Raw genomic sequence first — 72,089 nt, forward strand, 5'->3', positions numbered from 1 at the left:
AAAGCGTTCATCGAGGTCACGAGCATTTTCAGTATGCACAATCTCACAAAATTTGCCAAATAACCATGAAAAAACAACAAAACTTCAAAATGCTTATTTCGTGATTTCCAGTAGATTTTAGACACTTTTAGGTAGTTTTCATTTTTGCAAAACCACTATTCGTTTTGAAGTCTAGATGGTTAATATAAGCTAGATGGGTGTTGAAAACATATTTATCAAAGCGTTCATCGGAGTCACAAGCGTTTTCAGAAAACACAATCTCACAAAATTTGCCAAATAACCATGAAAAAACAAGAAAACTTGAAAATGCTTATTTAGTGATTTCCAGTCGATTTTAGACACTTTTAGGTAGTTTTTATTTTTGCAAAACTACTATTCGTTTTGAAGTCTAGATGGTTAATATAAGCTAGATGGGTGTTGAAAACGTTATATTTATCAAAGCGTTCATCGAAGTCACAACCGTTTTCAGAAAACACAAACTCACGAATTTTGGCAAATAACCATGAAAAAACAACAAAACATGAAAATGCTTATTTAGTGATTTTCAGTCGATTTTAGACACTTTTAGGTAGTTTTCATTTTTGCAAAACTACTATTCGTTTTGAAGTCTAGATGGTTAATATAAGCTAGATGGGTGTTGAAAACGTTATATTTATCAAAGCGTTCATCGAAGTCACAACCGTTTTCAGAAAACACAAACTCACAAAATTTGGCAAATAACCATGAAAAAACAACAAAACTTGAAAATGCTTATTTCGTGATTTCCAGTAGATTTTAGACACATTTAGGTAGTTTTCATTTTTGCAAAACCACTATTCGTTTTGAAGTCTAGATGGTTAATATAAGCTAGATGGGTGTTGAAAACATTATATTTATCAAAGCGTTCATCGAAGTCACATCCGTTTTCAAAATACACAAACTCACAAAATTTGGCAAATAACCATGAAAAAGCAACAAAACTTGAAAATGCTTATTTCGTGATTTCCAGTCGATTTTAGACACTTTTAGGTAGTTTTCATTTTTGCAAAACCACTATTCGTTTTGAAGTCTAGATGGTCAATATAAGCTAGATGGGTGTTGAAAACATTATATTTATCAAAGCGTTCATCGAAGTCACAACCGTTTTCAGAAAACACAACCTCACAAAATTTGCCAAATAACCATGAAAAAACAACAAAACTTGAAAATGCTTATTTAGTGATTTCCAGTCGATTTTAGACACTTTTAGGTAGTTTTCATTTTTGCAAAACTACTATTCGTTTTGAAGTCTAGATGTTTAATATAAGCTAGATGGGTGTTGAAAACGTTATATTTATCAAAGCGTTCATCGAAGTCACAACCGTTTTCAGAAAACACAAACTCACAAAATTTGGCAAATAACCATGAAAAAACAAGAAAACTTGGAAATGCTTATTTCGTGATTTCCAGTCGATTTTAGACACTTTTAGGTAGTTTTCGTTTTGCAAAATCACTATTCGTTTTGAAGTCTAGATGGTTAATATAAGCTAGATGGGTGTTGAAAACATTATATTTATCAAAGCGTTGATCGAAGTCACAACCGTTTTCAGAAAACACAACCTCACAAAATTTGGCAAATAACCATCAAAAAACAACAAAACTTGAAAATGCTTATTTCTCGATTTCCAGTCGATTTTAGACACTTTTAGGTAGTTTTCATTTTTGCAAAACTACTATTCGTTTTGAAGTCAAGATGGTTAATATAAGCTAGATGGGTGTTGAAAACATTATATTTATCAAAGCGTTCATCGAGGTCACGAGCATTTTCAGTATGCACAATCTCACAAAATTTGCCAAATAACCATGAAAAAACAACAAAACTTGAAAATGCTTATTTCGTGATTTCCAGTAGATTTTAGACACTTTTAGGTAGTTTTCATTTTTGCAAAACCACTATTCGTTTTGAAGTCTAGATGGTTAATATAAGCTAGATGGGTGTTGAAAACATATTTATCAAAGCGTTCATCGGAGTCACAAGCGTTTTCAGAAAACACAATCTCACAAAATTTGCCAAATAACCATGAAAAAACAAGAAAACTTGAAAATGCTTATTTAGTGATTTCCAGTCGATTTTAGACACTTTTAGGTAGTTTTTATTTTTGCAAAACTACTATTCGTTTTGAAGTCTAGATGGTTAATATAAGCTAGATGGGTGTTGAAAACGTTATATTTATCAAAGCGTTCATCGAAGTCACAACCGTTTTCAGAAAACACAAACTCACGAATTTTGGCAAATAACCATGAAAAAACAACAAAACATGAAAATGCATATTTAGTGATTTTCAGTCGATTTTAGACACTTTTAGGTAGTTTTCATTTTTGCAAAACTACTATTCGTTTTGAAGTCTAGATGGTTAATATAAGCTAGATGGGTGTTGAAAACGTTATATTTATCAAAGCGTTCATCGAAGTCACAACCGTTTTCAGAAAACACAAACTCACAAAATTTGGCAAATAACCATGAAAAAACAACAAAACTTGAAAATGCTTATTTCGTGATTTCCAGTAGATTTTAGACACATTTAGATAGTTTTCATTTTTGCAAAACCAGAATTCGTTTTGAAGTCTAGATGGTTAATATAAGCTAGATGGGTGTTGAAAACATTATATTTATCAAAGCGTTCATCGAAGTCACATCCGTTTTCAAAATACACAAACTCACAAAATTTGGCAAATAACCATGAAAAAGCAACAAAACTTGAAAATGCTTATTTCGTGATTTCCAGTCGATTTTAGACACTTTTAGGTAGTTTTCATTTTTGCAAAACCACTATTCGTTTTGAAGTCTAGATGGTCAATATAAGCTAGATGGGTGTTGAAAACATTATATTTATCAAAGCGTTCATCGAAGTCACAACCGTTTTCAGAAAACACAACCTCACAAAATTTGGCAAATAACCATGAAAGAACAACAAAACTTGAAAATGCTAATTTCGTGATTTCCAGTCGATTTTAGACACTTTTAGGTAGTTTTCATTTTTGCAAATCTACTATTCGTTTTGAAGTCTAGATGGTTAATATAAGCTAGATGGGTGTTGAAAACATTATATTTATCAAAACGTTCATCGAAGTCACGAGCGTTTTCAGTATGCACAATCTCAGAAAATTTGCCAAATAACCATGAAAGAACAACAAAACTTGAAAATACTTATTTCGTGATTTCCAGTAGATTTTAGACACTTTTAGGTAGTTTTCATTTTTGCAAAACCACTATTCGTTTTGAAGTCTAGATGGTTAATATAAGCTAGATGGGTGTTGAAAACATTATATTTATCAAAGCGTTCATCGAAGTCACAAGCGTTTTCAGAATGCACAATCTCACAAAATTTGCCAAATAACCATGAAAAAACAACAAAACTTGAAAATGCTTATTTCGTGATTTCCAGTCGATTTTAGTCACTTTTAGGTAGTTTTCATTTTTGCAAAACTGCTATTTGTTTTGAAGTCTAGATGGTTAATATAAGCTACATGGGTGTTGAAAACATATTTATCAAAGCGTTCATCGGAGTCACAAGCGTTTTCAGAAAACACAATCTCACAAAATTTGCCAAATAACCATGAAAAAACAAGAAAGCTTGAAAATGCTTATTTAGTGATTTCCAGTCGATTTTAGACACTTTTAGGTAGTTTTCATTTTTGCAAAACTACTATCTGTTTTGAAGTCTAGATGGTTAATATAAGGGTGTTGAAAACATATTTATCAAAGCGTTCATCGAAGTCACAAGCGTTTTCAGAAAACACCATCTCACAAAATTTGCCAAATAACCATGAAAAAACAAGAAAACTTGAAAATGCTTATTTAGTGATTTCCAGTCGATTTTAGACACTTTTAGGTAGTTTTTATTTTTGCAAAACTACTATTCGTTTTGAAGTCTAGATGGTTAATATAAGCTAGATGGGTGTTGAAAACATTATATTTATCAAAGCGTTCATCGAAGTCACAAGCGTTTTCAGAATGCACAATCTCACAAAATTTGCCAAATAACCATGAAAAAACAAGAAAACTTGAAAATGCTTATTTCGTGATTTCCAGTCGATTTTAGACACTTTTAGGTAGTTTTCGTTTTGCAAAATCACTATTCGTTTTGAAGTCTAGATGGTTAATATAAGCTAGATGGGTGTTGAAAACATTATATTTATCAAAGCGTTCATCGAAGTCACAACCGTTTTCAGAAAACACAACCTCACAAAATTTGGCAAATAACCATGAAAGAACAACAAAACTTGAAAATGCTAATTTCGTGATTTCCAGTCGATTTTAGACACTTTTACGTAGTTTTCATTTTTGCAAATCTACTATTCGTTTTGAAGTCTAGATGGTTAATATAAGCTAGATGGGTGTTGAAAACATTATATTTATCAAAGCGTTCATCGAAGTCACGAGCGTTTTCAGTATGCACAATCTCACAAAATTTGCCAAATAACCATGAAAAAACAAGAAAACTTGAAAATGCTTATTTCGTGATTTCCAGTCGATTTTAGACACTTTTAGGTAGTTTTCGTTTTGCAAAATCACTATTCGTTTTGAAGTCTAGATGGTTAATATAAGCTAGATGGGTGTTGAAAACATTATATTTATCAAAGCGTTCATCGAAGTCACAACCGTTTTCAGAAAACACAACCTCACAAAATTTGGCAAATAACCATGAAAGAACAACAAAACTTGAAAATGCTAATTTCGTGATTTCCAGTCGATTTTAGACACTTTTAGGTAGTTTTCATTTTTGCAAATCTACTATTCGTTTTGAAGTCTAGATGGTTAATATAAGCTAGATGGGTGTTGAAAACATTATATTTATCAAAACGTTCATCGAAGTCACGAGCGTTTTCAGTATGCACAATCTCAGAAAATTTGCCAAATAACCATGAAAAAACAACAAAACTTGAAAATACTTATTTCGTGATTTCCAGTAGATTTTAGACACTTTTAGGTAGTTTTCATTTTTGCAAAACCACTATTCGTTTTGTAGTCTAGATGGTTAATATAAGCTAGATGGGTGTTGAAAACATTATATTTATCAAAGCGTTCATCGAAGTCACAAGCGTTTTCAGAATGCACAATCTCACAAAATTTGCCAAATAACCATGAAAAAACAACAAAACTTGAAAATGCTTATTTCGTGATTTCCAGTCGATTTTAGTCATTTTTAGGTAGTTTTCATTTTTGCAAAACTACTATTTGTTTTGAAGTCTAGATGGTTAATATAAGCTAGATGGGTGTTGAAAACATATTTATCAAAGCGTTCATCGGAGTCACAAGCGTTTTCAGAAAACACAATCTCACAAAATTTGCCAAATAACCATGAAAAAACAAGAAAACTTGAAAATGCTTATTTAGTGATTTCCAGTCGATTTTAGACACTTTTAGGTAGTTTTCATTTCTGCAAAACTACTATTCGTTTTGAAGTCTAGATGGTTAATATAAGCTAGATGGGTGTTGAAAACATATTTATCAAAGCGTTCATCGAAGTCACAAGCGTTTTCAGAAAACACCATCTCACAAAATTTGCCAAATAACCATGAAAAAACAAGAAAACTTGAAAATGCTTATTTAGTGATTTCCAGTCGATTTTAGACACTTTTAGGTAGTTTTTATTTTTGCAAAACTACTATTCGTTTTGAAGTCTAGATGGTTAATATAAGCTAGATGGGTGTTGAAAACGTTATATTTATCAAAGCGTTCATCGAAGTCACAACCGTTTTCAGAAAACACAAACTCACGAATTTTGGCAAATAACCATGAAAAAACAACAAAACATGAAAATGCTTATTTAGTGATTTTCAGTCGATTTTAGACACTTTAAGGTAGTTTTCATTTTTGCAAAACTACTATTCGTTTTGAAGTCTAGATGGTTAATATAAGCTAGATGGGTGTTGAAAACATTATATTTATCAAAGCGTTCATCGAAGTCACAAGCGTTTTCAGAATGCACAATCTCACAAAATTTGCCAAATAACCATGAAAAAACAAGAAAACTTGAAAATGCTTATTTCGTGATTTCCAGTCGATTTTAGACACTTTTAGGTAGTTTTCGTTTTGCAAAATCACTATTCGTTTTGAAGTCTAGATGGTTAATATAAGCTAGATGGGTGTTGAAAACATTATATTTATCAAAGCGTTCATCGAAGTCACAACCGTTTTCAGAAAACACAACCTCACAAAATTTGGCAAATAACCATGAAAGAACAACAAAACTTGAAAATGCTAATTTCGTGATTTCCAGTCGATTTTAGACACTTTTAGGTAGTTTTCATTTTTGCAAATCTACTATTCGTTTTGAAGTCTAGATGGTTAATATAAGCTAGATGGGTGTTGAAAACATTATATTTATCAAAGCGTTCATCGAAGTCACGAGCGTTTTCAGTATGCACAATCTCACAAAATTTGCCAAATAACCATGAAAAAACAACAAAACTTGAAAATGCTTATTTCGTGATTTCCAGTAGATTTTAGACACTTTTAGGTAGTTTTCATTTTTGCAAAACCACTATTCGTTTTGAAGTCTAGATAGTTAATATAAGCTAGATGGGTGTTGAAAACATTATATTTATCAAAGCGTTCATCGAAGTCACAACCTTTTTCAGAATGCACAATCTCACAAAATTTGCCAAATAACCATGAAAAAACAAGAAAACTTGAAAATGCATATTTCGTGATTTCCAGTCGATTTTAGACACTTTTAGGTAGTTTTCGTTTTGCAAAATCACTATTCGTTTTGAAGTCTAGATGGTTAATATAAGCTAGATGGGTGTTGAAAACATATTTATCAAAGCGTTCATCGGAGTCACAAGCGTTTTCAGAAAACACCATCTCACAAAATTTGCCAAATAACCATGAAAAAACAAGAAAACTTGAAAATGCTTATTTAGTGATTTCCAGTCGATTTTAGACACTTTTAGGTAGTTTTTATTTTTGCAAAACTACTATTCGTTTTGAAGTCTAGATGGTTAATATAAGCTAGATGGGTGTTGAAAACGTTATATTTATCAAAGCGTTCATCGAAGTCACAACCGTTTTCAGAAAACACAAACTCACGAATTTTGGCAAATAACCATGAAAAAACAACAAAACATGAAAATGCTTATTTAGTGATTTTCAGTCGATTTTAGACACTTTAAGGTAGTTTTCATTTTTGCAAAACTACTATTCGTTTTGAAGTCTAGATGGTTAATATAAGCTAGATGGGTGTTGAAAACATTATATTTATCAAAGCGTTCATCGAAGTCACAAGCGTTTTCAGAATGCACAATCTCACAAAATTTGCCAAATAACCATGAAAAAACAAGAAAACTTGAAAATGCTTATTTCGTGATTTCCAGTCGATTTTAGACACTTTTAGGTAGTTTTCGTTTTGCAAAATCACTATTCGTTTTGAAGTCTAGATGGTTAATATAAGCTAGATGGGTGTTGAAAACATTATATTTATCAAAGCGTTCATCGAAGTCACAACCGTTTTCAGAAAACACAACCTCACAAAATTTGGCAAATAACCATGAAAGAACAACAAAACTTGAAAATGCTAATTTCGTGATTTCCAGTCGATTTTAGACACTTTTAGGTAGTTTTCATTTTTGCAAATCTACTATTCGTTTTGAAGTCTAGATGGTTAATATAAGCTAGATGGGTGTTGAAAACATTATATTTATCAAAGCGTTCATCGAAGTCACGAGCGTTTTCAGTATGCACAATCTCACAAAATTTGCCAAATAACCATGAAAAAACAACAAAACTTGAAAATGCTTATTTCGTGATTTCCAGTAGATTTTAGACACTTTTAGGTAGTTTTCATTTTTGCAAAACCACTATTCGTTTTGAAGTCTAGATAGTTAATATAAGCTAGATGGGTGTTGAAAACATTATATTTATCAAAGCGTTCATCGAAGTCACAACCTTTTTCAGAATGCACAATCTCACAAAATTTGCCAAATAACCATGAAAAAACAAGAAAACTTGAAAATGCATATTTCGTGATTTCCAGTCGATTTTAGACACTTTTAGGTAGTTTTCGTTTTGCAAAATCACTATTCGTTTTGAAGTCTAGATGGTTAATATAAGCTAGATGGGTGTTGAAAACATATTTATCAAAGCGTTCATCGGAGTCACAAGCGTTTTCAGAAAACACAATCTCACAAAATTTGCCAAATAACCATGAAAAAACAAGAAAACTTGAAAATGCTTATTTAGTGATTTCCAGTCGATTTTAGACACTTTTAGGTAGTTTTCATTTTTGCAAAACTACTATTCGTTTTCAAGTCTAGATGGTTAATATAAGCTAGATGGGTGTTGAAAACATTATATTTATCAAAGCGTTCATCGAAGTCACGAGCATTTTCAGTATGCACAATCTCACAAAATTTGCCAAATAACCATGAAAAAACAACAAAATTTGAAAATGCTTATTTCGTGATTTTCAGTAGATTTTAGACACTTTTAGGTAGTTTTCATTTTTGCAAAACCACTATTCGTTTTGAAGTCTAGATGGTTAATATAAGCTAGATGGGTGTTGAAAACATATTTATCAAAGCGTTCATCGAAGTCACAACCGTTTTCAGAAAACACAATCTCACAAAATTTGCCAATTATCCATGAAAAAACAAGAAAACTTGAAAATGCTTATTTAGTGATTTCCAGTCGATTTTAGACACTTGTAGGTAGTTTTCATTTTTGCCAAACTACTATTCGTTTTGAAGTCTAGATGGTTAATATAAGCTAGATGGGTGTTGAAAACATTATATTTATCAAAGCGTTCATCGGAGTCACAAGCGTTTTCAGAAAACACAATCTCACAAAATTTGCCAAATAACCATGAAAAAACAACAAAATTTGAAAATGCTTATTTAGTGATTTCCAGTCGATTTTAGACACTTTTAGGTAGTTTTCATTTTTGCAAAACTACTATTCGTTTTGAAGTGTAGATGTTTAATATAAGCTAGATGGGTGTTGAAAACGTTATATTTATCAAAGCGTTCATCGAAGTCACAACCGTTTTCAGAAAACACAAACTCACAAAATTTGGCAAATAACCATGAAAAAACAAGAAAACTTGAAAATGCTTATTTCGTGATTTCCAGTAGATTTTAGACACTTTTAGGTAGTCTTCATTTTTGCAAAACCACTATTCGTTTTGAAGTCTAGATGGTTAATATAAGCTAGATGGGTGTTGAAAACATTATATTTATCAAAGCGTTCATCGAAGTCACAAGCGTTTTCAGAATGCACAATCTCACAAAATTTGCCAAATAACCATGAAAAAACAAGAAAACTTGAAAATGCTTATTTCGTGATTTCCAGTCGATTTTAGACACTTTTAGGTAGTTTTCGTTTTGCAAAATCACTATTCGTTTTGAAGTCTAGATGGTTAATATAAGCTAGATGGGTGTTGAAAACATATTTATCAAGGCGTTCATCGAAGTCACGAGCGTTTTCAGTATGCACAATCTCACAAAATTTGCCAAATAACCATGAAAAAACAACAAAACTTGAAAATGCTTATTTCGTGATTTCCAGTCGATTTTAGTCACTTTTAGGTAGTTTTCATTTTTGCAAAACTACTATTTGTTTTGAAGTCTAGATGGTTAATATAAGCTAGATGGGTGTTGAAAACATATTTATCAAAGCGTTCATCGAAGTCACAAGCGTTTTCAGAAAACACAATCTCACAAAATTTGCCAAATAACCATGAAAAAACAAGAAAACTTGAAAATGCTTATTTCGTGATTTCCAGTCGATTTTAGACACTTTTAGGTAGTTTTCATTTTTGCAAAACTACTATTCGTTTTGAAGTCTAGATGGTTAATATAAGCTAGATGGGTGTTGAAAACGTTATATTTATCAAAGCGTTCATCGAAGTCACAAGCGTTTTCAGAAAACACAATCTCACAAAATTTGCCAAATAACCATGAAAAAACAACAAAACTTGAAAAAGCTTATTTCGTGATTTCCAGTCGATTTTAGTCACTTTTAGGTAGTTTTCATTTTTGCAAAACTACTATTTGTTTTGAAGTCTAGATGGTTAATATAAGCTAGATGGGTGTTGAAAACATATTTATCAAAGCGTTCATCGAAGTCACAAGCGTTTTCAGAAAACACAATCTCACAAAATTTGCCAAATAACCATGAAAAAACAAGAAAACTTGAAAATGCTTATTTAGTGATTTCCAGTCGATTTTAGACACTTTTAGGTAGTTTTCATTTTTGCAAAACTACTATTCGTTTTGATGTCTAGATGGTTAATATAAGCTAGATGGGTGTTGAAAACATTATATTTATCAGAGCGTTCATCGAAGTCACAACCGTTTTCAGAAAACACAACCTCACAAAATTTGGCAAATAACCATGAAAGAACAACAAAACTTGAAAATGCTAATTTCGTGATTTCCAGTCGATTTTAGACACTTTTAGGTAGTTTTCATTTTTGCAAAACTACTATTTGTTTTGAAGTCTAGATGGTTAATATAAGCTAGATGGGTGTTGAAAACATATTTATCAAAGCGTTCATCGAAGTCACAAGCGTTTTCAGAAAACACAATCTCACAAAATTTGCCAAATAACCATGAAAAAACAAGAAAACTTGAAAATGCTTATTTAGTGATTTCCAGTCGATTTTAGACACTTTTAGGTAGTTTTCATTTTTGCAAAACTACTATTCGTTTTGAAGTCTAGATGGTTAATATAAGCTAGATGGGTGTTGAAAACGTTATATTTATCAAAGCGTTCATCGAAGTCACAACCGTTTTCAGAAAACACAAACTCACAAAATTTGCCAAATAACCATGAAAAAACAACAAAACTTGAAAATGCTTATTTCGTGATTTCCAGTCGATTTTAGTCACTTTTAGGTAGTTTTCATTTTTGCAAAACTACTATTTGTTTTGAAGTCTAGATGGTTAATATAAGCTAGATGGGTGTTGAAAACATATTTATCAAAGCGTTCATCGAAGTCACAAGCGTTTTCAGAAAACACAATCTCACAAAATTTGCCAAATAACCATGAAAAAACAAGAAAACTTGAAAATGCTTATTTCGTGATTTCCAGTCGATTTTAGACACTTTTAGGTAGTTTTCATTTTTGCAAAACTACTATTCGTTTTGAAGTCTAGATGGTTAATATAAGCTAGATGGGTGTTGAAAACGTTATATTTATCAAAGCGTTCATCGAAGTCACAAGCGTTTTCAGAAAACACAATCTCACAAAATTTGCCAAATAACCATGAAAAAACAACAAAACTTGAAAAAGCTTATTTCGTGATTTCCAGTCGATTTTAGTCACTTTTAGGTAGTTTTCATTTTTGCAAAACTACTATTTGTTTTGAAGTCTAGATGGTTAATATAAGCTAGATGGGTGTTGAAAACATATTTATCAAAGCGTTCATCGAAGTCACAAGCGTTTTCAGAAAACACAATCTCACAAAATTTGCCAAATAACCATGAAAAAACAAGAAAACTTGAAAATGCTTATTTAGTGATTTCCAGTCGATTTTAGACACTTTTAGGTAGTTTTCATTTTTGCAAAACTACTATTCGTTTTGATGTCTAGATGGTTAATATAAGCTAGATGGGTGTTGAAAACATTATATTTATCAGAGCGTTCATCGAAGTCACAACCGTTTTCAGAAAACACAACCTCACAAAATTTGGCAAATAACCATGAAAGAACAACAAAACTTGAAAATGCTAATTTCGTGATTTCCAGTCGATTTTAGACACTTTTAGGTAGTTTTCATTTTTGCAAAACTACTATTTGTTTTGAAGTCTAGATGGTTAATATAAGCTAGATGGGTGTTGAAAACATATTTATCAAAGCGTTCATCGAAGTCACAAGCGTTTTCAGAAAACACAATCTCACAAAATTTGCCAAATAACCATGAAAAAACAAGAAAACTTGAAAATGCTTATTTAGTGATTTCCAGTCGATTTTAGACACTTTTAGGTAGTTTTCATTTTTGCAAAACTACTATTCGTTTTGAAGTCTAGATGGTTAATATAAGCTAGATGGGTGTTGAAAACGTTATATTTATCAAAGCGTTCATCGAAGTCACAACCGTTTTCAGAAAACACAAACTCACGAATTTTGGCAAATAACCATGAAAAAACAACAAAACTTGAAAATGCTTATTTCCTGATTTCCAGTCGATTTTAGACACTTTTAGGTAGTTTTCATTTTTGCAAAACCACTATTCGTTTTGAAGTCTAGATGGTTAATATAAGCTAGATGGGTGTTGAAAACATTATATTTATCAAAGCGTTCATCGAAGTCACAAGCGTTTTCAGAATGCACAATCTCACAAAATTTGCCAAATAACCATGAAAAAACAAGAAAAGTTGAAAATGCTTATTTCGTGATTTCCAGTCGATTTTAGACACTTTTAGGTAGTTTTCATTTTTGCAAAACTACTATTTGTTTTGAAGTCTAGATGGTTAATATAAGCTAGATGGGTGTTGAAAACATTATATTTATCAAAGCGTTCATCGAAGTCACGAGCGTTTTCAGTATGCACAATCTCACAAAATTTGCCAAATAACCATGAAAAAACAAGAAAACTTGAAAATGCTTATTTCGTGATTTCCAGTCGATTTTAGACACTTTTAGGTAGTTTTCATTTTTGCAAAACTACTATTCGTTTTGAAGTCTAGATGGTTAATATAAGCTAGATGGGTGTTGAAAACGTTATATTTATCAAAGCGTTCATCGAAGTCACAACCGTTTTCAGAAAACACAAACTCACGAATTTTGGCAAATAACCATGAAAAAACAAGAAAACTTGAAAATGCTTATTTAGTGATTTTCAGTCGATTTTAGACACTTTTAGGTAGTTTTCATTTTTGCAAAACTACTATTCGTTTTGAAGTCTAGATGGTTAATATAAGCTAGATGGGTGTTGAAAACGTTATATTTATCAAAGCGTTCATCGAAGTCACAACCGTTTTCAGAAAACACAAACTCACAAAATTTGGCAAATAACCATGAAATACAACAAAACTTGAAAATGCTTATTTCGTGATTTCCAGTAGATTTTAGACACTTTTAGGTAGTTTTCATTTTTGCAAAACTACTATTCGTTTTGATGTCTAGATGGTTAATATAAGCTAGATGGGTGTTGAAAACATTATATTTATCAGAGCGTTCATCGAAGTCACAACCGTTTTCAGAAAACACAACCTCACAAAATTTGGCAAATAACCATGAAAGAACAACAAAACTTGAAAATGCTAATTTCGTGATTTCCAGTCGATTTTAGACACTTTTAGGTAGTTTTCATTTTTGCAAAATCACTATTCGTTTTGAAGTCTAGATGGTTAATATAAGCTAGATGGGTGTTGAAAACATTATATTTATCAAAGCGTTCATCGACGTCACGAGCGTTTTCAGTATGCACAATTTCACAAAATTTGCCAAATAACCATGAAAAAACAACAAAACTTGAAAAAGCTTATTTCGTGATTTCCAGTCGATTTTAGTCACTTTTAGGTAGTTTTCATTTTTGCAAAACTACTATTTGTTTTGAAGTCTAGATGGTTAATATAAGCTAGATGGGTGTTGAAAACATATTTATCAAAGCGTTCATCGAAGTCACAAGCGTTTTCGGAAAACACAATCTCACAAAATTTGCCAAATAACCATGAAAAAACAAGAAAACTTGAAAATGCTTATTTAGTGATTTCCAGTCGATTTTAGACACTTTTAGGTAGTTTTCATTTTTGCAAAACTACTATTCGTTTTGATGTCTAGATGGTTAATATAAGCTAGATGGGTGTTGAAAACATTATATTTATCAGAGCGTTCATCGAAGTCACAATCGTTTTCAGAAAACACAACCTCACAAAATTTGGCAAATAACCATGAAAGAACAACAAAACTTGAAAATGCTAATTTCGTGATTTCCAGTCGATTTTAGACACTTTTAGGTAGTTTTCATTTTTGCAAAACTACTATTCGTTTTGAAGTCTAGATGGTTAATATAAGCTAGATGGGTGTTGAAAACGTTATATTTATCAAAGCGTTCATCGAAGTCACAACCGTTTTCAGAAAACACAAACTCACGAATTTTGGCAAATAACCATGAAAAAACAACAAAACTTGAAAATGCTTATTTCCTGATTTCCAGTAGATTTTAGACACTTTTAGGTAGTTTTCATTTTTGCAAAACCACTATTCGTTTTGAAGTCTAGATGGTTAATATAAGCTAGATGGGTGTTGAAAACATTATATTTATCAAAGCGTTCATCGAAGTCACAAGCGTTTTCAGAATGCACAATCTCACAAAATTTGCCAAATAACCATGAAAAAACAAGAAAACTTTAAAATGCTTATTTCGTGATTTCCAGTCGATTTTAGACACTTTTAGGTAGTTTTCATTTTTGCAAAATCACTATTCGTTTTGAAGTCTAGATGGTTAATATAAGCTAGATGGGTGTTGAAAACATTATATTTATCAAAGCGTTCATCGAAGTCACGAGCGTTTTCAGTATGCACAATCTCACAAAATTTGCCAAATAACCATGAACAAACAACAAAAGTTGAAAAAGCTTATTTCGTGATTTCCAGTCGATTTTAGTCACTTCTAGGTAGTTTTCATTTTTGCAGAACTACTATTTGTTTTGAAGTCTAGATGGTTAATATAAGCTAGATGGGTGTTGAAAACATATTTATCAAAGCGTTCATCGAAGTCACAAGCGTTTTCAGAAAACACAATCTCACAAAATTTGCCAAATAACCATGAAAAAACAAGAAAACTTGAAAATGCTTATTTAGTGATTTCCAGTCGATTTTAGACACTTTTAGGTAGTTTTCATTTTTGCAAAACTACTATTCGTTTTGATGTCTAGATGGTTAATATAAGCTAGATGGGTGTTGAAAACATTATATTTATCAGAGCGTTCATCGAAGTCACAACCGTTTTCAGAAATCACAACCTCACAAAATTTGGCAAATAACCATGAAAGAACAACAAAACTTGAAAATGCTAATTTCGTGATTTCCAGTCGACTTTAGACACTTTTAGGTAGTTTTCATTTTTGCAAAACTACTATTTGTTTTGAAGTCTAGATGGTTAATATAAGCTAGATGGGTGTTGAAAACATATTTATCAAAGCGTTCATCGAAGTCACAAGCGTTTTCAGAAAACACAATCTCACAAAATTTGCCAAATAACCATGAAAAAACAAGAAAACTTGAAAATGCTTATTTCGTGATTTCCAGTCGATTTTAGACACTTTTAGGTAGTTTTCATTTTTGCAAAACTACTATTCGTTTTGAAGTCTAGATGGTTAATATAAGCTAGATGGGTGTTGAAAACGTTATATTTATCAAAGCGTTCATCGAAGTCACAACCGTTTTCAGAAAACACAAACTCACGAATTTTGGCAAATAACCATGAAAAAACAACAAAACTTGAAAATGCTTATTTCCTGATTTCCAGTCGATTTTAGACACTTTTAGGTAGTTTTCATTTTTGCAAAACCACTATTCGTTTTGAAGTCTAGATGGTTAATATAAGCTAGATGGGTGTTGAAAACATTATATTTATCAAAGCGTTCATCGAAGTCACAAGCGTTTTCAGAATGCACAATCTCACAAAATTTGCCAAATAACCATGATAAAACAAGAAAACTTGAAAATGCTTATTTCGTGATTTCCAGTCGATTTTAGACACTTTTAGGTAGTTTTCATTTTTGCAAAATCACTATTCGTTTTGAAGTCTAGATGGTTAATATAAGCTAGATGGGTTTTAAAAACATTATATTTATCAAAGCGTTCATCGAAGTCACGAGCGTTTTCAGAATGCACAATCTCACAAAATTTGCCAAATAACCAAGAAAAAACAACAAAACTTGAAAATGCTTATTTCGTGATTTCCAGTCGATTTTAGTCACTTTTAGGTAGTTTTCATTTTTGCAAAACTACTATTTGTTTTGAAGTCTAGATGGTTAATATAAGCTAGATGGGTGTTGAAAACATATTTATCAAAGCGTTCATCGGAGTCACAAGCGTTTTCAGAAAACACAATCTCACAAAATTTGCCAAATAACCATGAAAAAACAAGAAAACTTGAAAATGCTTATTTAGTGATTTCCAGTCGATTTTAGACACTTTTAGGTAGTTTTCATTTTTGCAAAACTACTATTCGTTTTGAAGTCTAGATGGTTAATATAAGCTAGATGGGTGTTGAAAACATTATATTTATCAAAGCGTTCATCGAAGTCACGAGCGTTTTCAGTATGCACAATCTCACAAAATTTGCCAAATAACCATGAAAAAACAACAAAACTTGAAAATGCTTATTTCGTGATTTCCAGTCGATTTTAGTCACTTTTAGGTAGTTTTCATTTTTGCAAAACTACTATTTGTTTTGAAGTCTAGATGGTTAATATAAGCTAGATGGGTGTTGAAAACATATTTATCAAAGCGTTCATCGAAGTCACAAGCGTTTTCAGAAAACACAATCTCACAAAATTTGCCAAATAACCATGAAAAAACAAGAAAACTTGAAAATGCTTATTTCGTGATTTCCAGTCGATTTTAGACACTTTTAGGTAGTTTTCATTTTTGCAAAACTACTATTCGTTTTGAAGTCTAGATGGTTAATATAAGCTAGATGGGTGTTGAAAACGTTATATTTATCAAAGCGTTCATCGAAGTCACAAGCGTTTTCAGAAAACACAATCTCACAAAATTTGCCAAATAACCATGAAAAAACAACAAAACTTGAAAAAGCTTATTTCGTGATTTCCAGTCGATTTTAGTCACTTTTAGGTAGTTTTCATTTTTGCAAAACTACTATTTGTTTTGAAGTCTAGATGGTTAATATAAGCTAGATGGGTGTTGAAAACATATTTATCAAAGCGTTCATCGAAGTCACAAGCGTTTTCAGAAAACACAATCTCACAAAATTTGCCAAATAACCATGAAAAAACAAGAAAACTTGAAAATGCTTATTTAGTGATTTCCAGTCGATTTTAGACACTTTTAGGTAGTTTTCATTTTTGCAAAACTACTATTCGTTTTGAAGTCTAGATGGTTAATATAAGCTAGATGGGTGTTGAAAACGTTATATTTATCAAAGCGTTCATCGAAGTCACAACCGTTTTCAGAAAACACAAACTCACGAATTTTGGCAAATAACCATGAAAAAACAACAAAACTTGAAAATGCTTATTTCCTGATTTCCAGTCGATTTTAGACACTTTTAGGTAGTTTTCATTTTTGCAAAACCACTATTCGTTTTGAAGTCTAGATGGTTAATATAAGCTAGATGGGTGTTGAAAACATTATATTTATCAAAGCGTTCATCGAAGTCACAAGCGTTTTCAGAATGCACAATCTCACAAAATTTGCCAAATAACCATGAAAAAACAAGAAAAGTTGAAAATGCTTATTTCGTGATTTCCAGTCGATTTTAGACACTTTTAGGTAGTTTTCATTTTTGCAAAACTACTATTTGTTTTGAAGTCTAGATGGTTAATATAAGCTAGATGGGTGTTGAAAACATTATATTTATCAAAGCGTTCATCGAAGTCACGAGCGTTTTCAGTATGCACAATCTCACAAAATTTGCCAAATAACCATGAAAAAACAACAAAACTTGAAAATGCTTATTTCGTGATTTCCAGTCGATTTTAGTCACTTTTAGGTAGTTTTCATTTTTGCAAAACTACTATTTGTTTTGAAGTCTAGATGGTTAATATAAGCTAGATGGGTGTTGAAAACATATTTATCAAAGCGTTCATCGAAGTCACAAGCGTTTTCAGAAAACACAATCTCACAAAATTTGCCAAATAACCATGAAAAAACAAGAAAACTTGAAAATGCTTATTTCGTGATTTCCAGTCGATTTTAGACACTTTTAGGTAGTTTTCATTTTTGCAAAACTACTATTCGTTTTGAAGTCTAGATGGTTAATATAAGCTAGATGGGTGTTGAAAACGTTATATTTATCAAAGCGTTCATCGAAGTCACAACCGTTTTCAGAAAACACAAACTCACGAATTTTGGCAAATAACCATGAAAAAACAAGAAAACTTGAAAATGCTTATTTAGTGATTTTCAGTCGATTTTAGACACTTTTAGGTAGTTTTCATTTTTGCAAAACTACTATTCGTTTTGAAGTCTAGATGGTTAATATAAGCTAGATGGGTGTTGAAAACGTTATATTTATCAAAGCGTTCATCGAAGTCACAACCGTTTTCAGAAAACACAAACTCACAAAATTTGGCAAATAACCATGAAATACAACAAAACTTGAAAATGCTTATTTCGTGATTTCCAGTAGATTTTAGACACTTTTAGGTAGTTTTCATTTTTGCAAAACTACTATTCGTTTTGATGTCTAGATGGTTAATATAAGCTAGATGGGTGTTGAAAACATTATATTTATCAGAGCGTTCATCGAAGTCACAACCGTTTTCAGAAATCACAACCTCACAAAATTTGGCAAATAACCATGAAAGAACAACAAAACTTGAAAATGCTAATTTCGTGATTTCCAGTCGATTTTAGACACTTTTAGGTAGTTTTCATTTTTGCAAAACTACTATTTGTTTTGAAGTCTAGATGGTTAATATAAGCTAGATGGGTGTTGAAAACATATTTATCAAAGCGTTCATCGAAGTCACAAGCGTTTTCAGAAAACACAATCTCACAAAATTTGCCAAATAACCATGAAAAAACAAGAAAACTTGAAAATGCTTATTTCGTGATTTCCAGTCGATTTTAGACACTTTTAGGTAGTTTTCATTTTTGCAAAACCACTATTCGTTTTGAAGTCTAGATGGTTAATATAAGCTAGATGGGTGTTGAAAACATTATATTTATCAAAGCGTTCATCGAAGTCACAAGCGTTTTCAGAATGCACAATCTCACAAAATTTGCCAAATAACCATGAAAAAACAAGAAAACTTGAAAATGCTTATTTCCTGATTTCCAGTCGATTTTAGACACTTTTAGGTAGTTTTCATTTTTGCAAAATCACTATTCGTTTTGAAGTCTAGATGGTTAATATAAGCTAGATGGGTTTTAAAAACATTATATTTATCAAAGCGTTCATCGAAGTCACGAGCGTTTTCAGAATGCACAATCTCACAAAATTTGCCAAATAACCAAGAAAAAACAACAAAACTTGAAAATGCTTATTTCGTGATTTCCAGTCGATTTTAGTCACTTTTAGGTAGTTTTCATTTTTGCAAAACTACTATTTGTTTTGAAGTCTAGATGGTTAATATAAGCTAGATGGGTGTTGAAAACATATTTATCAAAGCGTTCATCGGAGTCACAAGCGTTTTCAGAAAACACAATCTCACAAAATTTGCCAAATAACCATGAAAAAACAAGAAAACTTGAAAATGCTTATTTAGTGATTTCCAGTCGATTTTAGACACTTTTAGGTAGTTTTCATTTTTGCAAAACTACTATTCGTTTTGAAGTCTAGATGGTTAATATAAGCTAAATGGGTGTTGAAAACATTATATTTATCAAAGCGTTCATCGAAGTCACGAGCGTTTTCAGTATGCACAATCTCACAAAATTTGCCAAATAACCATGAAAAAACAAGAAAACTTGAAAATGCTTATTTCGTGATTTCCAGTCGATTTTAGTCACTTTTAGGTAGTTTTCATTTTTGCAAAACTACTATTTGTTTTGAAGTCTAGATGGTTAATATAAGCTAGATGGGTGTTGAAAACATATTTATCAAAGCGTTCATCGAAGTCACAAGCGTTTTCAGAAAACACAATCTCACAAAATTTGCCAAATAACCATGAAAAAACAAGAAAACTTGAAAATGCTTATTTCGTGATTTCCAGTCGATTTTAGACACTTTTAGGTAGTTTTCATTTTTGCAAAACTACTATTCGTTTTGAAGTCTAGATGGTTAATATAAGCTAGATGGGTGTTGAAAACGTTATATTTATCAAAGCGTTCATCGAAGTCACAAGCGTTTTCAGAATGCACAATCTCACAAAATTTGCCAAATAACCATGAAAAAACAAGAAAACTTGAAAATGCTTATTTCGTGATTTCCAGTCGATTTTAGACACTTTTAGGTAGTTTTCATTTTTGCAAAATCACTATTCGTTTTGAAGTCTAGATGGTTAATATAAGCTAGATGGGTGTTGAAAACATTATATTTATCAAAGCGTTCATCGAAGTCACGAGAGTTTTCAGTATGCACAATCTCACAAAATTTGCCAAATAACCATGAAAAAACAACAAAACTTGAAAAAGCTTATTTCGTGATTTCCAGTCGATTTTAGTCACTTTTAGGTAGTTTTCATTTTTGCAAAACTACTATTTGTTTTGAAGTCTAGATGGTTAATATAAGCTAGATGGGTGTTGAAAACATATTTATCAAAGCGTTCATCGAAGTCACAAGCGTTTTCAGAAAACACAATCTCACAAAATTTGCCAAATAACCATGAAAAAACAAGAAAACTTGAAAATGCTTATTTAGTGATTTCCAGTCGATTTTAGACACTTTTAGGTAGTTTTCATTTTTGCAAAACTACTATTCGTTTTGATGTCTAGATGGTTAATATAAGCTAGATGGGTGTTGAAAACATTATATTTATCAGAGCGTTCATCGAAGTCACAACCGTTTTCAGAAAACACAACCTCACAAAATTTGGCAAATAACCATGAAAGAACAACAAAACTTGAAAATGCTAATTTCGTGATTTCCAGTCGATTTTAGACACTTTTAGGTAGTTTTCATTTTTGCAAAACTACTATTTGTTTTGAAGTCTAGATGGTTAATATAAGCTAGATGGGTGTTGAAAACATATTTATCAAAGCGTTCATCGAAGTCACAAGCGTTTTCAGAAAACACAATCTCACAAAATTTGCCAAACAACCATGAAAAAACAAGAAAACTTGAAAATGCTTATTTAGTGATTTCCAGTCGATTTTAGACACTTTTAGGTAGTTTTCATTTTTGCAAAACTACTATTCGTTTTGAAGTCTAGATGGTTAATATAAGCTAGATGGGTGTTGAAAACGTTATATTTATCAAAGCGTTCATCGAAGTCACAACCGTTTTCAGAAAACACAAACTCACAAAATTTGGCAAATAACCATGAAATACAACAAAACTTGAAAATGCTTATTTCGTGATTTCCAGTAGATTTTAGACACTTTTAGGTAGTTTTCATTTTTGCAAAACCACTATTCGTTTTGAAGTCTAGATGGTTAATATAAGCTAGATGGGTGTTGAAAACATTATATTTATCAAAGCGTTCATCGAAGTCACAACCGTTTTCAGAAAACACAACCTCACAAAATTTGGCAAATAACCATGAAAGAACAACAAAACTTGAAAATGCTAATTTCGTGATTTCCAGTCGATTTTAGACACTTTTAGGTAGTTTTCATTTTTGCAAAACTACTATTTGTTTTGAAGTCTAGATGGTTAATATAAGCTAGATGGGTGTTGAAAACATATTTATCAAAGCGTTCATCGAAGTCACAAGCGTTTTCAGAAAACACAATCTCACAAAATTTGCCAAACAACCATGAAAAAACAAGAAAACTTGAAAATGCTTATTTAGTGATTTCCAGTCGATTTTAGACACTTTTAGGTAGTTTTCATTTTTGCAAAACTACTATTCGTTTTGAAGTCTAGATGGTTAATATAAGCTAGATGGGTGTTGAAAACGTTATATTTATCAAAGCGTTCATCGAAGTCACAACCGTTTTCAGAAAACACAAACTCACAATATTTGGCAAATAACCATGAAATACAACATAACTTGAAAATGCTTATTTCGTGATTTCCAGTAGATTTTAGACACTTTTAGGTAGTTTTCATTTTTGCAAAACCACTATTCGTTTTGAAGTCTAGATGGTTAATATAAGCTAGATGGGTGTTGAAAACATTATATTTATCAAAGCGTTCATCGAAGTCACAAGCGTTTTCAGAATGCACAATCTCACAAAATTTGCCAAATAACCATGAACAAACAACAAAAGTTGAAAAAGCTTATTTCGTGATTTCCAGTCGATTTTAGACACTTTTAGGTAGTTTTCATTTTTGCAAAACCACTATTCGTTTTGAAGTCTAGATGGTTAATATAAGCTAGATGGGTGTTGAAAACATATTTATCAAAGCGTTCATCGAAGTCACAAGCGTTTTCAGAAAACACAATCTCACAAAATTTGCCAAATAACCATGAAAAAACAAGAAAACTTGAAAATGCTTATTTCGTGATTTCCAGTCGATTTTAGACACTTTTAGGTAGTTTTCATTTTTGCAAAACTACTATTTGTTTTGAAGTCTAGATGGTTAATATAAGCTAGATGGGTGTTGAAAACATATTTATCAAAGCGTTCATCGGAGTCACAACCGTTTTCAGAAAACACAAACTCACAAAATTTGGCAAATAACCATGAAAAAACAACAAAACTTGAAAATGCTTATTTCGTGATTTCCAGTAGATTTTAGACACTTTTAGGTAGTTTTCATTTTTGCAAAACCACTATTCGTTTTGAAGTCTAGATGGTTAATATAAGCTAGATGGGTGTTGAAAACATTATATTTATCAAAGCGTTCATCGAAGTCACAAGCGTTTTCAGAATGCACAATCTCACAAAATTTGCCAAATAACCATGAACAAACAACAAAAGTTGAAAAAGCTTATTTCGTGATTTCCAGTCGATTTTAGTCACTTTTAGGTAGTTTTCATTTTTGCAAAACTACTATTTGTTTTGAAGTCTAGATGGTTAATATAAGCTAGATGGGTGTTGAAAACATATTTATCAAAGCGTTCATCGAAGTCACAAGCGTTTTCAGAAAACACAATCTCACAAAATTTGCCAAATAACCATGAAAAAACAAGAAAACTTGAAAATGCTTATTTCGTGATTTCCAGTCGATTTTAGACACTTTTAGGTAGTTTTCATTTTTGCAAAACTACTATTCGTTTTGAAGTCTAGATGGTTAATATAAGCTAGATGGGTGTTGAAAACGTTATATTTATCAAAGCGTTCATCGAAGTCACAACCGTTTTCAGAAAACACAAACTCACGAATTTTGGCAAATAACCATGAAAAAACAACAAAACTTGAAAATGCTTATTTCCTGATTTCCAGTCGATTTTAGACACTTTTAGGTAGTTTTCATTTTTGCAAAACCACTATTCGTTTTGAAGTCTAGATGGTTAATATAAGCTAGATGGGTGTTGAAAACATTATATTTATCAAAGCGTTCATCGAAGTCACAAGCGTTTTCAGAATGCACAATCTCACAAAATTTGCCAAATAACCATGAAAAAACAAGAAAACTTGAAAATGCTTATTTCGTGATTTCCAGTCGATTTTAGACACTTTTAGGTAGTTTTCATTTTTGCAAAATCACTATTCGTTTTGAAGTCTAGATGGTTAATATAAGCTAGATGGGTTTTAAAAACATTATATTTATCAAAGCGTTCATCGAAGTCACGAGCGTTTTCAGAATGCACAATCTCACAAAATTTGCCAAATAACCAAGAAAAAACAACAAAACTTGAAAATGCTTATTTCGTGATTTCCAGTCGATTTTAGTCACTTTTAGGTAGTTTTCATTTTTGGAAAAATACTATTCGTTTTGAAGTCTAGATGGTTAATATAAGCTAGATGGGTGTTGAAAACATATTTATCAAAGCGTTCATCGAAGTCACAAGCGTTTTCAGAAAACACAATCTCACAAAATTTGCCAAATAACCATGAAAAAACAAGAAAACTTGAAAATGCTTATTTCGTGATTTCCAGTCGATTTTAGACACTTTTAGGTAGTTTTCATTTTTGCAAAACTACTATTCGTTTTGAAGTCTAGATGGTTAATATAAGCTAGATGGGTGTTGAAAACGTTATATTTATCAAAGCGTTCATCGAAGTCACAAGCGTTTTCAGAATGCACAATCTCACAAAATTTGCCAAATAACCATGAAAAAACAAGAAAACTTGAAAATGCTTATTTCGTGATTTCCAGTCGATTTTAGACACTTTTAGGTAGTTTTCATTTTTGCAAAATCACTATTCGTTTTGAAGTCTAGATGGTTAATATAAGCTAGATGGGTGTTGAAAACATTATATTTATCAAAGCGTTCATCGAAGTCACGAGAGTTTTCAGTATGCACAATCTCACAAAATTTGCCAAATAACCATGAAAAAACAACAAAACTTGAAAAAGCTTATTTCGTGATTTCCAGTCGATTTTAGTCACTTTTAGGTAGTTTTCATTTTTGCAAAACTACTATTTGTTTTGAAGTCTAGATGGTTAATATAAGCTAGATGGGTGTTGAAAACATATTTATCAAAGCGTTCATCGAAGTCACAAGCGTTTTCAGAAAACACAATCTCACAAAATTTGCCAAATAACCATGAAAAAACAAGAAAACTTGAAAATGCTTATTTAGTGATTTCCAGTCGATTTTAGACACTTTTAGGTAGTTTTCATTTTTGCAAAACTACTATTCGTTTTGATGTCTAGATGGTTAATATAAGCTAGATGGGTGTTGAAAACATTATATTTATCAGAGCGTTCATCGAAGTCACAACCGTTTTCAGAAAACACAACCTCACAAAATTTGGCAAATAACCATGAAAGAACAACAAAACTTGAAAATGCTAATTTCGTGATTTCCAGTCGATTTTAGACACTTTTAGGTAGTTTTCATTTTTGCAAAACTACTATTTGTTTTGAAGTCTAGATGGTTAATATAAGCTAGATGGGTGTTGAAAACATATTTATCAAAGCGTTCATCGAAGTCACAAGCGTTTTCAGAAAACACAATCTCACAAAATTTGCCAAACAACCATGAAAAAACAAGAAAACTTGAAAATGCTTATTTAGTGATTTCCAGTCGATTTTAGACACTTTTAGGTAGTTTTCATTTTTGCAAAACTACTATTCGTTTTGAAGTCTAGATGGTTAATATAAGCTAGATGGGTGTTGAAAACGTTATATTTATCAAAGCGTTCATCGAAGTCACAACCGTTTTCAGAAAACACAAACTCACGAATTTTGGCAAATAACCATGAAAAAACAACAAAACTTGAAAATGCTTATTTCCTGATTTCCAGTCGATTTTAGACACTTTTAGGTAGTTTTCATTTTTGCAAAACCACTATTCGTTTTGAAGTCTAGATGGTTAATATAAGCTAGATGGGTGTTGAAAACATTATATTTATCAAAGCGTTCATCGAAGTCACAAGCGTTTTCAGAATGCACAATCTCACAAAATTTGCCAAATAACCATGAAAAAACAAGAAAACTTGAAAATGCTTATTTCGTGATTTCCAGTCGATTTTAGACACTTTTAGGTAGTTTTCATTTTTGCAAAATCACTATTCGTTTTGAAGTCTAGATGGTTAATATAAGCTAGATGGGTTTTAAAAACATTATATTTATCAAAGCGTTCATCGAAGTCACGAGCGTTTTCAGAATGCACAATCTCACAAAATTTGCCAAATAACCAAGAAAAAACAACAAAACTTGAAAATGCTTATTTCGTGATTTCCAGTCGATTTTAGTCACTTTTAGGTAGTTTTCATTTTTGCAAAACTACTATTTGTTTTGAAGTCTAGATGGTTAATATAAGCTAGATGGGTGTTGAAAACATATTTATCAAAGCGTTCATCGGAGTCACAAGCGTTTTCAGAAAACACAATCTCACAAAATTTGCCAAATAACCATGAAAAAACAAGAAAACTTGAAAATGCTTATTTAGTGATTTCCAGTCGATTTTAGACACTTTTAGGTAGTTTTCATTTTTGCAAAACTACTATTCGTTTTGAAGTCTAGATGGTTAATATAAGCTAGATGGGTGTTGAAAACATTATATTTATCAAAGCGTTCATCGAAGTCACGAGCGTTTTCAGTATGCACAATCTCACAAAATTTGCCAAATAACCATGAAAAAACAACAAAACTTGAAAATGCTTATTTCGTGATTTCCAGTCGATTTTAGTCACTTTTAGGTAGTTTTCATTTTTGCAAAACTACTATTTGTTTTGAAGTCTAGATGGTTAATATAAGCTAGATGGGTGTTGAAAACATATTTATCAAAGCGTTCATCGAAGTCACAAGCGTTTTCAGAAAACACAATCTCACAAAATTTGCCAAATAACCATGAAAAAACAAGAAAACTTGAAAATGCTTATTTCGTGATTTCCAGTCGATTTTAGACACTTTTAGGTAGTTTTCATTTTTGCAAAACTACTATTCGTTTTGAAGTCTAGATGGTTAATATAAGCTAGATGGGTGTTGAAAACGTTATATTTATCAAAGCGTTCATCGAAGTCACAACCGTTTTCAGAAAACACAAACTCACGAATTTTGGCAAATAACCATGAAAAAACAACAAAACTTGAAAATGCTTATTTAGTGATTTTCAGTCGATTTTAGACACTTTTAGGTAGTTTTCATTTTTGCAAAACTACTATTCGTTTTGAAGTCTAGATGGTTAATATAAGCTAGATGGGTGTTGAAAACGTTATATTTATCAAAGCGTTCATCGAAGTCACAACCGTTTTCAGAAAACACAAACTCACAAAATTTGGCAAATAACCATGAAAAAACAACAAAACTTGAAAATGCTTATTTCGTGATTTCCAGTAGATTTTAGACACTTTTAGGTAGTTTTCATTTTTGCAAAACCACTATTCGTTTTGAAGTCTAGATGGTTAATATAAGCTAGATGGGTGTTGAAAACATTATATTTATCAAAGCGTTCATCGAAGTCACAAGCGTTTTCAGAATGCACAATCTCACAAAATTTGCCAAATAACCATAAAAAAACAAGAAAACTTGAAAATGCTTATTTCGTGATTTCCAGTCGATTTTAGACACTTTTAGGTAGTTTTCGTTTTGCAAAGTCACTATTCGTTTTGAAGTCTAGATGGTTAATATAAGCTAGATGGGTGTTGAAAACATTATATTTATCAAAGCGTTCATCGAAGTCACAACCGTTTTCAGAAAACACAACCTCACAAAATTTGGCAAATAACCATGAAAGAACAACAAAACTTGAAAATGCTAATTTCGTGATTTCCAGTCGATTTTAGACACTTTTAGGTAGTTTTCATTTTTGCAAATCTACTATTCGTTTTGAAGTCTAGATGGTTAATATAAGCTAGATGGGTGTTGAAAACATTATATTTATCAAAGCGTTCATCGAAGTCACGAGCGTTTTCAGTATGCACAATATCACAAAATTTGCCAAATAACCATGAAAAAACAACAAAACTTGAAAATGCTTATTTCGTGATTTCCAGTAGATTTTAGACACTTTTAGGTAGTTTTCATTTTTGCAAAACCACTATTCGTTTTGAAGTCTAGATGGTTAATATAAGCTAGATGGGTGTTGAAAACATTATATTTATCAAAGCGTTCATCGAAGTCACGAGCGTTTTCAGTATGCACAATCTCACAAAATTTGCCAAATAACCATGAAAAAACAACAAAACTTGAAAATGCTTATTTAGTGATTTCCAGTCGATTTTAGACACTTTTAGGTAGTTTTCATTTTTGCAAAACTACTATTCGTTTTGAAGTCTAGATATTTAATATAAGCTAGATGGGTGTTGAAAACGTTATATTTATCAAAGCGTTCATCGAAGTCACAACCGTTTTCAGAAAACACAAACTCACAAAATTTGGCAAATAACCATGAAAAAACAAGAAAACTTGAAAATGCATATTTCGTGATTTCCAGTAGATTTTAGACACTTTTAGGTAGTTTTCGTTTTGCAAAATCACTATTCGTTTTGAAGTCTAGATGGTTAATATAAGCTAGATGGGTGTTGAAAACATTATATTTATCAAAGCGTTGATCGAAGTCACAACCGTTTTCAGAAAACACAACCTCACAAAATTTGGCAAATAACCATCAAAAAACAACAAAACTTGAAAATGCTTATTTCGTGATTTCCAGTCGTAGTTTTCATTTTTGCAAAACTACTATTCGTTTTGAAGTCTAGATGGTTAATATAAGCTAGATGGGTGTTGAAAACATTATATTTATTAAAGCGTTCATCGAAGTCACGAGCATTTTCTGTATGCACAATCTCACAAAATTTGCCAAATAACCATGAAAAAACAACAAAACTTGAAAATGCTTATTTCGTGATTTCCAGTAGATTTTAGACACTTTTAGGTAGTTTTCATTTTTGCAAAACCACTATTCGTTTTGAAGTCTAGATGGTTAATATAAGCTAGATGGGTGTTGAAAACATTATATTTATCAAAGCGTTCATCGAAGTCACGAGCGTTTTCAGTATGCACAATCTCACAAAATTTGCCAAATAACCATGAAAAAACAACAAAACTTGAAAATGCTTATTTCGTGATTTCCAGTCGATTTTAGTCACTTTTAGGTAGTTTTCATTTTTGCAAAACTACTATTTGTTTTGAAGTCTAGATGGTTAATATAAGCTAGATGGGTGTTGAAAACATATTTATCAAAGCGTTCATCGAAGTCACAAGCGTTTTCAGAAAACACAATCTCACAAAATTTGCCAAATAACCATGAAAAAACAAGAAAACTTGAAAATGCTAATTTCGTGATTTCCAGTCGATTTTAGACACTTTTAGGTAGTTTTCATTTTTGCAAATCTACTATTCGTTTTGAAGTCTAGATGGTTAATATAAGCTAGATGGGTGTTGAAAACATTATATTTATCAAAGCGTTCATCGAAGTCACGAGCGTTTTCAGTATGCACAATATCACAAAATTTGCCAAATAACCATGAAAAAACAACAAAACTTGAAAATGCTTATTTCGTGATTTCCAGTAGATTTTAGACACTTTTAGGTAGTTTTCATTTTTGCAAAACCACTATTCGTTTTGAAGTCTAGATGGTTAATATAAGCTAGATGGGTGTTGAAAACATTATATTTATCAAAGCGTTCATCGAAGTCACAACCGTTTTCAGTATGCACAATCTCACAAAATTTGCCAAATAACCATGAAAAAACAACAAAACTTGAAAATGCTTATTTAGTGATTTCCAGTCGATTTTAGACACTTTTAGGTAGTTTTCATTTTTGCAAAACTACTATTCGTTTTGAAGTCTAGATATTTAATATAAGCTAGATGGGTGTTGAAAACGTTATATTTATCAAAGCGTTCATCGAAGTCACAACCGTTTTCAGAAAACACAAACTCACAAAATTTGGCAAATAACCATGAAAAAACAAGAAAACTTGAAAATGCTTATTTCGTGATTTCCAGTAGATTTTAGACACTTTTAGGTAGTCTTCATTTTTGCAAAACCACTATTCGTTTTGAAGTCTAGATGGTTAATATAAGCTAGATGGGTGTTGAAAACATTATATTTATCAAAGCGTTCATCGAAGTCACAAGCGTTTTCAGAATGCACAATCTCACAAAATTTGCCAAATAACCATGAAAAAACAAGAAAACTTGAAAATGCTTATTTCGTGATTTCCAGTCGATTTTAGACACTTTTAGGTAGTTTTCGTTTTGCAAAATCACTATTCGTTTTGAAGTCTAGATGGTTAATATAAGCTAGATGGGTGTTGAAAACATTATATTTATCAAAGCGTTGATCGAAGTCACAACCGTTTTCAGAAAACACAACCTCACAAAATTTGGCAAATAACCATCAAAAAACAACAAAACTTGAAAATGCTTATTTCGTGATTTCCAGTCGTAGTTTTCATTTTTGCAAAACTACTATTCGTTTTGAAGTCTAGATGGTTAATATAAGCTAGATGGGTGTTGAAAACATTATATTTATTAAAGCGTTCATCGAAGTCACGAGCATTTTCTGTATGCACAATCTCACAAAATTTGCCAAATAACCATGAAAAAACAACAAAACTTGAAAATGCTTATTTCGTGATTTCCAGTAGATTTTAGACACTTTTAGGTAGTTTTCATTTTTGCAAAACCACTATTCGTTTTGAAGTCTAGATGGTTAATATAAGCTAGATGGGTGTTGAAAACATTATATTTATCAAAGCGTTCATCGAAGTCACGAGCGTTTTCAGTATGCACAATCTCACAAAATTTGCCAAATAACCATGAAAAAACAACAAAACTTGAAAATGCTTATTTCGTGATTTCCAGTCGATTTTAGTCACTTTTAGGTAGTTTTCATTTTTGCAAAACTACTATTTGTTTTGAAGTCTAGATGGTTAATATAAGCTAGATGGGTGTTGAAAACATATTTATCAAAGCGTTCATCGAAGTCACAAGCGTTTTCAGAAAACACAATCTCACAAAATTTGCCAAATAACCATGAAAAAACAAGAAAACTTGAAAATGCTTATTTAGTGATTTCCAGTCGATTTTAGACACTTTTAGGTTGTTTTCATTTTTGCAAAACTACTATTCGTTTTGAAGTCTAGATGGTTAATATAAGCTAGATGGGTGTTGAAAACATATTTATCAAAGCGTTCATCGAAGTCACAAGCGTTTTCAGAAAACACAATCTCACAAAATTTGCCAAATAACCATGAAAAAACAAGAAAACTTGAAAATGCTAATTTCGTGATTTCCAGTCGATTTTAGACACTTTTAGGTAGTTTTCATTTTTGCAAATCTACTATTCGTTTTGAAGTCTAGATGGTTAATATAAGCTAGATGGGTGTTGAAAACATTATATTTATCAAAGCGTTCATCGAAGTCACGAGCGTTTTCAGTATGCACAATATCACAAAATTTGCCAAATAACCATGAAAAAACAACAAAACTTGAAAATGCTTATTTCGTGATTTCCAGTAGATTTTAGACACTTTTAGGTAGTTTTCATTTTTGCAAAACCACTATTCGTTTTGAAGTCTAGATGGTTAATATAAGCTAGATGGGTGTTGAAAACATTATATTTATCAAAGCGTTCATCGAAGTCACAACCGTTTTCAGTATGCACAATCTCACAAAATTTGCCAAATAACCATGAAAAAACAACAAAACTTGAAAATGCTTATTTAGTGATTTCCAGTCGATTTTATACACTTTTAGGTAGTTTTCATTTTTGCAAAACTACTATTCGTTTTGAAGTCTAGATATTTAATATAAGCTAGATGGGTGTTGAAAACGTTATATTTATCAAAGCGTTCATCGAAGTCACAACCGTTTTCAGAAAACACAAACTCACAAAATTTGGCAAATAACCATGAAAAAACAAGAAAACTTGAAAATGCTTATTTCGTGATTTCCAGTAGATTTTAGACACTTTTAGGTAGTCTTCATTTTTGCAAAACCACTATTCGTTTTGAAGTCTAGATGGTTAATATAAGCTAGATGGGTGTTGAAAACATTATATTTATCAAAGCGTTCATCGAAGTCACAAGCGTTTTCAGAATGCACAATCTCACAAAATTTGCCAAATAACCATGAAAAAACAAGAAAACTTGAAAATGCTTATTTCGTGATTTCCAGTCGATTTTAGACACTTTTAGGTAGTTTTCGTTTTGCAAAATCACTATTCGTTTTGAAGTCTAGATGGTTAATATAAGCTAGATGGGTGTTGAAAACATTATATTTATCAAAGCGTTGATCGAAGTCACAACCGTTTTCAGAAAACACAACCTCACAAAATTTGGCAAATAACCATCAAAAAACAACAAAACTTGAAAATGCTTATTTCGTGATTTCCAGTCGTAGTTTTCATTTTTGCAAAACTACTATTCGTTTTGAAGTCTAGATGGTTATTATAAGCTAGATGGGTGTTGAAAACATTATATTTATTAAAGCGTTCATCGAAGTCACGAGCATTTTCTGTATGCACAATCTCACAAAATTTGCCAAATAACCATGAAAAAACAACAAAACTTGAAAATGCTTATTTCGTGATTTCCAGTAGATTTTAGACACTTTTAGGTAGTTTTCATTTTTGCAAAACCACTATTCGTTTTGAAGTCTAGATGGTTAATATAAGCTAGATGGGTGTTGAAAACATTATATTTATCAAAGCGTTCATCGAAGTCACGAGCGTTTTCAGTATGCACAATCTCACAAAATTTGCCAAATAACCATGAAAAAACAACAAAACTTGAAAATGCTTATTTCGTGATTTCCAGTCGATTTTAGTCACTTTTAGGTAGTTTTCATTTTTGCAAAACTACTATTTGTTTTGAAGTCTAGATGGTTAATATAAGCTAGATGGGTGTTGAAAACATATTTATCAAAGCGTTCATCGAAGTCACAAGCGTTTTCAGAAAACACAATCTCACAAAATTTGCCAAATAACCATGAAAAAACAAGAAAACTTGAAAATGCTTATTTAGTGATTTCCAGTCGATTTTAGACACTTTTAGGTTGTTTTCATTTTTGCAAAACTACTATTCGTTTTGAAGTCTAGATGGTTAATATAAGCTAGATGGGTGTTGAAAACGTTATATTTATCAAAGCGTTCATCGAAGTCACAACCGTTTTCAGAAAACACAAACTCACGAATTTTGGCAAATAACCATGAAAAAACAACAAAACTTGAAAATGCTTATTTCCTGATTTCCAGTAGATTTTAGACACTTTTAGGTAGTTTTCATTTTTGCAAAACCACTATTCGTTTTGAAGTCTAGATGGTTAATATAAGCTAGATGGGTGTTGAAAACATTATATTTATCAAAGCGTTCATCGAAGTCACAAGCGTTTTCAGAATGCACAATCTCACAAAATTTGCCAAATAACCATGAAAAAACAAGAAAACTTGAAAATGCTTATTTCGTGATTTCCAGTCGATTTTAGACACTTTTAGGTAGTTTTCATTTTTGCAAATCTACTATTCGTTTTGAAGTCTAGATGGTTAATATAAGCTAGATGGGTGTTGAAAACATTATATTTATCAAAGCGTTCATCGAAGTCACGAGCGTTTTCAGTATGCACAATCTCACAAAATTTGCCAAATAACCATGAAAAAACAACAAAACTTGAAAATGCTTATTTCGTGATTTCCAGTCGATTTTAGACACTTTTAGGTAGTTTTCATTTTTGCAAAACCACTATTCGTTTTGAAGTCTAGATGGTTAATATAAGCTAGATGGGTGTTGAAAACATTATATTTATCAAAGCGTTCATCGAAGTCACAAGCGTTTTCAGAATGCACAATCTCACAAAATTTGCCAAATAACCATGAAAAAACAAGAAAACTTGAAAATGCTTATTTCGTGATTTCCAGTCGATTTTAGACACTTTTAGGTAGTTTTCGTTTTGCAAAATCACTATTCGTTTTGAAGTCTAGATGGTTAATATAAGCTAGATGGGTGTTGAAAACATTATATTTATCAAAGCGTTCATCGAAGTCACAACCGTTTTCAGAAAACACAACCTCACAAAATTTGGCAAATAACCATGAAAGAACAACAAAACTTGAAAATGCTAATTTCGTGATTTCCAGTCGATTTTAGACACTTTTAGGTACTTTTCATTTTTGTAAACTACTATTCGTTTTGAAGTCTAGATGGTTAATATAAGCTAGATGGGTGTTGAAAACATTATATTTATCAAAGCGTTCATCGAAGTCACGAGCGTTTTCAGTATGCACAATCTCACAAAATTTGCCAAATAACCATGAAAAAACAACAAAACTTGAAAATGCTTATTTCGTGATTTCCAGTCGATTTTAGTCACTTTTAGGTAGTTTTCATTTTTGCAAAACTACTATTTGTTTTGAAGTCTAGATGGTTAATATAAGCTAGATGGGTGTTGAAAACATATTTATCAAAGCGTTCATCGAAGTCACAAGCGTTTTCAGAAAACACAATCTCACAAAATTTGCCAAATAACCATAAAAAAACAAGAAAACTTGAAAATGCTTATTTAGTGATTTCCAGTCGATTTTAGACACTTTTAGGTAGTTTTCATTTTTGCAAAACTACTATTCGTTTTGAAGTCTAGATGGTTAATATAAGCTAGATGGGTGTTGAAAACATTATATTTATCAAAGCGTTCATCGAAGTCACAACCGTTTTCAGAAAACACAACCTCACAAAATTTGGCAAATAACCATGAAAGAACAACAAAACTTGAAAATGCTAATTTCGTGATTTCCAGTCGATTTTAGACACTTTTAGGTACTTTTCATTTTTGTAAACTACTATTCGTTTTGAAGTCTAGATGGTTAATATAAGCTAGATGGGTGTTGAAAACATTATATTTATCAAAGCGTTCATCGAAGTCACGAGCGTTTTCAGTATGCACAATCTCACAAAATTTGCCAAATAACCATGAAAAAACAACAAAACTTGAAAATGCTTATTTCGTGATTTCCAGTCGATTTTAGTCACTTTTAGGTAGTTTTCATTTTTGCAAAACTACTATTTGTTTTGAAGTCTAGATGGTTAATATAAGCTAGATGGGTGTTGAAAACATATTTATCAAAGCGTTCATCGAAGTCACAAGCGTTTTCAGAAAACACAATCTCACAAAATTTGCCAAATAACCATAAAAAAACAAGAAAACTTGAAAATGCTTATTTAGTGATTTCCAGTCGATTTTAGACACTTTTAGGTAGTTTTCATTTTTGCAAAACTACTATTCGTTTTGAAGTCTAGATGGTTAATATAAGCTAGATGGGTGTTGAAAACATTATATTTATCAAAGCGTTCATCGAAGTCACAACCGTTTTCAGAAAACACAACCTCACAAAATTTGGCAAATAACCATGAAAGAACAACAAAACTTGAAAATGCTAATTTCGTGATTTCCAGTCGATTTTAGACACTTTTAGGTAGTTTTCATTTTTGCAAAACTACTATTCGTTTTGAAGTCTAGATGGTTAATATAAGCTAGATGGGTGTTGAAAACATTATATTTATCAAAGCGTTCATCGAAGTAACGATCGTTTTCAGTATGCACAATCTCACAAAATTTGCCAAATAACCATGAAAAAACAACAAAATTTGAAAATGCTTATTTCGTGATTTCCAGTCGATTTTAGTCACTTTTAGGTAGTTTTCATTTTTGCAAAACCACTATTCGTTTTGAAGTCTAGATGGTTAATATAAGCTAGATGGGTGTTGAAAACATTATATTTATCAAAGCGTTCATCGAAGTCACAAGCGTTTTCAGAATGCACAATCTCACAAAATTTGCCAAATAACCATGAAAAAACAAGAAAACTTGAAAATGCTTATTTCGTGATTTCCAGTCGATTTTAGACACTTTTAGGTAGTTTTCATTTTTGCAAATCTACTATTCGTTTTGAAGTCTAGATGGTTAATATAAGCTAGATGGGTGTTGAAAACATTATATTTATCAAAGCGTTCATCGAAGTCACGAGCGTTTTCAGTATGCACAATCTCACAAAATTTGCCAAATAACCATGAAAAAACAAGAAAACTTGAAAATGCTTATTTCGTGATTTCCAGTCGATTTTAGACACTTTTAGGTAGTTTTCGTTTTGCAAAATCACTATTCGTTTTGAAGTCTAGATGGTTAATATAAGCTAGATGGGTGTTGAAAACATTATATTTATCAAAGCGTTCATCGAAGTCACAACCGTTTTCAGAAAACACAACCTCACAAAATTTGGCAAATAACCATGAAAGAACAACAAAACTTGAAAATGCTAATTTCGTGATTTCCAGTCGATTTTAGACACTTTTAGGTACTTTTCATTTTTGTAAACTACTATTCGTTTTGAAGTCTAGATGGTTAATATAAGCTAGATGGGTGTTGAAAACATTATATTTATCAAAGCGTTCATCGAAGTCACGAGCGTTTTCAGTATGCACAATCTCACAAAATTTGCCAAATAACCATGAAAAAACAACAAAACTTGAAAATGCTTATTTCGTGATTTCCAGTCGATTTTAGTCACTTTTAGGTAGTTTTCATTTTTGCAAAACTACTATTTGTTTTGAAGTCTAGATGGTTAATATAAGCTAGATGGGTGTTGAAAACATATTTATCAAAGCGTTCATCGAAGTCACAAGCGTTTTCAGAAAACACAATCTCACAAAATTTGCCAAATAACCATAAAAAAACAAGAAAACTTGAAAATGCTTATTTAGTGATTTCCAGTCGATTTTAGACACTTTTAGGTAGTTTTCATTTTTGCAAAACTACTATTCGTTTTGAAGTCTAGATGGTTAATATAAGCTAGATGGGTGTTGAAAACATTATATTTATCAAAGCGTTCATCGAAGTCACAACCGTTTTCAGAAAACACAACCTCACAAAATTTGGCAAATAACCATGAAAGAACAACAAAACTTGAAAATGCTAATTTCGTGATTTCCAGTCGATTTTAGACACTTTTAGGTAGTTTTCATTTTTGCAAAACTACTATTCGTTTTGAAGTCTAGATGGTTAATATAAGCTAGATGGGTGTTGAAAACATTATATTTATCAAAGCGTTCATCGAAGTCACGATCGTTTTCAGTATGCACAATCTCACAAAATTTGCCAAATAACCATGAAAAAACAACAAAATTTGAAAATGCTTATTTCGTGATTTCCAGTCGATTTTAGTCACTTTTAGGTAGTTTTCATTTTTGCAAAACCACTATTCGTTTTGAAGTCTAGATGGTTAATATAAGCTAGATGGGTGTTGAAAACATTATATTTATCAAAGCGTTCATCGAAGTCACAAGCGTTTTCAGAATGCACAATCTCACAAAATTTGCCAAATAACCATGAAAAAACAAGAAAACTTGAAAATGCTTATTTCGTGATTTCCAGTCGATTTTAGACACTTTTAGGTAGTTTTCATTTTTGCAAATCTACTATTCGTTTTGAAGTCTAGATGGTTAATATAAGCTAGATGGGTGTTGAAAACATTATATTTATCAAAGCGTTCATCGAAGTCACGAGCGTTTTCAGTATGCACAATCTCACAAAATTTGCCAAATAACCATGAAAAAACAAGAAAACTTGAAAATGCTTATTTCGTGATTTCCAGTCGATTTTAGACACTTTTAGGTAGTTTTCGTTTTGCAAAATCACTATTCGTTTTGAAGTCTAGATGGTTAATATAAGCTAGATGGGTGTTGAAAACATTATATTTATCAAAGCGTTCATCGAAGTCACAACCGTTTTCAGAAAACACAACCTCACAAAATTTGGCAAATAACCATGAAAGAACAACAAAACTTGAAAATGCTAATTTCGTGATTTCCAGTCGATTTTAGACACTTTTAGGTACTTTTCATTTTTGTAAACTACTATTCGTTTTGAAGTCTAGATGGTTAATATAAGCTAGATGGGTGTTGAAAACATTATATTTATCAAAGCGTTCATCGAAGTCACGAGCGTTTTCAGTATGCACAATCTCACAAAATTTGCCAAATAACCATGAAAAAACAACAAAACTTGAAAATGCTTATTTCGTGATTTCCAGTCGATTTTAGTCACTTTTAGGTAGTTTTCATTTTTGCAAAACTACTATTTGTTTTGAAGTCTAGATGGTTAATATAAGCTAGATGGGTGTTGAAAACATATTTATCAAAGCGTTCATCGAAGTCACAAGCGTTTTCAGAAAACACAATCTCACAAAATTTGCCAAATAACCATAAAAAAACAAGAAAACTTGAAAATGCTTATTTAGTGATTTCCAGTCGATTTTAGACACTTTTAGGTAGTTTTCATTTTTGCAAAACTACTATTCGTTTTGAAGTCTAGATGGTTAATATAAGCTAGATGGGTGTTGAAAACATTATATTTATCAAAGCGTTCATCGAAGTCACAACCGTTTTCAGAAAACACAACCTCACAAAATTTGGCAAATAACCATGAAAGAACAACAAAACTTGAAAATGCTAATTTCGTGATTTCCAGTCGATTTTAGACACTTTTAGGTAGTTTTCATTTTTGCAAAACTACTATTCGTTTTGAAGTCTAGATGGTTAATATAAGCTAGATGGGTGTTGAAAACATTATATTTATCAAAGCGTTCATCGAAGTCACGATCGTTTTCAGTATGCACAATCTCACAAAATTTGCCAAATAACCATGAAAAAACAACAAAATTTGAAAATGCTTATTTCGTGATTTCCAGTCGATTTTAGTCACTTTTAGGTAGTTTTCATTTTTGCAAAACTACTATTTGTTTTGAAGTCTAGATGGTTAATATAAGCTAGATGGGTGTTGAAAACATATTTATCAAAGCGTTCATCGAAGTCACAACCGTTTTCAGAAAACACAACCTCACAAAATTTGGCAAATAACCATGAAAGAACAACAAAACTTGAAAATGCTAATTTCGTGATTTCCAGTCGATTTTAGACACTTTTAGGTAGTTTTCATTTTTGCAAAACTACTATTCGTTTTGAAGTCTAGATGGTTAATATAAGCTAGATGGGTGTTGAAAACATTATATTTATCAAAGCGTTCATCGAAGTCACGAGCGTTTTCAGTATGCACAATCTCACAAAATTTGCCAAATAACCATGAAAAAACAACAAAACTTGAAAATGCTTATTTAGTGATTTCCAGTCGATTTTAGTCACTTTTAGGTAGTTTTCATTTTTGCAAAACTACTATTTGTTTTGAAGTCTAGATGGTTAATATAAGCTAGATGGGTGTTGAAAACATATTTATCAAAGCGTTCATCGAAGTCACAAGCGTTTTCAGAAAACACAATCTCACAAAATTTGCCAAATAACCATAAAAAAACAAGAAAACTTGAAAAAGCTTATTTAGTGATTTCCAGTCGATTTTAGACACTTTTAGGTAGTTTTCATTTTTGCAAAACTACTATTCGTTTTGAAGTCTAGATGGTTAATATAAGCTAGATGGGTGTTGAAAACATTATATTTATCAAAGCGTTCATCGAAGTCACAACCGTTTTCAGAAAACACAACCTCACAAAATTTGGCAAATAACCATGAAAGAACAACAAAACTTGAAAATGCTAATTTCGTGATTTCCAGTCGATTTTAGACACTTTTAGGTAGTTTTCATTTTTGCAAAACTACTATTCGTTTTGAAGTCTAGATGGTTAATATAAGCTAGATGGGTGTTGAAAACATTATATTTATCAAAGCGTTCATCGAAGTCACGAGCGTTTTCAGTATGCACAATCTCACAAAATTTGCCAAATAACCATGAAAAAACAACAAAATTTGAAAATGCTTATTTCGTGATTTCCAGTCGATTTTAGTCACTTTTAGGTAGTTTTCATTTTTGCAAAACTACTATTTGTTTTGAAGTCTAGATGGTTAATATAAGCTAGATGGGTGTTGAAAACATATTTATCAAAGCGTTCATCGAAGTCACAAGCGTTTTCAGAAAACACAATCTCACAAAATTTGCCAAATAACCATGAAAAAACAAGTAAACTTGAAAATGCTTATTTAGTGATTTCCAGTCGATTTTAGACACTTTTAGGTAGTTTTCATTTTTGCAAAACTACTATTCGTTTTGAAGTCTAGATGGTTAATATAAGCTAGATGGGTGTTGAAAACGTTATATTTATCAAAGCGTTCATCGAAGTCACAACCGTTTTCAGAAAACAGAAACTCACGAATTTTGGCAAATAACCATGAAAAAACAACAAAACTTGAAAATGCTTATTTCGTGATTTCCAGTAGATTTTAGACACTTTTAGGTAGTTTTCATTTTTGCAAAACCACTATTCGTTTTGAAGTCTAGATGGTTAATATAAGCTAGATGGGTGTTGAAAACATTATATTTATCAAAGCGTTCATCGAAGTCACAAGCGTTTTCAGAATGCACAATCTCACAAAATTTGCCAAATAACCATGAAAAAACAAGAAAACTTGAAAATGCTTATTTCGTGATTTCCAGTCGATTTTAGACACTTTTAGGTAGTTTTCATTTTTGCAAAATCACTATTCGTCTTGAAGTCTAGATGGTTAATATAAGCTAGATGGGTGTTGAAAACATTATATTTATCAAAGCGTTCATCGAAGTCACGAGCGTTTTTAGTATGCACAATCTCACAAAATTTGCCAAATAACCATGAAAAAACAACAAAACTTGAAAAAGCTTATTTCGTGATTTCCAGTCGATTTTAGTCACTTTTAGGTAGTTTTCATTTTTGCAAAACTACTATTTGTTTTGAAGTCTAGATGGTTAATATAAGCTAGATGGGTGTTGAAAACATTATATTTATCAGAGCGTTCATCGAAGTCACAACCGTTTTCAGAAAACACAACCTCACAAAATTTGGCAAATAACCATGAAAAAACAACAAAACTTGAAAATGCTTATTTAGTGATTTTCAGTCGATTTTAGACACTTTTAGGTAGTTTTCATTTTTGCAAAACTACTATTCGTTTTGAAGTATAGATGGTTAATATAAGCTAGATGGGTGTTGAAAACGTTATATTTATCAAAGCGTTCATCGAAGTCACAACCGTTTTCAGAAAACACAATCTCACAAAATTTGCCAAATAACCATGAAAAAACAAGAAAACTTGAAAATGCTTATTTCGTGATTTCCAGTCGATTTTAGACACTTTTAGGTAGTTTTCATTTTTGCAAAACTACTATTCGTTTTGAAGTCTAGATGGTTAATATAAGCTAGATGGGTGTTGAAAACGTTATATTTATCAAAGCGTTCATCGAAGTCACAACCGTTTTCAGAAAACACAAACTCACGAATTTTGGCAAATAACCATGAAAAAACAACAAAACTTGAAAATGCTTATTTAGTGATTTTCAGTCGATTTTAGACACTTTTAGGTAGTTTTCATTTTTGCAAAACTACTATTCGTTTTGAAGTCTAGATGGTTAATATAAGCTAGATGGGTGTTGAAAACATTATATTTATCAAAGCGTTCATCGAAGTCACAACCGTTTTCAGAAAACAGAAACTCACGAATTTTGGCAAATAACCATGAAAAAACAACAAAACTTGAAAATGCTTATTTCGTGATTTCCAGTAGATTTTAGACACTTTTAGGTAGTTTTCATTTTTGCAAAACCACTATTCGTTTTGAAGTCTAGATGGTTAATATAAGCTAGATGGGTGTTGAAAACATTATATTTATCAAAGCGTTCATCGAAGTCACAAGCGTTTTCAGAATGCACAATCTCACAAAATTTGCCAAATAACCATGAAAAAACAAGAAAACTTGAAAATGCTTATTTCGTGATTTCCAGTCGATTTTAGACACTTTTAGGTAGTTTTCATTTTTGCAAAATCACTATTCGTCTTGAAGTCTAGATGGTTAATATAAGCTAGATGGGTGTTGAAAACATTATATTTATCAAAGCGTTCATCGAAGTCACGAGCGTTTTCAGTATGCACAATCTCACAAAATTTGCCAAATAACCATGAAAAAACAACAAAACTTGAAAATGCTTATTTAGTGATTTCCAGTCGATTTTAGTCACTTTTAGGTAGTTTTCATTTTTGCAAAACTACTATTTGTTTTGAAGTCTAGATGGTTAATATAAGCTAGATGGGTGTTGAAAACATATTTATCAAAGCGTTCATCGAAGTCACAAGCGTTTTCAGAAAACACAATCTCACAAAATTTGCCAAATAACCATAAAAAAACAAGAAAACTTGAAAATGCTTATTTAGTGATTTCCAGTCGATTTTAGACACTTTTAGGTAGTTTTCATTTTTGCAAAACTACTATTCGTTTTGAAGTCTAGATGGTTAATATAAGCTAGATGGGTGTTGAAAACATTATATTTATCAAAGCGTTCATCGAAGTCACAACCGTTTTCAGAAAACACAACCTCACAAAATTTGGCAAATAACCATGAAAGAACAACAAAACTTGAAAATGCTAATTTCGTGATTTCCAGTCGATTTTAGACACTTTTAGGTAGTTTTCATTTTTGCAAAACTACTATTCGTTTTGAAGTCTAGATGGTTAATATAAGCTAGATGGGTGTTGAAAACATATTTATCAAAGCGTTCATCGAAGTCACAAGCGTTTTCAGAAAACACAATCTCACAAAATTTGCCAAATAACCATGAAAAAACAAGTAAACTTGAAAATGCTTATTTAGTGATTTCCAGTCGATTTTAGACACTTTTAGGTAGTTTTCATTTTTGCAAAACTACTATTCGTTTTGAAGTCTAGATGGTTAATATAAGCTAGATGGGTGTTGAAAACGTTATATTTATCAAAGCGTTCATCGAAGTCACAACCGTTTTCAGAAAACAGAAACTCACGAATTTTGGCAAATAACCATGAAAAAACAACAAAACTTGAAAATGCTTATTTCGTGATTTCCAGTAGATTTTAGACACTTTTAGGTAGTTTTCATTTTTGCAAAACCACTATTCGTTTTGAAGTCTAGATGGTTAATATAAGCTAGATGGGTGTTGAAAACATTATATTTATCAAAGCGTTCATCGAAGTCACAAGCGTTTTCAGAATGCACAATCTCACAAAATTTGCCAAATAACCATGAAAAAACAAGAAAACTTGAAAATGCTTATTTCGTGATTTCCAGTCGATTTTAGACATTTTTAGGTAGTTTTCATTTTTGCAAAATCACTATTCGTCTTGAAGTCTAGATGGTTAATATAAGCTAGATGGGTGTTGAAAACATTATATTTATCAAAGCGTTCATCGAAGTCACGAGCGTTTTTAGTATGCACAATCTCACAAAATTTGCCAAATAACCATGAAAGAACAACAAAACTTGAAAATGCTTATTTCCTGATTTCCAGTAGATTTTAGACACTTTTAGGTAGTTTTCATTTTTGCAAAACCACTATTCGTTTTGAAGTCTAGATGGTTAATATAAGCTAGATGGGTGTTGAAAACATATTTATCAAAGCGTTCATCGAAGTCACAAGCGTTTTCAGAAAACACAATCTCACAAAATTTGCCAAATAACCATGAAAAAACAAGAAAACTTGAAAATGCTTATTTCGTGATTTCCAGTCGATTTTAGACACTTTTAGGTAGTTTTCATTTTTGCAAAACTACTATTCGTTTTGAAGTCTAGATGGTTAATATAAGCTAGATGGGTGTTGAAAACGTTATATTTATCAAAGCGTTCATCGAAGTCACAACCGTTTTCAGAAAACAGAAACTCACGAATTTTGGCAAATAACCATGAAAAAACAACAAAACTTGAAAATGCTAATTTCGTGATTTCCAGTCGATTTTAGACACTTTTAGGTAGTTTTCATTTTTGCAAAACTACTATTCGTTTTGAAGTCTAGATGGTTAATATAAGCTAGATGGGTGTTGAAAACATATTTATCAAAGCGTTCATCGAAGTCACAAGCGTTTTCAGAAAACACAATCTCACAAAATTTGCCAAATAACCATGAAAAAACAAGTAAACTTGAAAATGCTTATTTAGTGATTTCCAGTCGATTTTAGACACTTTTAGGTAGTTTTCATTTTTGCAAAACTACTATTCGTTTTGAAGTCTAGATGGTTAATATAAGCTAGATGGGTGTTGAAAACGTTATATTTATCAAAGCGTTCATCGAAGTCACAACCGTTTTCAGAAAACAGAAACTCACGAATTTTGGCAAATAACCATGAAAAAACAACAAAACTTGGAAATGCTTATTTCGTGATTTCCAGTAGATTTTAGACACTTTTAGGTAGTTTTCATTTTTGCAAAACCACTATTCGTTTTGAAGTCTAGATGGTTAATATAAGCTAGATGGGTGTTGAAAACATTATATTTATCAAAGCGTTCATCGAAGTCACAAGCGTTTTCAGAATGCACAATCTCACAAAATTTGCCAAATAACCATGAAAAAACAAGAAAACTTGAAAATGCTTATTTCGTGATTTCCAGTCGATTTTAGACATTTTTAGGTAGTTTTCATTTTTGCAAAATCACTATTCGTCTTGAAGTCTAGATGGTTAATATAAGCTAGATGGGTGTTGAAAACATTATATTTATCAAAGCGTTCATCGAAGTCACGAGCGTTTTTAGTATGCACAATCTCACAAAATTTGCCAAATAACCATGAAAGAACAACAAAACTTGAAAATGCTTATTTCCTGATTTCCAGTAGATTTTAGACACTTTTAGGTAGTTTTCATTTTTGCAAAACCACTATTCGTTTTGAAGTCTAGATGGTTAATATAAGCTAGATGGGTGTTGAAAACATATTTATCAAAGCGTTCATCGAAGTCACAAGCGTTTTCAGAAAACACAATCTCACAAAATTTGCCAAATAACCATGAAAAAACAAGAAAACTTGAAAATGCTTATTTCGTGATTTCCAGTCGATTTTAGACACTTTTAGGTAGTTTTCATTTTTGCAAAACTACTATTCGTTTTGAAGTCTAGATGGTTAATATAAGCTAGATGGGTGTTGAAAACGTTATATTTATCAAAGCGTTCATCGAAGTCACAACCGTTTTCAGAAAACAGAAACTCACGAATTTTGGCAAATAACCATGAAAAAACAACAAAACTTGAAAATGCTTATTTAGTGATTTTCAGTCGATTTTAGACACTTTTAGGTAGTTTTCATTTTTGCAAAACTACTATTCGTTTTGAAGTCTAGATGGTTAATATAAGCTAGATGGGTGTTGAAAACATTATATTTATCAAAGCGTTCATCGAAGTCACGAGCGTTTTCAGTATGCACAATCTCACAAAATTTGCCAAATAACCATGAAAAAACAACAAAACTTGAAAATGCTTATTTAGTGATTTCCAGTCGATTTTAGTCACTTTTAGGTAGTTTTCATTTTTGCAAAACTACTATTTGTTTTGAAGTCTAGATGGTTAATATAAGCTAGATGGGTGTTGAAAACATATTTATCAAAGCGTTCATCGAAGTCACAAGCGTTTTCAGAAAACACAATCTCACAAAATTTGCCAAATAACCATAAAAAGACAAGAAAACTTGAAAATGCTTATTTAGTGATTTCCAGTCGATTTTAGACACTTTTAGGTAGTTTTCATTTTTGCAAAACTACTATTCGTTTTGAAGTCTAGATGGTTAATATAAGCTAGATGGGTGTTGAAAACATTATATTTATCAAAGCGTTCATCGAAGTCACAACCGTTTTCAGAAAACAGAAACTCACGAATTTTGGCAAATAACCATGAAAAAACAACAAAACTTGAAAATGCTTATTTCGTGATTTCCAGTCGATTTTAGACACTTTTAGGTAGTTTTCATTTTTGCAAAACCACTATTCGTTTTGAAGTCTAGATGGTTAATATAAGCTAGATGGGTGTTGAAAACATTATATTTATCAAAGCGTTCATCGAAGTCACAAGCGTTTTCAGAAAACACAACCTCACAAAATTTGGCAAATAACCATGAAAGAACAACAAAACTTGAAAATGCTAATTTCGTGATTTCCAGTCGATTTTAGACACTTTTAGGTAGTTTTCATTTTTGCAAAACTACTATTCGTTTTGAAGTCTAGATGGTTAATATAAGCTAGATGGGTGTTGAAAACATTATATTTATCAAAGCGTTCATCGAAGTCACGAGCGTTTTCAGTATGCACAATCTCACAAAATTTGCCAAATAACCATGAAAAAAGAACAAAATTTGAAAATGCTTATTTCGTGATTTCCAGTCGATTTTAGTCACTTTTAGGTAGTTTTCATTTTTGCAAAACTACTATTTGTTTTGAAGTCTAGATGGTTAATATAAGCTAGATGGGTGTTGAAAACATATTTATCAAAGCGTTCATCGAAGTCACAAGCGTTTTCAGAAAACACAATCTCACAAAATTTGCCAAATAACCATGAAAAAACAAGTAAACTTGAAAATGCTTATTTAGTGATTTCCAGTCGATTTTAGACACTTTTAGGTAGTTTTCATTTTTGCAAAACTACTATTCGTTTTGAAGTCTAGATGGTTAATATAAGCTAGATGGGTGTTGAAAACGTTATATTTATCAAAGCGTTCATCGAAGTCACAACCGTTTTCAGAAAACACAAACTCACAAAATTTGGCAAATAACCATGAAAAAACAACAAAACTTGAAAATGCTTATTTCGTGATTTCCAGTCGATTTTAGACACTTTTAGGTAGTTTTCATTTTTGCAAAATCACTATTCGTCTTGAAGTCTAGATGGTTAATATAAGCTAGATGGGTGTTGAAAACATTATATTTATCAAAGCGTTCATCGAAGTCACGAGCGTTTTCAGTATGCACAATCTCACAAAATTTGCCAAATAACCATGAAAAAACAACAAAACTTGAAAATGCTTATTTAGTGATTTCCAGTCGATTTTAGTCACTTTTAGGTAGTTTTCATTTTTGCAAAACTACTATTTGTTTTGAAGTCTAGATGGTTAATATAAGCTAGATGGGTGTTGAAAACATATTTATCAAAGCGTTCATCGAAGTCACAAGCGTTTTCAGAAAACACAATCTCACAAAATTTGCCAAATAACCATAAAAAAACAAGAAAACTTGAAAATGCTTATTTAGTGATTTCCAGTCGATTTTAGACACTTTTAGGTAGTTTTCATTTTTGCAAAACTACTATTCGTTTTGAAGTCTAGATGGTTAATATAAGCTAGATGGGTGTTGAAAACATTATATTTATCAAAGCGTTCATCGAAGTCACAACCGTTTTCAGAAAACAGAAACTCACGAATTTTGGCAAATAACCATGAAAAAACAACAAAACTTGAAAATGCTTATTTCGTGATTTCCAGTAGATTTTAGACACTTTTAGGTAGTTTTCATTTTTGCAAAACCACTATTCGTTTTGAAGTCTAGATGGTTAATATAAGCTAGATGGGTGTTGAAAACATTATATTTATCAAAGCGTTCATCGAAGTCACAAGCGTTTTCAGAATGCACAATCTCACAAAATTTGCCAAATAACCATGAAAAAACAAGAAAACTTGAAAATGCTTATTTCGTGATTTCCAGTCGATTTTAGACACTTTTAGGTAGTTTTCATTTTTGCAAAATCACTATTCGTCTTGAAGTCTAGATGGTTAATATAAGCTAGATGGGTGTTGAAAACATTATATTTATCAAAGCGTTCATCGAAGTCACGAGCGTTTTCAGTATGCACAATCTCACAAAATTTGCCAAATAACCATGAAAAAACAACAAAACTTGAAAATGCTTATTTAGTGATTTCCAGTCGATTTTAGTCACTTTTAGGTAGTTTTCATTTTTGCAAAACTACTATTTGTTTTGAAGTCTAGATGGTTAATATAAGCTAGATGGGTGTTGAAAACATATTTATCAAAGCGTTCATCGAAGTCACAAGCGTTTTCAGAAAACACAATCTCACAAAATTTGCCAAATAACCATAAAAAAACAAGAAAACTTGAAAATGCTTATTTAGTGATTTCCAGTCGATTTTAGACACTTTTAGGTAGTTTTCATTTTTGCAAAACTACTATTCGTTTTGAAGTCTAGATGGTTAATATAAGCTAGATGGGTGTTGAAAACATTATATTTATCAAAGCGTTCATCGAAGTCACAACCGTTTTCAGAAAACACAACCTCACAAAATTTGGCAAATAACCATGAAAGAACAACAAAACTTGAAAATGCTAATTTCGTGATTTCCAGTCGATTTTAGACACTTTTAGGTAGTTTTCATTTTTGCAAAACTACTATTCGTTTTGAAGTCTAGATGGTTAATATAAGCTAGATGGGTGTTGAAAACATTATATTTATCAAAGCGTTCATCGAAGTCACGAGCGTTTTCAGTATGCACAATCTCACAAAATTTGCCAAATAACCATGAAAAAACAACAAAATTTGAAAATGCTTATTTCGTGATTTCCAGTCGATTTTAGTCACTTTTAGGTAGTTTTCATTTTTGCAAAACTACTATTTGTTTTGAAGTCTAGATGGTTAATATAAGCTAGATGGGTGTTGAAAACATATTTATCAAAGCGTTCATCGAAGTCACAAGCGTTTTCAGAAAACACAATCTCACAAAATTTGCCAAATAACCATGAAAAAACAAGTAAACTTGAAAATGCTTATTTAGTGATTTCCAGTCGATTTTAGACACTTTTAGGTAGTTTTCATTTTTGCAAAACTACTATTCGTTTTGAAGTCTAGATGGTTAATATAAGCTAGATGGGTGTTGAAAACGTTATATTTATCAAAGCGTTCATCGAAGTCACAACCGTTTTCAGAAAACAGAAACTCACGAATTTTGGCAAATAACCATGAAAAAACAACAAAACTTGAAAATGCTTATTTCGTGATTTCCAGTAGATTTTAGACACTTTTAGGTAGTTTTCATTTTTGCAAAACCACTATTCGTTTTGAAGTCTAGATGGTTAATATAAGCTAGATGGGTGTTGAAAACATTATATTTATCAAAGCGTTCATCGAAGTCACAAGCGTTTTCAGAATGCACAATCTCACAAAATTTGCCAAATAACCATGAAAAAACAAGAAAACTTGAAAATGCTTATTTCGTGATTTCCAGTCGATTTTAGACACTTTTAGGTAGTTTTCATTTTTGCAAAATCACTATTCGTCTTGAAGTCTAGATGGTTAATATAAGCTAGATGGGTGTTGAAAACATTATATTTATCAAAGCGTTCATCGAAGTCACGAGCGTTTTTAGTATGCACAATCTCACAAAATTTGCCAAATAACCATGAAAGAACAACAAAACTTGAAAATGCTTATTTCCTGATTTCCAGTAGATTTTAGACACTTTTAGGTAGTTTTCATTTTTGCAAAACCACTATTCGTTTTGAAGTCTAGATGGTTAATATAAGCTAGATGGGTGTTGAAAACATATTTATCAAAGCGTTCATCGAAGTCACAAGCGTTTTCAGAAAACACAATCTCACAAAATTTGCCAAATAACCATGAAAAAACAAGAAAACTTGAAAATGCTTATTTCGTGATTTCCAGTCGATTTTAGACACTTTTAGGTAGTTTTCATTTTTGCAAAACTACTATTCGTTTTGAAGTCTAGATGGTTAATATAAGCTAGATGGGTGTTGAAAACGTTATATTTATCAAAGCGTTCATCGAAGTCACAACCGTTTTCAGAAAACACAAACTCACAAAATTTGGCAAATAACCATGAAAAAACAACAAAACTTGAAAATGCTTATTTCGTGATTTCCAGTCGATTTTAGACACTTTTAGGTAGTTTTCATTTTTGCAAAATCACTATTCGTCTTGAAGTCTAGATGGTTAATATAAGCTAGATGGGTGTTGAAAACATTATATTTATCAAAGCGTTCATCGAAGTCACGAGCGTTTTCAGTATGCACAATCTCACAAAATTTGCCAAATAACCATGAAAAAACAACAAAACTTGAAAATGCTTATTTAGTGATTTCCAGTCGATTTTAGTCACTTTTAGGTAGTTTTCATTTTTGCAAAACTACTATTTGTTTTGAAGTCTAGATGGTTAATATAAGCTAGATGGGTGTTGAAAACATATTTATCAAAGCGTTCATCGAAGTCACAAGCGTTTTCAGAAAACACAATCTCACAAAATTTGCCAAATAACCATAAAAAAACAAGAAAACTTGAAAATGCTTATTTAGTGATTTCCAGTCGATTTTAGACACTTTTAGGTAGTTTTCATTTTTGCAAAACTACTATTCGTTTTGAAGTCTAGATGGTTAATATAAGCTAGATGGGTGTTGAAAACATTATATTTATCAAAGCGTTCATCGAAGTCACAACCGTTTTCAGAAAACAGAAACTCACGAATTTTGGCAAATAACCATGAAAAAACAACAAAACTTGAAAATGCTTATTTCGTGATTTCCAGTCGATTTTAGACACTTTTAGGTAGTTTTCATTTTTGCAAAACCACTATTCGTTTTGAAGTCTAGATGGTTAATATAAGCTAGATGGGTGTTGAAAACATTATATTTATCAAAGCGTTCATCGAAGTCACGAGCGTTTTCAGTATGCACAATCTCACAAAATTTGCCAAATAACCATGAAAAAACAACAAAACTTGAAAATGCTTATTTAGTGATTTCCAGTCGATTTTAGTCACTTTTAGGTAGTTTTCATTTTTGCAAAACTACTATTTGTTTTGAAGTCTAGATGGTTAATATAAGCTAGATGGGTGTTGAAAACATATTTATCAAAGCGTTCATCGAAGTCACAAGCGTTTTCAGAAAACACAATCTCACAAAATTTGCCAAATAACCATAAAAAAACAAGAAAACTTGAAAATGCTTATTTAGTGATTTCCAGTCGATTTTAGACACTTTTAGGTAGTTTTCATTTTTGCAAAACTACTATTCGTTTTGAAGTCTAGATGGTTAATATAAGCTAGATGGGTGTTGAAAACATTATATTTATCAAAGCGTTCATCGAAGTCACAACCGTTTTCAGAAAACAGAAACTCACGAATTTTGGCAAATAACCATGAAAAAACAACAAAACTTGAAAATGCTTATTTCGTGATTTCCAGTCGATTTTAGACACTTTTAGGTAGTTTTCATTTTTGCAAAACCACTATTCGTTTTGAAGTCTAGATGGTTAATATAAGCTAGATGGGTGTTGAAAACATTATATTTATCAAAGCGTTCATCGAAGTCACAAGCGTTTTCAGAAAACAAAACCTCACAAAATTTGGCAAATAACCATGAAAGAACAACAAAACTTGAAAATGCTAATTTCGTGATTTCCAGTCGATTTTAGACACTTTTAGGTAGTTTTCATTTTTGCAAAACTACTATTCGTTTTGAAGTCTAGATGGTTAATATAAGCTAGATGGGTGTTGAAAACATTATATTTATCAAAGCGTTCATCGAAGTCACGAGCGTTTTCAGTATGCACAATCTCACAAAATTTGCCAAATAACCATGAAAAAACAACAAAATTTGAAAATGCTTATTTCGTGATTTCCAGTCGATTTTAGTCACTTTTAGGTAGTTTTCATTTTTGCAAAACTACTATTTGTTTTGAAGTCTAGATGGTTAATATAAGCTAGATGGGTGTTGAAAACATATTTATCAAAGCGTTCATCGAAGTCACAAGCGTTTTCAGAAAACACAATCTCACAAAATTTGCCAAATAACCATGAAAAAACAAGTAAACTTGAAAATGCTTATTTAGTGATTTCCAGTCGATTTTAGACACTTTTAGGTAGTTTTCATTTTTGCAAAACTACTATTCGTTTTGAAGTCTAGATGGTTAATATAAGCTAGATGGGTGTTGAAAACGTTATATTTATCAAAGCGTTCATCGAAGTCACAACCGTTTTCAGAAAACACAAACTCACAAAATTTGGCAAATAACCATGAAAAAACAACAAAACTTGAAAATGCTTATTTCGTGATTTCCAGTCGATTTTAGACACTTTTAGGTAGTTTTCATTTTTGCAAAATCACTATTCGTCTTGAAGTCTAGATGGTTAATATAAGCTAGATGGGTGTTGAAAACATTATATTTATCAAAGCGTTCATCGAAGTCACGAGCGTTTTCAGTATGCACAATCTCACAAAATTTGCCAAATAACCATGAAAAAACAACAAAACTTGAAAATGCTTATTTAGTGATTTCCAGTCGATTTTAGTCACTTTTAGGTAGTTTTCATTTTTGCAAAACTACTATTTGTTTTGAAGTCTAGATGGTTAATATAAGCTAGATGGGTGTTGAAAACATATTTATCAAAGCGTTCATCGAAGTCACAAGCGTTTTCAGAAAACACAATCTCACAAAATTTGCCAAATAACCATAAAAAAACAAGAAAACTTGAAAATGCTTATTTAGTGATTTCCAGTCGATTTTAGACACTTTTAGGTAGTTTTCATTTTTGCAAAACTACTATTCGTTTTGAAGTCTAGATGGTTAATATAAGCTAGATGGGTGTTGAAAACATTATATTTATCAAAGCGTTCATCGAAGTCACAACCGTTTTCAGAAAACAGAAACTCACGAATTTTGGCAAATAACCATGAAAAAACAACAAAACTTGAAAATGCTTATTTCGTGATTTCCAGTAGATTTTAGACACTTTTAGGTAGTTTTCATTTTTGCAAAACCACTATTCGTTTTGAAGTCTAGATGGTTAATATAAGCTAGATGGGTGTTGAAAACATTATATTTATCAAAGCGTTCATCGAAGTCACAAGCGTTTTCAGAATGCACAATCTCACAAAATTTGCCAAATAACCATGAAAAAACAAGAAAACTTGAAAATGCTTATTTCGTGATTTCCAGTCGATTTTAGACACTTTTAGGTAGTTTTCATTTTTGCAAAATCACTATTCGTCTTGAAGTCTAGATGGTTAATATAAGCTAGATGGGTGTTGAAAACATTATATTTATCAAAGCGTTCATCGAAGTTACGAGCGTTTTCAGTATGCACAATCTCACAAAATTTGCCAAATAACCATGAAAAAACAACAAAACTTGAAAATGCTTATTTCCTGATTTCCAGTAGATTTTAGACACTTTTAGGTAGTTTTCATTTTTGCAAAACCACTATTCGTTTTGAAGTCTAGATGGTTAATATAAGCTAGATGGGTGTTGAAAACATATTTATCAAAGCGTTCATCGAAGTCACAAGCGTTTTCAGAAAACACAATCTCACAAAATTTGCCAAATAACCATGAAAAAACAAGAAAACTTGAAAATGCTTATTTCGTGATTTCCAGTCGATTTTAGACACTTTTAGGTAGTTTTCATTTTTGCAAAACTACTATTCGTTTTGAAGTCTAGATGGTTAATATAAGCTAGATGGGTGTTGAAAACGTTATATTTATCAAAGCGTTCATCGAAGTCACAACCGTTTTCAGAAAACACAAACTCACGAATTTTGGCAAATAACCATGAAAAAACAACAAACCTTGAAAATGCTTATTTCGTGATTTCCAGTCGATTTTAGACACTTTTAGGTAGTTTTCATTTTTGCAAAATCACTATTCGTCTTGAAGTCTAGATGGTTAATATAAGCTAGATGGGTGTTGAAAACATTATATTTATCAAAGCGTTCATCGAAGTCACGAGCGTTTTCAGTATGCACAATCTCACAAAATTTGCCAAATAACCATGAAAAAACAACAAAACTTGAAAATGCTTATTTAGTGATTTCCAGTCGATTTTAGTCACTTTTAGGTAGTTTTCATTTTTGCAAAACTACTATTTGTTTTGAAGTCTAGATGGTTAATATAAGCTAGATGGGTGTTGAAAACATATTTATCAAAGCGTTCATCGAAGTCACAAGCGTTTTCAGAAAACACAATCTCACAAAATTTGCCAAATAACCATAAAAAAACAAGAAAACTTGAAAATGCTTATTTAGTGATTTCCAGTCGATTTTAGACACTTTTAGGTAGTTTTCATTTTTGCAAAACTACTATTCGTTTTGAAGTCTAGATGGTTAATATAAGCTAGATGGGTGTTGAAAACATTATATTTATCAAAGCGTTCATCGAAGTCACAACCGTTTTCAGAAAACACAACCTCACAAAATTTGGCAAATAACCATGAAAGAACAACAAATCTTGAAAATGCTAATTTCGTGATTTCCAGTCGATTTTAGACACTTTTAGGTAGTTTTCATTTTTGCAAAACTACTATTCGTTTTGAAGTCTAGATGGTTAATATAAGCTAGATGGGTGTTGAAAACATTATATTTATCAAAGCGTTCATCGAAGTCACGAGCGTTTTCAGTATGCACAATCTCACAAAATTTGCCAAATAACCATGAAAAAACAACAAAATTTGAAAATGCTTATTTCGTGATTTCCAGTCGATTTTAGTCACTTTTAGGTAGTTTTCATTTTTGCAAAACTACTATTTGTTTTGAAGTCTAGATGGTTAATATAAGCTAGATGGGTGTTGAAAACATATTTATCAAAGCGTTCATCGAAGTCACAACCGTTTTCAGAAAACAGAAACTCACGAATTTTGGCAAATATCCATGAAAAAACAACAAAACTTGAAAATGCTTATTTCGTGATTTCCAGTAGATTTTAGACACTTTTAGGTAGTTTTCATTTTTGCAAAACCACTATTCGTTTTGAAGTCTAGATGGTTAATATAAGCTAGATGGGTGTTGAAAACATTATATTTATCAAAGCGTTCATCGAAGTCACAAGCGTTTTCAGAATGCACAATCTCACAAAATTTGCCAAATAACCATGAAAAAACAAGAAAACTTGAAAATGCTTATTTCGTGATTTCCAGTCGATTTTAGTCACTTTTAGGTAGTTTTCATTTTTGCAAACTACTATTTGTTTTGAAGTCTAGATGGTTAATATAAGCTAGATGGGTGTTGAAAACATTATATTTATCAGAGCGTTCATCGAAGTCACAACCGTTTTCAGAAAACACAACCTCACAAAATTTGGCAAATAACCATGAAAGAACAACAAAACTTGAAAATGCTTATTTCCTGATTTCCAGTAGATTTTAGACACTTTTAGGTAGTTTTCATTTTTGCAAAACTACTATTCGTTTTGAAGTCTAGATGGTTAATATAAGCTAGATGGGTGTTGAAAACATTATATTTATCAAAGCGTTCATCGAAGTCACGAGCGTTTTCAGTATGCACAATCTCACAAAATTTGCCAAATAACCATGAAAAAACAACAAAATTTGAAAATGCTTATTTCGTGATTTCCAGTCGATTTTAGTCACTTTTAGGTAGTTTTCATTTTTGCAAAACTACTATTTGTTTTGAAGTCTAGATGGTTAATATAAGCTAGATGGGTGTTGAAAACATATTTATCAAAGCGTTCATCGAAGTCACAAGCGTTTTCAGAAAACACAATCTCACAAAATTTGCCAAATAACCATGAAAAAACAAGTAAACTTGAAAATGCTTATTTCGTGATTTCCAGTCGATTTTAGACACTTTTAGGTAGTTTTCATTTTTGCAAAACTACTATTCGTTTTGAAGTCTAGATGGTTAATATAAGCTAGATGGGTGTTGAAAACGTTATATTTATCAAAGCGTTCATCGAAGTCACAACCGTTTTCAGAAAACAGAAACTCACGAATTTTGGCAAATAGCCATGAAAAAACAACAAAACTTGAAAATGCTTATTTCGTGATTTCCAGTCGATTTTAGTCACTTTTAGGTAGTTTTCATTTTTGCAAACTACTATTTGTTTTGAAGTCTAGATGGTTAATATAAGCTAGATGGGTGTTGAAAACATTATATTTATCAGAGCGTTCATCGAAGTCACAACCGTTTTCAGAAAACACAACCTCACAAAATTTGGCAAATAACCATGAAAGAACAACAAAACTTGAAAATGCTTATTTCCTGATTTCCAGTAGATTTTAGACACTTTTAGGTAGTTTTCATTTTTGCAAAACTACTATTCGTTTTGAAGTCTAGATGGTTAATATAAGCTAGATGGGTGTTGAAAACATTATATTTATCAAAGCGTTCATCGAAGTCACGAGCGTTTTCAGTATGCACAATCTCACAAAATTTGCCAAATAACCATGAAAAAACAACAAAATTTGAAAATGCTTATTTCGTGATTTCCAGTCGATTTTAGTCACTTTTAGGTAGTTTTCATTTTTGCAAAACTACTATTTGTTTTGAAGTCTAGATGGTTAATATAAGCTAGATGGGTGTTGAAAACATATTTATCAAAGCGTTCATCGAAGTCACAAGCGTTTTCAGAAAACACAATCTCACAAAATTTGCCAAATAACCATGAAAAAACAAGTAAACTTGAAAATGCTTATTTCGTGATTTCCAGTCGATTTTAGACACTTTTAGGTAGTTTTCATTTTTGCAAAACTACTATTCGTTTTGAAGTCTAGATGGTTAATATAAGCTAGATGGGTGTTGAAAACGTTATATTTATCAAAGCGTTCATCGAAGTCACAACCGTTTTCAGAAAACAGAAACTCACGAATTTTGGCAAATAACCATGAAAAAACAACAAAACTTGAAAATGCTTATTTCGTGATTTCCAGTAGATTTTAGACACTTTTAGGTAGTTTTCATTTTTGCAAAACCACTATTCGTTTTGAAGTCTAGATGGTTAATATAAGCTAGATGGGTGTTGAAAACATTATATTTATCAAAGCGTTCATCGAAGTCACAAGCGTTTTCAGAATGCACAATCTCACAAAATTTGCCAAATAACCATGAAAAAACAAGAAAACTTGAAAATGCTTATTTCGTGATTTCCAGTCGATTTTAGTCACTTTTAGGTAGTTTTCATTTTTGCAAACTACTATTTGTTTTGAAGTCTAGATGGTTAATATAAGCTAGATGGGTGTTGAAAACATTATATTTATCAGAGCGTTCATCGAAGTCACAACCGTTTTCAGAAAACACAACCTCACAAAATTTGGCAAATAACCATGAAAGAACAACAAAACTTGAAAATGCTTATTTCCTGATTTCCAGTAGATTTTAGACACTTTTAGGTAGTTTTCATTTTTGCAAAACCACTATTCGTTTTGAAGTCTAGATGGTTAATATAAGCTAGATGGGTGTTGAAAACATATTTATCAAAGCGTTCATCGAAGTCACAAGCGTTTTCAGAAAACACAATCTCACAAAATTTGCCAAATAACCATGAAAAAACAAGAAAACTTGAAAATGCTTATTTAGTGATTTTCAGTCGATTTTAGACACTTTTAGGTAGTTTTCATTTTTGCAAAACTACTATTCGTTTTGAAGTCTAGATGGTTAATATAAGCTAGATGGGTGTTGAAAACGTTATATTTATCAAAGCGTTCATCGAAGTCACAACCGTTTTCAGAAAACACAAACTCACAAAATTTGGCAAATAACCATGAAAAAACAACAAAACTTGAAAATGCTTATTTCGTGATTTCCAGTAGATTTTAGACACTTTTAGGTAGTTTTCATTTTTGCAAAACCACTATTCGTTTTAATGTCTAGATGGTTAATATAAGCTAGATGGGTGTTGAAAACATTATATTTATCAAAGCGTTCATCGAAGTCACAAGCGTTTTCAGAATGCACAATCTCACAAAATTTGCCAAATAACCATAAAAAAACAAGAAAACTTGAAAATGCTTATTTCGTGATTTCTAGTCGATTTTAGACACTTTTAGGTAGTTTTCGTTTTGCAAAATCACTATTCGTTTTGAAGTCTAGATGGTTAATATAAGCTAGATGGGTGTTGAAAACATTATATTTATCAAAGCGTTCATCGAAGTCACAACCGTTTTCAGAAAACACAACCTCACAAAATTTGGCAAATAACCATGAAAGAACAAGAAAACTTGAAAATGCTAATTTCGTGATTTCCAGTCGATTTTAGACACTTTTAGGTAGTTTTCATTTTTGCAAATCTACTATTCGTTTTGAAGTCTACATGGTTAATATAAGCTAGATGGGTGTTGAAAACATTATATTTATCAAAGCGTTCATCGAAGTCACGAGCGTTTTCAGTATGCACAATCTCACAAAATTTGCCAAATAACCATGAAAAAACAACAAAACTTGAAAATGCTTATTTCGTGATTTCCAGTAGATTTTAGACACTTTTAGGTAGTTTTCATTTTTGCAAAACCACTATTCGTTTTGAAGTCTAGATGGTTAATATAAGCTAGATGGGTGTTGAAAACATTATATTTATCAAAGCGTTCATCGAAGTCACAAGCGTTTTCAGAATGCACAATCTCACAAAATTTGCCAAATAACCATGAAAAAACAAGAAAACTTGAAAATGCTTATTTCGTGATTTCCAGTCGATTTTAGACACTTTTAGGTAGTTTTCGTTTTGCAAAATCACTATTCGTTTTGAAGTCTAGATGGTTAATATAAGCTAGATGGGTGTTGAAAACATTATATTTATCAAAGCGTTGATCGAAGTCACAACCGTTTTCAGAAAACACAACCTCACAAAATTTGGCAAATAACCATCAAAAAACAACAAAACTTGAAAATGCTTATTTCCTGATTTCCAGTCGATTTTAGACACTTTTAGGTAGTTTTCATTTTTGCAAAACTACTATTCGTTTTGAAGTCTAGATGGTTAATATAAGCTAGATGGGTGTTGAAAACATTATATTTATCAAAGCGTTCATCGAAGTCACGAGCATTTTCAGTATGCACAATCTCACAAAATTTGGCAAATAACCATGAAAAAACAACAAAACTTGAAAATGCTTATTTCGTGATTTCCAGTAGATTTTAGACACTTTTAGGTAGTTTTCATTTTTGCAAAACCACTATTCGTTTTGAAGTCTAGATGGTTAATATAAGCTAGATGGGTGTTGAAAACATTATATTTATCAAAGCGTTCATCGAAGTCACGAGCGTTTTCAGTATGCACAATCTCACAAAATTTGCCAAATAACCATGAAAAAACAACAAAACTTGAAAATGCTTATTTCGTGATTTCCAGTCGATTTTAGTCACTTTTAGGTAGTTTTCATTTTTGCAAAACTACTAATTGTTTTGAAGTCTAGATGGTTAATATAAGCTAGATGGGTGTTGAAAACATATTTATCAAAGCGTTCATCGAAGTCACAAGCGTTTTCAGAAAACACAATCTCACAAAATTTGCCAAATAACCATGAAAAAACAAGTAAACTTGAAAATGCTTATTTCGTGATTTCCAGTCGATTTTAGACACTTTTAGGTAGTTTTCATTTTTGCAAAACTACTATTCGTTTTGAAGTCTAGATGGTTAATATAAGCTAGATGGGTGTTGAAAACGTTATATTTATCAAAGCGTTCATCGAAGTCACAACCGTTTTCAGAAAACAGAAACTCACGAATTTTGGCAAATAGCCATGAAAAAACAACAAAACTTGAAAATGCTTATTTCGTGATTTCCAGTCGATTTTAGTCACTTTTAGGTAGTTTTCATTTTTGCAAACTACTATTTGTTTTGAAGTCTAGATGCTTAATATAAGCTAGATGGGTGTTGAAAACATTATATTTATCAGAGCGTTCATCGAAGTCACAACCGTTTTCAGAAAACACAACCTCACAAAATTTGGCAAATAACCATGAAAGAACAACAAAACTTGAAAATGCTTATTTCCTGATTTCCAGTAGATTTTAGACACTTTTAGGTAGTTTTCATTTTTGCAAAACTACTATTCGTTTTGAAGTCTAGATGGTTAATATAAGCTAGATGGGTGTTGAAAACATTATATTTATCAAAGCGTTCATCGAAGTCACGAGCGTTTTCAGTATGCACAATCTCACAAAATTTGCCAAATAACCATGAAAAAACAACAAAATTTGAAAATGCTTATTTCGTGATTTCCAGTCGATTTTAGTCACTTTTAGGTAGTTTTCATTTTTGCAAAACTACTATTTGTTTTGAAGTCTAGATGGTTAATATAAGCTAGATGGGTGTTGAAAACATATTTATCAAAGCGTTCATCGAAGTCACAAGCGTTTTCAGAAAACACAATCTCACAAAATTTGCCAAATAACCATGAAAAAACAAGTAAACTTGAAAATGCTTATTTCGTGATTTCCAGTCGATTTTAGACACTTTTAGGTAGTTTTCATTTTTGCAAAACTACTATTCGTTTTGAAGTCTAGATGGTTAATATAAGCTAGATGGGTGTTGAAAACGTTATATTTATCAAAGCGTTCATCGAAGTCACAACCGTTTTCAGAAAACAGAAACTCACGAATTTTGGCAAATAACCATGAAAAAACAACAAAACTTGAAAATGCTTATTTCGTGATTTCCAGTAGATTTTAGACACTTTTAGGTAGTTTTCATTTTTGCAAAACCACTATTCGTTTTGAAGTCTAGATGGTTAATATAAGCTAGATGGGTGTTGAAAACATTATATTTATCAAAGCGTTCATCGAAGTCACAAGCGTTTTCAGAATGCACAATCTCACAAAATTTGCCAAATAACCATGAAAAAACAAGAAAACTTGAAAATGCTTATTTCGTGATTTCCAGTCGATTTTAGTCACTTTTAGGTAGTTTTCATTTTTGCAAACTACTATTTGTTTTGAAGTCTAGATGGTTAATATAAGCTAGATGGGTGTTGAAAACATTATATTTATCAGAGCGTTCATCGAAGTCACAACCGTTTTCAGAAAACACAACCTCACAAAATTTGGCAAATAACCATGAAAGAACAACAAAACTTGAAAATGCTTATTTCCTGATTTCCAGTAGATTTTAGACACTTTTAGGTAGTTTTCATTTTTGCAAAACCACTATTCGTTTTGAAGTCTAGATGGTTAATATAAGCTAGATGGGTGTTGAAAACATATTTATCAAAGCGTTCATCGAAGTCACAAGCGTTTTCAGAAAACACAATCTCACAAAATTTGCCAAATAACCATGAAAAAACAAGAAAACTTGAAAATGCTTATTTAGTGATTTTCAGTCGATTTTAGACACTTTTAGGTAGTTTTCATTTTTGCAAAACTACTATTCGTTTTGTAGTCTAGATGGTTAATATAAGCTAGATGGGTGTTGAAAACGTTATATTTATCAAAGCGTTCATCGAAGTCACAACCGTTTTCAGAAAACACAAACTCACAAAATTTGGCAAATAACCATGAAAAAACAACAAAACTTGAAAATGCTTATTTCGTGATTTCCAGTAGATTTTAGACACTTTTAGGTAGTTTTCATTTTTGCAAAACCACTATTCGTTTTAATGTCTAGATGGTTAATATAAGCTAGATGGGTGTTGAAAACATTATATTTATCAAAGCGTTCATCGAAGTCACAAGCGTTTTCAGAATGCACAATCTCACAAAATTTGCCAAATAACCATAAAAAAACAAGAAAACTTGAAAATGCTTATTTCGTGATTTCTAGTCGATTTTAGACACTTTTAGGTAGTTTTCGTTTTGCAAAATCACTATTCGTTTTGAAGTCTAGATGGTTAATATAAGCTAGATGGGTGTTGAAAACATTATATTTATCAAAGCGTTCATCGAAGTCACAACCGTTTTCAGAAAACACAACCTCACAAAATTTGGCAAATAACCATGAAAGAACAAGAAAACTTGAAAATGCTAATTTCGTGATTTCCAGTCGATTTTAGACACTTTTAGGTAGTTTTCATTTTTGCAAATCTACTATTCGTTTTGAAGTCTACATGGTTAATATAAGCTAGATGGGTGTTGAAAACATTATATTTATCAAAGCGTTCATCGAAGTCACGAGCGTTTTCAGTATGCACAATCTCACAAAATTTGCCAAATAACCATGAAAAAACAACAAAACTTGAAAATGCTTATTTCGTGATTTCCAGTAGATTTTAGACACTTTTAGGTAGTTTTCATTTTTGCAAAACCACTATTCGTTTTGAAGTCTAGATGGTTAATATAAGCTAGATGGGTGTTGAAAACATTATATTTATCAAAGCGTTCATCGAAGTCACAAGCGTTTTCAGAATGCACAATCTCACAAAATTTGCCAAATAACCATGAAAAAACAAGAAAACTTGAAAATGCTTATTTCGTGATTTCCAGTCGATTTTAGACACTTTTAGGTAGTTTTCGTTTTGCAAAATCACTATTCGTTTTGAAGTCTAGATGGTTAATATAAGCTAGATGGGTGTTGAAAACATTATATTTATCAAAGCGTTGATCGAAGTCACAACCGTTTTCAGAAAACACAACCTCACAAAATTTGGCAAATAACCATCAAAAAACAACAAAACTTGAAAATGCTTATTTCCTGATTTCCAGTCGATTTTAGACACTTTTAGGTAGTTTTCATTTTTGCAAAACTACTATTCGTTTTGAAGTCTAGATGGTTAATATAAGCTAGATGGGTGTTGAAAACATTATATTTATCAAAGCGTTCATCGAAGTCACGAGCATTTTCAGTATGCACAATCTCACAAAATTTGGCAAATAACCATGAAAAAACAACAAAACTTGAAAATGCTTATTTCGTGATTTCCAGTAGATTTTAGACACTTTTAGGTAGTTTTCATTTTTGCAAAACCACTATTCGTTTTGAAGTCTAGATGGTTAATATAAGCTAGATGGGTGTTGAAAACATTATATTTATCAAAGCGTTCATCGAAGTCACGAGCGTTTTCAGTATGCACAATCTCACAAAATTTGCCAAATAACCATGAAAAAACAACAAAACTTGAAAATGCTTATTTCGTGATTTCCAGTCGATTTTAGTCACTTTTAGGTAGTTTTCATTTTTGCAAAACTACTAATTGTTTTGAAGTCTAGATGGTTAATATAAGCTAGATGGGTGTTGAAAACATATTTATCAAAGCGTTCATCGAAGTCACAAGCGTTTTCAGAAAACACAATCTCACAAAATTTGGCAAATAACCATGAAAGAACAACAAAACTTGAAAATGCTTATTTCGTGATTTCCAGTCGATTTTAGACACTTTTAGGTAGTCTTCGTTTTGCAAAATCACTATTCGTTTTGAAGTCTAGATGGTTAATATAAGCTAGATGGGTGTTGAAAACATTATATTTATCAAAGCGTTCATCGAAGTCACGAGCGTTTTCAGTATGCACAATCTCACAAAATTTGCCAAATAACCATGAAAAAACAACAAAACTTGAAAATGCTTATTTCGTGATTTCCAGTAGATTTTAGACACTTTTAGGTAGTTTTCATTTTTGCAAAACCACTATTCGTTTTGAAGTCTAGATGGTTAATATAAGCTAGATGGGTGTTGAAAACATTATATTTATCAAAGCGTTCATCGAAGTCACAAGCGTTTTCAGAATGCACAATCTCACAAAATTTGCCAAATAACCATGAAAAAACAAGAAAACTTGAAAATGCTTATTTCGTGATTTCCAGTCGATTTTAGACACTTTTAGGTAGTTTTCGTTTTGCAAAATCACTATTCGTTTTGAAGTCTAGATGGTTAATATAAGCTAGATGGGTGTTGAAAACGTTATATTTATCAAAGCGTTGATCGAAGTCACAACCGTTTTCAGAAAACACAACCTCACAAAATTTGGCAAATAACCATCAAAAAACAACAAAACTTGAAAATGCTTATTTCGTGATTTCCAGTCGATTTTAGACACTTTTAGGTAGTTTTCATTTTTGCAAAACTACTATTCGTTTTGAAGTCTAGATGGTTAATATAAGCTAGATGGGTGTTGAAAACATTATATTTATCAAAGCGTTCATCGAAGTCACGAGCATTTTCAGTATGCACAATCTCACAAAATTTGCCAAATAACCATGAAAAAACAACAAAACTTGAAAATGCTTATTTCGTGATTTCCAGTAGATTTTAGACACTTTTAGGTAGTTTTCATTTTTGCAAAACTACTATTCGTTTTGAAGTCTAGATGGTTAATATAAGCTAGATGGGTGTTGAAAACGTTATATTTATCAAAGCGTTCATCGAAGTCACAACCGTTTTCAGAAAACACAAACTCACAAAATTTGGCAAATAACCATGAAAAAACAACAAAACTTGAAAATGCTTATTTCGTGATTTCCAGTAGATTTTAGACACTTTTAGGTAGTTTTCATTTTTGCAAAACCACTATTCGTTTTAATGTCTAGATGGTTAATATAAGCTAGATGGGTGTTGAAAACATTATATTTATCAAAGCGTTCATCGAAGTCACAAGCGTTTTCAGAATGCACAATCTCACAAAATTTGCCAAATAACCATAAAAAAACAAGAAAACTTGAAAATGCTTATTTCGTGATTTCTAGTCGATTTTAGACACTTTTAGGTAGTTTTCGTTTTGCAAAATCACTATTCGTTTTGAAGTCTAGATGGTTAATATAAGCTAGATGGGTGTTGAAAACATTATATTTATCAAAGCGTTCATCGAAGTCACAACCGTTTTCAGAAAACACAACCTCACAAAATTTGGCAAATAACCATGAAAGAACAACAAAACTTGAAAATGCTAATTTCGTGATTTCCAGTCGATTTTAGACACTTTTAGGTAGTTTTCATTTTTGCAAATCTACTATTCGTTTTGAAGTCTACATGGTTAATATAAGCTAGATGGGTGTTGAAAACATTATATTTATCAAAGCGTTCATCGAAGTCACGAGCGTTTTCAGTATGCACAATCTCACAAAATTTGCCAAATAACCATGAAAAAACAAGAAAACTTGAAAATGCTTATTTCGTGATTTCCAGTAGATTTTAGACACTTTTAGGTAGTTTTCATTTTTGCAAAACCACTATTCGTTTTGAAGTCTAGATGGTTAATATAAGCTAGATGGGTGTTGAAAACATTATATTTATCAAAGCGTTCATCGAAGTCACAAGCGTTTTCAGAATGCACAATCTCACAAAATTTGCCAAATAACCATGAAAAAACAAGAAAACTTGAAAATGCTTATTTCGTGATTTCCAGTCGATTTTAGACACTTTTAGGTAGTTTTCGTTTTGCAAAATCACTATTCGTTTTGAAGTCTAGATGGTTCATATAAGCTAGATGGGTGTTGAAAACATTATATTTATCAAAGCGTTCATCGAAGTCACAACCGTTTTCAGAAAAAACAACCTCACAAAATTTGGCAAATAACCATCAAAAAACAACAAAACTTGAAAATGCTTATTTCCTGATTTCCAGTCGATTTTAGACACTTTTAGGTAGTTTTCATTTTTGCAAAACTACTATTCGTTTTGAAGTCTAGATGGTTAATATAAGCTAGATGGGTGTTGAAAACATTATATTTATCAAAGCGTTCATCGAAGTCACGAGCATTTTCAGTATGCACAATCTCACAAAATTTGGCAAATAACCATGAAAAAACAACAAAACTTGAAAATGCTTATTTCGTGATTTCCAGTAGATTTTAGACACTTTTAGGTAGTTTTCATTTTTGCAAAACCACTATTCGTTTTGAAGTCTAGATGGTTAATATAAGCTAGATGGGTGTTGAAAACATTATATTTATCAAAGCGTTCATCGAAGTCACGAGCGTTTTCAGTATGCACAATCTCACAAAATTTGCCAAATAACCATGAAAAAACAAGAAAACTTGAAAATGCTTATTTCGTGATTTCCAGTCGATTTTAGTCACTTTTAGGTAGTTTTCATTTTTGCAAAACTACTAATTGTTTTGAAGTCTAGATGGTTAATATAAGCTAGATGGGTGTTGAAAACGTTATATTTATCAAAGCGTTCATCGAAGTCACAACCGTTTTCAGAAAACACAAACTCACAAAATTTGGCAAATAACCATGAAAAAACAACAAAACTTGAAAATGCTTATTTCGTGATTTCCAGTAGATTTTAGACACTTTTAGGTAGTTTTCATTTTTGCAAAACCACTATTCGTTTTAATGTCTAGATGGTTAATATAAGCTAGATGGGTGTTGAAAACATTATATTTATCAAAGCGTTCATCGAAGTCACAAGCGTTTTCAGAATGCACAATCTCACAAAATTTGCCAAATAACCATAAAAAAACAAGAAAACTTGAAAATGCTTATTTCGTGATTTCTAGTCGATTTTAGACACTTTTAGGTAGTTTTCGTTTTGCAAAATCACTATTCGTTTTGAAGTCTAGATGGTTAATATAAGCTAGATGGGTGTTGAAAACATTATATTTATCAAAGCGTTCATCGAAGTCACAACCGTTTTCAGAAAACACAACCTCACAAAATTTGGCAAATAACCATGAAAGAACAACAAAACTTGAAAATGCTAATTTCGTGATTTCCAGTCGATTTTAGACACTTTTAGGTAGTTTTCATTTTTGCAAATCTACTATTCGTTTTGAAGTCTACATGGTTAATATAAGCTAGATGGGTGTTGAAAACATTATATTTATCAAAGCGTTCATCGAAGTCACGAGCGTTTTCAGTATGCACAATCTCACAAAATTTGCCAAATAACCATGAAAAAACAACAAAACTTGAAAATGCTTATTTCGTGATTTCCAGTAGATTTTAGACACTTTTAGGTAGTTTTCATTTTTGCAAAACCACTATTCGTTTTGAAGTCTAGATGGTTAATATAAGCTAGATGGGTGTTGAAAACATTATATTTATCAAAGCGTTCATCGAAGTCACAAGCGTTTTCAGAATGCACAATCTCACAAAATTTGCCAAATAACCATGAAAAAACAAGAAAACTTGAAAATGCTTATTTCGTGATTTCCAGTCGATTTTAGACACTTTTAGGTAGTTTTCGTTTTGCAAAATCACTATTCGTTTTGAAGTCTAGATGGTTCATATAAGCTAGATGGGTGTTGAAAACATTATATTTATCAAAGCGTTCATCGAAGTCACAACCGTTTTCAGAAAACACAACCTCACAAAATTTGGCAAATAACCATGAAAGAACAACAAAACTTGAAAATGCTAATTTCGTGATTTCCAGTCGATTTTAGACACTTTTAGGTAGTTTTCATTTTTGCAAATCTACTATTCGTTTTGAAGTCTACATGGTTAATATAAGCTAGATGGGTGTTGAAAACATTATATTTATCAAAGCGTTCATCGAAGTCACGAGCGTTTTCAGTATGCACAATCTCACAAAATTTGCCAAATAACCATGAAAAAACAACAAAACTTGAAAATGCTTATTTCGTGATTTCCAGTAGATTTTAGACACTTTTAGGTAGTTTTCATTTTTGCAAAACCACTATTCGTTTTGAAGTCTAGATGGTTAATATAAGCTAGATGGGTGTTGAAAACATTATATTTATCAAAGCGTTCATCGAAGTCACAACCGTTTTCAGAAAACACAACCTCACAAAATTTGGCAAATAACCATGAAAGAACAACAAAACTTGAAAATGCTTATTTCCTGATTTCCAGTAGATTTTAGACACTTTTAGGTAGTTTTCATTTTTGCAAAACCACTATTCGTTTTGAAGTCTAGATGGTTAATATAAGCTAGATGGGTGTTGAAAACATATTTATCAAAGCGTTCATCGAAGTCACAAGCGTTTTCAGAAAACACAATCTCACAAAATTTGCCAAATAACCATGAAAAAACAAGAAAACTTGAAAATGCTTATTTAGTGATTTTCAGTCGATTTTAGACACTTTTAGGTAGTTTTCATTTTTGCAAAACTACTATTCGTTTTGAAGTCTAGATGGTTAATATAAGCTAGATGGGTGTTGAAAACGTTATATTTATCAAAGCGTTCATTGAAGTCACAACCGTTTTCAGAAAACACAAACTCACAAAATTTGGCAAATAACCATGAAAAAACAACAAAACTTGAAAATGCTTATTTCGTGATTTCCAGTAGATTTTAGACACTTTTAGGTAGTTTTCATTTTTGCAAAACCACTATTCGTTTTAATGTCTAGATGGTTAATATAAGCTAGATGGGTGTTGAAAACATTATATTTATCAAAGCGTTCATCGAAGTCACAAGCGTTTTCAGAATGCACAATCTCACAAAATTTGCCAAATAACCATAAAAAAACAAGAAAACTTGAAAATGCTTATTTCGTGATTTCTAGTCGATTTTAGACACTTTTAGGTAGTTTTCGTTTTGCAAAATCACTATTCGTTTTGAAGTCTAGATGGTTAATATAAGCTAGATGGGTGTTGAAAACATTATATTTATCAAAGCGTTCATCGAAGTCACAACCGTTTTCAGAAAACACAACCTCACAAAATTTGGCAAATAACCATGAAAGAACAAGAAAACTTGAAAATGCTAATTTCGTGATTTCCAGTCGATTTTAGACACTTTTAGGTAGTTTTCATTTTTGCAAATCTACTATTCGTTTTGAAGTCTACATGGTTAATATAAGCTAGATGGGTGTTGAAAACATTATATTTATCAAAGCGTTCATCGAAGTCACGAGCGTTTTCAGTATGCACAATCTCACAAAATTTGCCAAATAACCATGAAAAAACAACAAAACTTGAAAATGCTTATTTCGTGATTTCCAGTAGATTTTAGACACTTTTAGGTAGTTTTCATTTTTGCAAAACCACTATTCGTTTTGAAGTCTAGATGGTTAATATAAGCTAGATGGGTGTTGAAAACATTATATTTATCAAAGCGTTCATCGAAGTCACAAGCGTTTTCAGAATGCACAATCTCACAAAATTTGCCAAATAACCATGAAAAAACAAGAAAACTTGAAAATGCTTATTTCGTGATTTCCAGTCGATTTTAGACACTTTTAGATAGTTTTCGTTTTGCAAAATCACTATTCGTTTTGAAGTCTAGATGGTTAATATAAGCTAGATGGGTGTTGAAAACATTATATTTATCAAAGCGTTGATCGAAGTCACAACCGTTTTCAGAAAACACAACCTCACAAAATTTGGCAAATAACCATCAAAAAACAACAAAACTTGAAAATGCTTATTTCCTGATTTCCAGTCGATTTTAGACACTTTTAGGTAGTTTTCATTTTTGCAAAACTACTATTCGTTTTGAAGTCTAGATGGTTAATATAAGCTAGATGGGTGTTGAAAACATTATATTTATCAAAGCGTTCATCGAAGTCACGAGCATTTTCAGTATGCACAATCTCACAAAATTTGGCAAATAACCATGAAAAAACAACAAAACTTGAAAATGCTTATTTCGTGATTTCCAGTAGATTTTAGACACTTTTAGGTAGTTTTCATTTTTGCAAAACCACTATTCGTTTTGAAGTCTAGATGGTTAATATAAGCTAGATGGGTGTTGAAAACATTATATTTATCAAAGCGTTCATCGAAGTCACGAGCGTTTTCAGTATGCACAATCTCACAAAATTTGCCAAATAACCATGAAAAAACAACAAAACTTGAAAATGCTTATTTCGTGATTTCCAGTCGATTTTAGTCACTTTTAGGTAGTTTTCATTTTTGCAAAACTACTAATTGTTTTGAAGTCTAGATGGTTAATATAAGCTAGATGGGTGTTGAAAACATATTTATCAAAGCGTTCATCGAAGTCACAAGCGTTTTCAGAAAACACAATCTCACAAAATTTGGCAAATAACCATGAAAGAACAACAAAACTTGAAAATGCTTATTTCGTGATTTCCAGTCGATTTTAGACACTTTTAGGTAGTCTTCGTTTTGCAAAATCACTATTCGTTTTGAAGTCTAGATGGTTAATATAAGCTAGATGGGTGTTGAAAACATTATATTTATCAAAGCGTTCATCGAAGTCACGAGCGTTTTCAGTATGCACAATCTCACAAAATTTGGCAAATAACCATGAAAGAACAACAAAACTTGAAAATGCTTATTTCCTGATTTCCAGTAGATTTTAGACACTTTTAGGTAGTTTTCATTTTTGCAAAACCACTATTCGTTTTGAAGTCTAGATGGTTAATATAAGCTAGATGGGTGTTGAAAACATATTTATCAAAGCGTTCATCGAAGTCACAAGCGTTTTCAGAAAACACAATCTCACAAAATTTGCCAAATAACCATGAAAAAACAAGAAAACTTGAAAATGCTTATTTAGTGATTTTCAGTCGATTTTAGACACTTTTAGGTAGTTTTCATTTTTGCAAAACTACTATTCGTTTTGAAGTCTAGATGGTTAATATAAGCTAGATGGGTGTTGAAAACGTTATATTTATCAAAGCGTTCATTGAAGTCACAACCGTTTTCAGAAAACACAAACTCACAAAATTTGGCAAATAACCATGAAAAAACAACAAAACTTGAAAATGCTTATTTCGTGATTTCCAGTAGATTTTAGACACTTTTAGGTAGTTTTCATTTTTGCAAAACCACTATTCGTTTTAATGTCTAGATGGTTAATATAAGCTAGATGGGTGTTGAAAACATTATATTTATCAAAGCGTTCATCGAAGTCACAAGCGTTTTCAGAATGCACAATCTCACAAAATTTGCCAAATAACCATAAAAAAACAAGAAAACTTGAAAATGCTTATTTCGTGATTTCTAGTCGATTTTAGACACTTTTAGGTAGTTTTCGTTTTGCAAAATCACTATTCGTTTTGAAGTCTAGATGGTTAATATAAGCTAGATGGGTGTTGAAAACATTATATTTATCAAAGCGTTCATCGAAGTCACAACCGTTTTCAGAAAACACAACCTCACAAAATTTGGCAAATAACCATGAAAGAACAAGAAAACTTGAAAATGCTAATTTCGTGATTTCCAGTCGATTTTAGACACTTTTAGGTAGTTTTCATTTTTGCAAATCTACTATTCGTTTTGAAGTCTACATGGTTAATATAAGCTAGATGGGTGTTGAAAACATTATATTTATCAAAGCGTTCATCGAAGTCACGAGCGTTTTCAGTATGCACAATCTCACAAAATTTGCCAAATAACCATGAAAAAACAACAAAACTTGAAAATGCTTATTTCGTGATTTCCAGTAGATTTTAGACACTTTTAGGTAGTTTTCATTTTTGCAAAACCACTATTCGTTTTGAAGTCTAGATGGTTAATATAAGCTAGATGGGTGTTGAAAACATTATATTTATCAAAGCGTTCATCGAAGTCACAAGCGTTTTCAGAATGCACAATCTCACAAAATTTGCCAAATAACCATGAAAAAACAAGAAAACTTGAAAATGCTTATTTCGTGATTTCCAGTCGATTTTAGACACTTTTAGGTAGTTTTCGTTTTGCAAAATCACTATTCGTTTTGAAGTCTAGATGGTTAATATAAGCTAGATGGGTGTTGAAAACATTATATTTATCAAAGCGTTGATCGAAGTCACAACCGTTTTCAGAAAACACAACCTCACAAAATTTGGCAAATAACCATCAAAAAACAACAAAACTTGAAAATGCTTATTTCCTGATTTCCAGTCGATTTTAGACACTTTTAGGTAGTTTTCATTTTTGCAAAACTACTATTCGTTTTGAAGTCTAGATGGTTAATATAAGCTAGATGGGTGTTGAAAACATTATATTTATCAAAGCGTTCATCGAAGTCACGAGCATTTTCAGTATGCACAATCTCACAAAATTTGGCAAATAACCATGAAAAAACAACAAAACTTGAAAATGCTTATTTCGTGATTTCCAGTAGATTTTAGACACTTTTAGGTAGTTTTCATTTTTGCAAAACCACTATTCGTTTTGAAGTCTAGATGGTTAATATAAGCTAGATGGGTGTTGAAAACATTATATTTATCAAAGCGTTCATCGAAGTCACGAGCGTTTTCAGTATGCACAATCTCACAAAATTTGCCAAATAACCATGAAAAAACAACAAAACTTGAAAATGCTTATTTCGTGATTTCCAGTCGATTTTAGTCACTTTTAGGTAGTTTTCATTTTTGCAAAACTACTAATTGTTTTGAAGTCTAGATGGTTAATATAAGCTAGATGGGTGTTGAAAACATATTTATCAAAGCGTTCATCGAAGTCACAAGCGTTTTCAGAAAACACAATCTCACAAAATTTGGCAAATAACCATGAAAGAACAACAAAACTTGAAAATGCTTATTTCGTGATTTCCAGTCGATTTTAGACACTTTTAGGTAGTCTTCGTTTTGCAAAATCACTATTCGTTTTGAAGTCTAGATGGTTAATATAAGCTAGATGGGTGTTGAAAACATTATATTTATCAAAGCGTTCATCGAAGTCACGAGCGTTTTCAGTATGCACAATCTCACAAAATTTGCCAAATAACCATGAAAAAACAACAAAACTTGAAAATGCTTATTTCGTGATTTCCAGTAGATTTTAGACACTTTTAGGTAGTTTTCATTTTTGCAAAACCACTATTCGTTTTGAAGTCTAGATGGTTAATATAAGCTAGATGGGTGTTGAAAACATTATATTTATCAAAGCGTTCATCGAAGTCACAAGCGTTTTCAGAATGCACAATCTCACAAAATTTGCCAAATAACCATGAAAAAACAAGAAAACTTGAAAATGCTTATTTCGTGATTTCCAGTCGATTTTAGACACTTTTAGGTAGTTTTCGTTTTGCAAAATCACTATTCGTTTTGAAGTCTAGATGGTTAATATAAGCTAGATGGGTGTTGAAAACGTTATATTTATCAAAGCGTTGATCGAAGTCACAACCGTTTTCAGAAAACACAACCTCACAAAATTTGGCAAATAACCATCAAAAAACAACAAAACTTGAAAATGCTTATTTCGTGATTTCCAGTCGATTTTAGACACTTTTAGGTAGTTTTCATTTTTGCAAAACTACTATTCGTTTTGAAGTCTAGATGGTTAATATAAGCTAGATGGGTGTTGAAAACATTATATTTATCAAAGCGTTCATCGAAGTCACGAGCATTTTCAGTATGCACAATCTCACAAAATTTGCCAAATAACCATGAAAAAACAACAAAACTTGAAAATGCTTATTTCGTGATTTCCAGTAGATTTTAGACACTTTTAGGTAGTTTTCATTTTTGCAAAACTACTATTCGTTTTGAAGTCTAGATGGTTAATATAAGCTAGATGGGTGTTGAAAACGTTATATTTATCAAAGCGTTCATCGAAGTCACAACCGTTTTCAGAAAACACAAACTCA

The sequence above is a fragment of the Octopus bimaculoides genome, chromosome 11, assembly GCF_046866305.1.
Source record: "Octopus bimaculoides isolate indiv1 chromosome 11, ASM4686630v1, whole genome shotgun sequence".
Taxonomy (NCBI): Eukaryota; Metazoa; Mollusca; class Cephalopoda; order Octopoda; family Octopodidae; genus Octopus; species Octopus bimaculoides.